The 70,260-nt window shown below is 41.2% G+C and overlaps 6 protein-coding genes across 15 annotated transcripts in view; 4 read left to right on the forward strand and 2 right to left on the reverse strand.

Moving 5' to 3' along the window:
* The first annotated feature begins 7,121 nt into the window (after positions 1 to 7,121).
* Positions 7,122 to 8,691, forward strand: LOC110509377 (GS homeobox 1-like). The gene is made up of 2 exons (XM_021590275.2): positions 7,122 to 7,664; positions 7,803 to 8,691. Exons 1-2 carry the CDS (start codon positions 7,142 to 7,144, stop codon positions 8,153 to 8,155), a joined length of 876 nt encoding a protein of 291 aa, XP_021445950.2. The 5' UTR covers positions 7,122 to 7,141; the 3' UTR covers positions 8,156 to 8,691.
* A 22,871-nt stretch (positions 8,692 to 31,562) lies between these two features.
* abhd10a (abhydrolase domain containing 10, depalmitoylase a) lies at positions 31,563 to 38,806 on the forward strand. Its single transcript, XM_021591407.2, has 5 exons — positions 31,563 to 31,752; positions 35,950 to 36,133; positions 36,254 to 36,365; positions 36,704 to 36,841; positions 37,949 to 38,806. The coding sequence occupies exons 1-5, from the start codon at positions 31,671 to 31,673 to the stop codon at positions 38,288 to 38,290; spliced, it is 858 nt and encodes a 285-aa protein (XP_021447082.2). The 5' UTR covers positions 31,563 to 31,670; the 3' UTR covers positions 38,291 to 38,806.
* A 4,169-nt stretch (positions 38,807 to 42,975) lies between these two features.
* Positions 42,976 to 46,490, forward strand: LOC110510085 (transgelin-3). Of its 2 annotated transcripts, XR_002471526.2 has the most exons (6): positions 42,976 to 43,158; positions 44,033 to 44,231; positions 44,732 to 44,906; positions 45,157 to 45,259; positions 45,528 to 45,857; positions 45,993 to 46,490. XR_002471526.2 is itself a non-coding variant. In XM_021591411.2 (5 exons), the coding sequence occupies exons 2-5, from the start codon at positions 44,052 to 44,054 to the stop codon at positions 45,667 to 45,669; spliced, it is 600 nt and encodes a 199-aa protein (XP_021447086.1). In that variant the 5' UTR covers positions 42,976 to 43,158; positions 44,033 to 44,051; the 3' UTR covers positions 45,670 to 46,490. The 2 variants fall into 2 exon arrangements, 1 of the variants encoding a protein (XP_021447086.1); XM_021591411.2 differs by having other exon boundaries at positions 45,528 to 46,490.
* Positions 46,491 to 46,718: 228 nt separating this feature from the next.
* Positions 46,719 to 56,758, reverse strand: LOC110510084 (matrin-3). 5 transcript variants are annotated; one of them, XM_021591410.2, is made up of 22 exons: positions 56,087 to 56,241; positions 55,636 to 55,702; positions 53,230 to 53,771; positions 53,040 to 53,101; positions 52,857 to 52,898; positions 52,655 to 52,755; positions 52,503 to 52,546; positions 52,224 to 52,340; positions 51,969 to 52,094; positions 51,721 to 51,885; positions 51,357 to 51,481; positions 50,697 to 51,249; positions 49,504 to 49,597; positions 49,344 to 49,363; positions 49,082 to 49,210; positions 48,837 to 48,959; positions 48,572 to 48,700; positions 48,350 to 48,480; positions 47,977 to 48,100; positions 47,576 to 47,723; positions 47,328 to 47,449; positions 46,719 to 47,034 (listed from the first exon to the last, which is right to left on the reverse strand). In XM_021591410.2, exons 3-22 carry the CDS (start codon positions 53,737 to 53,739, stop codon positions 46,996 to 46,998), a joined length of 2,904 nt encoding a protein of 967 aa, XP_021447085.1. In that variant the 5' UTR covers positions 53,740 to 53,771; positions 55,636 to 55,702; positions 56,087 to 56,241; the 3' UTR covers positions 46,719 to 46,995. The 5 variants fall into 5 exon arrangements, with proteins under 5 accessions (XP_021447085.1, XP_036823246.1, XP_036823245.1 ...); XM_036967351.1 differs by lacking the exons at positions 55,636 to 55,702; positions 56,087 to 56,241 and adding an exon at positions 56,734 to 56,758; XM_036967350.1 differs by lacking the exons at positions 55,636 to 55,702; positions 56,087 to 56,241 and adding an exon at positions 56,349 to 56,421.
* Positions 56,759 to 58,584: 1,826 nt separating this feature from the next.
* Positions 58,585 to 65,663, reverse strand: zgc:175280 (cationic amino acid transporter 2 family protein). Of its 5 annotated transcripts, XM_036968156.1 has the most exons (11): positions 65,533 to 65,663; positions 64,520 to 64,890; positions 64,133 to 64,288; positions 61,431 to 61,593; positions 61,171 to 61,307; positions 60,835 to 61,057; positions 60,600 to 60,736; positions 60,355 to 60,457; positions 60,120 to 60,253; positions 59,684 to 60,035; positions 58,585 to 59,494 (listed from the first exon to the last, which is right to left on the reverse strand). In XM_036968156.1, exons 2-11 carry the CDS (start codon positions 64,887 to 64,889, stop codon positions 59,401 to 59,403), a joined length of 1,869 nt encoding a protein of 622 aa, XP_036824051.1. In that variant the 5' UTR covers position 64,890; positions 65,533 to 65,663; the 3' UTR covers positions 58,585 to 59,400. The 5 variants fall into 5 exon arrangements, with proteins under 5 accessions (XP_036824051.1, XP_036824050.1, XP_036824052.1 ...); XM_036968155.1 differs by having other exon boundaries at positions 59,684 to 60,253; XM_036968157.1 differs by having other exon boundaries at positions 59,684 to 60,253; positions 64,520 to 64,669; positions 65,533 to 65,658.
* A 3,032-nt stretch (positions 65,664 to 68,695) lies between these two features.
* Positions 68,696 to 70,260, forward strand: part of eif4e1b (eukaryotic translation initiation factor 4E family member 1B) — a 3,293-nt gene continuing 1,728 nt past the window's right edge. Inside the window, exons 1-5 of the mRNA XM_021591414.2 lie at positions 68,696 to 68,959; positions 69,143 to 69,246; positions 69,598 to 69,693; positions 69,893 to 69,956; positions 70,075 to 70,188. Of these exons, the coding sequence (XP_021447089.2) occupies positions 68,933 to 68,959; positions 69,143 to 69,246; positions 69,598 to 69,693; positions 69,893 to 69,956; positions 70,075 to 70,188 (405 nt within the window). The 5' untranslated portion in view covers positions 68,696 to 68,932. The remainder of the gene's footprint in view (positions 68,960 to 69,142; positions 69,247 to 69,597; positions 69,694 to 69,892; positions 69,957 to 70,074; positions 70,189 to 70,260) is intronic.

Consider the following 70,260-nt stretch of genomic DNA (forward strand, 5'->3'; position numbering starts at 1 on the left):
TCCAAAATACTTGTAAAAGTACTGAATTTAAAACAATGCTAACATTAATATTGCACCTTCTCCATCACAATATCTTCTCTTAAACTAATAAAAACTGATAGTAAGTGTTAAAAGGAGAATGATGAGAGAGAGGGGAAACTTCAGGGGGGGAAATGAACAGGATATAAGAGATGATGGGGCCATCCAAGCAGCAATGCAATCCTGAGAGCTTAATTATACAATCCCATTATTGCAATTAAACCACGTTACTTTGAGTAAGAAATGATATAAACAAGTCAATACAAACACAATAGTAATGTTGACAGTTTGCAGGCGGTGGCAGCTTCCCACCCTCCCCAACCCCTCTTCTATTCTCCTCCTCCCTCCCATGGCTCAGTTGTCAATCCCAGGGGGGATCCAATTAATTAAATTAAGCGAATACACAAGTACTGTGGGACTCTATCAAATAGCCTATGGTTTACTTGTTCAAGTATATCTGAAACTAGTTAGCTAGTTCACTAAGAATACATGTTTCTTCAAAAATATTTAGAATTTCAACCTGTATCCTCAACTTCCAGCTTTCATCATAGGACAATGCTGTGTGATTGGAAATTGATTTCAGATAGCATCGCAATCTTGGAAAAGTGCTTGAAGTTTAACCAAATTTCTCCCTCCTTCCTATACGGTCTATTCTTCTTTTCAAGCACATCTCCCCACCCCTCCCTCCCGCTTTCTCCCGCTTTCTCTCCAAGAGCCAATGTAGCCAGCTCACAGAGAGACATGAGAGGAGCTGAAAGAGGGACGATGAGAGAGCGAGATGGCTACAATGAAGGAGGGGAAGAAAAGAATGAAGGGAGGGAACTAGGGAGGAACAGAAAAGTAAAACGATTAAAAGGAGGGAGGAGTAGAGAGAGACAGGCAGCACTCGTTTGGGTCATAACTCTGTGCACATGACTAGTTTCTGTGGGTTTCTTATGACTTTTTCTAAGGAGAGGGAAGGAAAGTGGTGGAGAAAGTGGTTTGCCATTCTTTCACATATTGTTGTTAGGGAGTGTTTGGGTGTGATAAAAGGACAGAAACAGAGAGCGGAACAAAGGGGGGAGGGGGGGGGGGGGGGGGTACCTTGGCTGAAGGCACTGTCACTGACGTCCCCAACACTTTGAACAACTTGTCAATGGAGATGCTGAAGTGGCCGCATTCTAAGCATTCTGTCACACATTTGTGTACAAACCGTTGAAAGAGCTTGCTGACCTGCCCATCGCCCTTTATTGCAGTTCAAATGGCAAGGCGCATGCATTGTGCCTGGGAGTTCATTAAATTCATTGGTTTGACCTGTTATTTTTAAAGCCGAAAAGTCTACTGAATCAGCCATACAAAATGGCCTGATGACCTCCATAGGGAAACAGACCCCTTTGAACAGCATGTCAAAGCTTTCATATAGGAATGAAAGCCAAAGGGGACATTTTAAAACATATCTATACCATAACAAATGTATTCACATCAAAAGGGTATTATGTATGCAGAGTGTCATTATCAAACGTCCATTAGCTCTATACTTCACTATAGGTTGATGGGCATTTCGTCAAAAGGCCTTATGGCCTAGTGCAGTCAAAAACTTGATTTTCCTATGTTTTATACTGTATGCATTTCCACACTATGAGGTTGGAATAATACTGTGAACTCATGAAAAAGGATGATAATGCCCTTTTAGTGTAAGAATTGTTTGAAAAGACCACCTGAAATTTCAGCCTGTTTTGGTGGGATGGAATTTTGGCCTGCTTGGTGAAATCACCAGGCCATAAATGAGTAAATAGACCAATAAGCAAGAGAGTTACAAACCTCTCTGCCAATAACAGTTAGTTTTCAGTTTTCCCCTTCCCACTCAGACCACTTCCAGACAGACCTAGCTAAATTCTTGCTTGAGAAATGTATTTTTGCTACAAAGCCATTTTTAGTTATTTTTAACCATTTTGATTGAAAACAATCACAGGTACTTAATTGTTGAGATAAGGTACTTAATTGTTGAGATGCATTGGAGCTTTAAGCCAACATGAGTTTCCATATAATCTCACTGACTGTATTTATCAGACCTCAGGATGCAGACAGTTCGAAGTAACAAAAGTTTATTTCAAAAACAGGGGGTAGGCAAATGACAGGTCAAGGGCAGGCAGAGGTCAGTAATCCAGAGAGGAGTCCGAAAGGTACAGAACGGCAGGCAGGCTCAGGGTCAGGGCAGGCAGAGGTCAGTAATTCAGGGCAGTGTCACAAGGTACAGAACGGCAGGCAGGCTCAGGGTCAGGGCAGGCAGAGGTCAGTAATTCAGGGCAGTGTCACAAGGTACAGAACGGCAGGCAGGCTCAGTGTCAGGGCAGACAGAGGTTAGTAATCCAGGGCAGTGTCACAAGGTACAGAACGGCAGGCAGATTCAGGGTCATAGCAGACAGAGGTTAGTAATCCAGGACAGTGTCACAAGGTACAGAACGGCAGGCAGTTTCAGGGCAGGCAGAACGGTCAAAACATGGACTAGAGCGAAAAAAGGAGTACAGGGAAAATGCTGGTACGCTTGACAAGACAAACTGGCAACAGATGTACAGAGAACACAGGTATAAATACACAGGGTATAATGGGGATAATGGGGCAAATGGGCGACACCTGGAGGGTGGTGGAGACAAGCACAAAGACAGGTGAAACAGATCAGGGTGTGACAGTATTAAAAGGGGTCTGACCTCAGCAAGAACAAGATGCTGAATTTGTTCTTCTGTGTACTAATTGGTTCCTACAGTGCACAAATTCGTTCTCTGCTATTTGACCATAGGAAAAACAGCTACTCTGTAGATACTGCAATACGGGTTTGATTGAATTGATATTGTTGAATACTATTATTCTCTTATATTGGTTTATGAATGCATGTATAGCAACTTATTGATGCATTCATTGATTGGGCATTATGAAATGGTATAGTGCTGTTATGATTAGTCATAATGATATCACATGATTTTAAAAGTATTCAGTTCACCTGACTTTAGGGACTTTAGCAAGTTTGGTAGGCTACTAACAACCATCAGCGCCATTCATTTACAGGGCGCAGTTTTGGTGAAGCCTACTACTGTGACTCAACAGCCATATGGAATTTGACTATGGTCATGATTGTGACTGCAGATGTGGCGGTAATACGGTCACCATAACAGCCCTCTTCAGGTGACTTCCACTCTTGCTGTAGATTTACAACCCACCTCACACTGCATCGTAGATATTTGATGATACTTCCCATACATAGCTAACTTGTGGTGGGCACTAAACCCATACTTTACGTTTATATTCTTCACATTCCTTGGATGATTGCACTTTACTGTCAATCGCTCTGAGTAATAGTGTCTGCTAAATGACCCAAATATAAATGTAAATGCAAGAAAATGTGTGTTTATCTATGTTCAAGTTCATCTTGATAACTCATATTGCTACCAAATGGAGCAGGACACACACACACACACACACACACAGACACACACACACACACACACGCACACTTAAGGATTCATTAGTCCCCATGGTGTGCTGTACATATTGCACTACTCAGCTGGTAGTTGGGTTAGCAGTGTTGTCTGTTGGACTGGTGGCTCTGCTGAGCATATGAATGATAATCAGGCCTTTGTGTGCCTACCCATAGTGGTGCAGCAGGACTTGCAGTCTGTGCAGTCGCCTCAGGGGAAGATTAGGAGGGGCAGCCGGCCCTCTGTGTCACATCGACAGTCACAGCGCCCGTCCGGCTCGGCCAAACCCCACTGGGACCCTAAATCCTGTTACACTGTCAGCTAAGACCATCCCTCCTACTAGAGATGTGTGGCTGTAAAATGTGTGTACATATTAAGTAGGGGGGCGGAGTGTCTCAAAAGGATGAATAATTCATACTAGAAGAAAAGGAGATATTGACTACATCCCCATGAACAGAGTGCCCTCTTTATTTTATCAAATGGGAGATCTTTAGACTCACACACAAACCCATGAAAATATCATTTTCTGGTGGCACAGCGGGTGCTGGCCAATATCATCATCAACATCATGCATAAAAGATGTTCAACTGGAATCATGACTAGTGTTTATTGGAATATTTGATTAATGGTTTGGCTATTTTCAGTTGTTGCTTTTTCAGTTGTATGGTTTGTGACATCACACTATTGGATACTTATTAGTGGATTAGCTTAAATGTTTATCAGATTCTTATTCTATTTGTTGTTTGACTTGAGTGAGTCATCTATTTGTTGTTGTACTTGTAGATGTTCACTGCTTTTGTTTCTAGTGAATGTTAGGCTGTAGCCTACTTTATGAAATGAGGACTTCATAACAGTGTCTAGAGTATCTATGAGGATGCTGTTTTGCTCAGACAGGGAACTGCAGAGTAGCTGTTTGATTTGTTTCAGTAACAAAGTCATTATACTAGATGAGATTTCTTGCACTTCTGGCCTGCGCCTCCAGAGGGCCATGTTTTCTGAGGTCAAAGCTATTTGTCGGTCTCCAGTTGGGATTACAAATGAGGATGAGCCTCCCTAAGTAGCGACCCCCAGCACCCCTATATTCCTACCCACGGGATGACAGCTATGACCGTTATTTTGAAAACGATTTCCTTTGATAATATATTTAAGCAATAAACGCCAACCAGCCAAGCAAATGTTACTGTCCTAATAGTGACCAGATAATTAAATGTAACCCTCCACCTGTTGAAACAGCACCAATTCCAGACCAATTTTATTGTGCCTTGTGAGATCATACCCCAACAAACTCTGAGCCTCTAATGTTTAAAATGTTTGTTGTGAAAATAAGGAAATGCATTTAATTAATGAATTGGTACATTAATACAACATTATTAACCCATTTTGTAATTCAAATTTAGAATACAGCATATAATTGAGAGGGGATGTGGTGGGTCAAGGGACTGGAGCGAGATTGGCCTATTAGTTAATGGAAGACGCCTGGCATACGGCGTCCAAGAGAATGAAAGGCCTAATCCCACTCTGTTGCAGATAACAGGCTCTTGTCCGCATGAATCTGTACCTACAGCTTGTTTAAGGGTTTAATTGCTCCTAATTTGTGCGGTAAATACCTGCTATTATGGCGCTGCAAAGTTGCGACCAAATTATACCCTTAATGTAAGTCGAGTGGTATTTTCCACGGAGTAGAGTCCCTGGTCATTTTACAGGAGATAAAACAAATAGGTTTGTATGCTGCATATGGGCGGGCTTGCTTCTAGACTGAAAAGCCATTATGTGAGCGGCTCGGTTCTGAACTGAAAAGCATGAGCGGTGAGCAGACAGGTAATTGTCACGCTTGTCAAGGACCACCAGTGACACCAACATTTTACTCTGCAACGTCGCAGCCATAAAGGTGTCCAGTGTGTTATGTGGTCATGCACGCATGAGAAGTTGTGGATTTTTTTGCACCTTGCAAAATTAACAGACTCTAATAATAAGATGTAATTTATACATAGCCCATTGCAACATATTTCCTTAGCCCAAGAGTTAGTATTGTCATTCGTGGGAAAGATTCCTTGCCCATGGGAATTAGAAAGCTCTAGACATCCTGCCGTAGCGCACTTGTTGCAGAAAGCACACTAGCAACCTGGGTAGAAAGCATGCATGTAAAATATAAGATTTTAGATATAAAAAATGTGGAAACTCCAATCGTAGCCCAAACTGGTGACAAAACCTTATATATTCATGTTATGGTTTTATCCAGTTGCTATCTGATATGTGTTTATAAGCTTTATAACCAATTACCCATCTTATTTTCTCTCTCTTCCTCTGAGAAAGCACTGTTTGAATTTTGAAAGAATATTTACATTTGCGTCATCTAAGTTTTCAGAAAAATAAGAAGTAATGTGAATAAAATAGGGAAGCTTTTTAGGGACAAATCAAAAACAAAAAATAAAAGAAACGCAATACGGCTGGGAGGAATATAAACGACAGTTCACTGTTTACTCAAACATTAATGGTTCCCATCCCTTTGAAGGTGTTGTTTAGAAGACCTAAAGTGAAAGAAAATGTTTTCCTATTACTTAATTCAATCAGAGCGAGGCGGGGGCTTTCACGCGCACGCATTTGGCCTCTCTGTGACAGAGTCGCCTTTGTGTGCGTCTATCCGCCGCTGTCACACACTTTAATTCGAGTCTCTTTCTCTTGCATTGAAAACTCTCCACAATGACATTCAATAAGGGCCGGCGAGTGAAAACCTGGTTATTTTTATATATTCTTTCCCGGACTCGGCGGGGGCCCGGGCACAGGAATTAATCACTGGTTTGAACCGCATTGCCTTCAGGCTGTGACTTGTCCTTTCTGTGTCTAGAAATGATACATTGGCCTCAAAATGGACAAGTACATTCACACGTTTTAAATTAAACACTTATTTGTTTGCAGATAGTCCTGCAGATAGTCCTACCTTTAGCAGCAATCAATAATATATATTATATATATAATATAGCCTATACTTAATACTTATATTTTCACTTGTATAGACAAATAGGTCCTAGTATGTCATGTGTTCACAAATATTACGACATACTTGCAAGTTCAACATAGAAGCCTTAACGATGCCAATTAAGGAAGGTCCTCTCCAGCATAAATTAGAACAACATGCAAACGTTTTATTGTATTATGAGACTAGGAGGCTATTGTGTTTCCTGCATCTTTTGTGTGGCATGCATATGTGCTTGGATTCCAGAACATATTAACTTACAGCTTATTTAACGTAAACATTACAGAGCAAATACCACTCAACTCCCCAACTGTTACTCATGATTGGTCAAGTTAAACACATTCTCTGTCATGTTATGCGGAAAGTGTGGGCCTAGTTAGATAAGTGAGCCTAGTTAGATAGTTAGATAACTGAAAACAGACAGACCAGTAGAAATGGCTACCCCAGTACATTAGCAAAATGTTTGTTTCTCAAATTATAGATATGAAAACGTAATATAATAAGTAAGAGCGAAGCTAACATGTAGAAGGGGTAGTGCCGCCTCTTGCGGCGTGGGTGGGGCTGACAAGAATAGACCACATTATGCAGTTCATTTAGTTAACAAGTGAAATAATGAGGAAGCGTGCAGTGTGAATGCCAAGAGAAAAGGCACAAAACCCTATTGAGAGCTCTTAGACGCTCACGGCGTAACCGTCACATGGCCGGACCGGGACTACAACTATTTAAAGAGCGTCAGTGTCCTTTCAGCACCACTCCGCTGTCCACCCGCCAAGCAAGCAGTTCAGAACGAAACAACGCGCTGACTGAAAAAGTTTACCAAGTACTGAGCAGCAAGTTTGCAAAGATGCCGAGGTCCTTTCTTGTGGATTCCTTGATTTTGAGGGAGGCAAATGATAAAGGGAGGGAAAACAATCCACCGTTATTTCCTTACGCTTTGCACCCGTCTCACCCACTCCATGGGCTGTCCGCAGGCTCTTGCCACTCACGGAAGGCTGGCTTGCTATGCTTCTGTCCGCTATGCGTATCCCAGCTCCACCCATCTCCACCGACCTTGCCACTCCTCAAGGCATCCTTCCCTACCTTCGGCTCCCAGTACTGCCATTCTGCACTATCGAGGCACCACACGTCCTCCACCGGCGTCAACCTCAACCACGGTCCGGGGATATATCAAGCAACCTATTCGGTTCCAGACCCACGACAGTTCCACTGCATCTCCATCGGTGAGTAAAACATATTGAATGCACAATTGATACTTTTACACAGAATGAGCGTCATCAGCTGAATGAACATTTACTCCGGTGTTTTATTTAGCATTTTGGATAACTTAATTAAATGTGGATATTTTTTTGCTTTTACAGAAAACAACAACAGCCAACTTCAGAGCAGCAAGCGCATGCGCACAGCCTTTACCAGCACGCAACTTTTGGAGTTGGAGAGAGAGTTCACTTCCAACATGTACCTCTCCAGACTTCGGCGCATTGAGATCGCCACATATCTAAACCTGTCAGAGAAGCAGGTCAAGATCTGGTTCCAGAACCGCAGAGTGAAACACAAGAAGGAGGGGAAGAGCGGCGCGCACAGATCCGGTTCCCACAGTTGCAAGTGCTCGTCCCTGTCATCTGCACGGTGCTCCGAGGAGGAAGAGGACATGCCCATGTCCCCCTCCTCATCAGGGAAAGAGGATGATGGAGACCTGTCCGTCTCTCCCTGAACTTCCCCTGATCTTCCCCGATCCTCAACAGAGACAATTCCATAGCACCTGTGGAATTCTGAATGCAGCCAAAAAGTCGACTGTTCTTATCGTGTTCAGTCACCTGTACATAGGAAGAGAATAAAATATATAAACAGGGAATTTCTCTGGAATGTTGTATAATTGTATACATGTTGTTCGTTTTATATGTAGTTTTTTTCTGATAACGGTCCATTCGTTGTTGCCAATGGATTCTATTACAGCTAGACAGGTCGATATTGGTTTTATGATATACCCAAATGAATAGCAACATTTGTTAGTATTATTTTTGTAAAACAATAGCTGTATTTTGTATAATGGTGAATACTGGCTAGCTTTAAGCACATTATTTGGATGGAAATGTGACGGAGATATTGTGTGCGGGACGAAAAAGAAATCCTCACAATGTTACATCACTAATAGCCTATCAAACTGTTATTATATCTTCAGTGTATTTGAAAATATTTATTTATTTAAACATGTGAATACTTAAATAAAGAATATTTCTTAGTGATATACTCATGACTCTGTGTAAAATTGTTTACACTTGCGCACCACTGGGAGCGCAAACACAGACACTGGGAGCGCAAACACAGACACTGGGAGCGCAAACACAGACACTGGGACGGAAAAACACAGACAGTGGGAGCACAAACACAGACACTGGGAGCGCAAACACAGACACTGGGAGCGCAAACACAGACACTGGGAGCGCAAACACAGACACTGGGAGCACAAACACAGACACTGGGAGCACAAACACAGACACTGGGAGCACAGACACAGACACTGTGAGCACAAACACAGACACTGGGAGCACAAACACAGACACTAGGAGCGCAAACACAGACACTGGGAGCGCAAACAGACACTGGATTCGCACATACAGAGCCGTTGCGCACTGACTTCATTCGTACTATCAACGGCACAGCACCGTGTGGAAACGTTAACAGGATATTAACTTAAGACATCATTAATAAAATAAAATGAAAAACGACTCACCGTGGATACGTTTAGTTCAAAATATGTTACCAACTACTTTATGCAGAGTTGGATATGGCATGGCATTTGGGTCAGTTTACTGGTGATACTGTGCCACCTTCAGAATGCGTGTTGTGTTTGTGATGTCCATTCCACATTTATTTGTGTGTGCATGTTCACATAGCCTATACATTAAGTCTATACATTATCCTATACATTCATTTATGAATCCAAAGGAGATGCTATATATCAGATAGCTCATGTGCATCATTTACGCACACGGTCTGTTTACTTTCAAGAGTGGACAGAAGAGAAAAAGCGGGCAGCTGAAACGTTTTTCTGTCCAGGGAAAAATCTAGGCACTTTTCCGTAGGTTGTACTGAGTATTACGCACAAAGACACTTGGTAATGCATGCTTTTTGCCACATGAAAATGGTGCAGCTCTACATTTTAGATGTCCGTTTGAATCCAGTTATTTTGCTAAAGTGTTTCAAAAGAAAGGTTCCCCTGTCTCAAGACAAGTGCTATGGGGACGGTAATCTCTGTCAAGAAGTCTTAACAGCCAGACATTCATGCTTTCCCTGGGGAGAGCTCTCAAAGCCCGCGTTAGCATGCAGGGGCCCTCGGAGCTCCACATTGCGGCTCTCGCTCTTGTCATATCAGAAATCCGCTTCATCCCAATGTCCTGATCCGTCTCGTGCCAGGGAGTTAATAACCACTACGGGGTGTATTAACGAGTGAATGAAAGTGAGCAAATGAATACATTCATCACTGTGTCGGCTATTTAAATAAACAGACAAAAACAAAGGCTCATATGCTATCCATATCATTCCTGTTTATCTGTAATTCTGTTGGTAAAGTCGTTGATCTCCAAGGTTGTTTTTATTTCTGATAACTCAATTCTGAAGACAACTACAGGCTATATATATGCCTATGTGTTAGGCTCCATTCTCCATTCTAGAAATACATTAAAATGTACTTCAATGTAATGTATTTTAATTGGAATGATTAGACCATTTTCAAATATAGCTAGTCTATACTCCACGTTGCTGCTCAAATGAAGGGACAAACAACCCAAAGCATAGGTTGTTTTGGAAAAGCTCTTCAATTAGTAGCCTATCTGTCAAAAAGCAATCATGATGGAAAAAAAAAACTTAATATAGAGAGAACGCATATCAAGTGACCGCATATGAAAACATTTCTCATGGGTGCGTGGTTTGGGAGACTATTGGTTGACAACCGGACCAAGACGGTAAAAAAGCCTGCCATGTAGCCTACTCGCGCTACATGCTCTCCTTGTTCATTACTGGCTTCTCAAAACTATATTACATTTATTAAAATAGGATTTAAATGCTATTTACTTATCTGGAAACGTATCATCAGCCCTCGGTGACAACAAAGACTCTTCTAGGACTGCACATTTACTAAATTATTCACGTTATTGTGCCTTTGGGCGAGAAGTTGCACTTGTAAACTTTGATTTAATTGTTCACTTAAACATTTTAACAAAACTCCAATATTTGCATTTGTTAAGATATGGGATTAGACCATTTTGTTAATTGCACCATAGAGACCCTTTTTGCTCACTGCGTCCTCTGTAAAGCGTCCTTTATCCATTCAATAGCCCGGGGGTATGCGCCCTGGGGGAGTTTATAAGCCCGGTGCTCCAAATGCTAAATTTATTTATTCTTAATTTTGTGCTGATCAATTCATTGAAGCAAAAAGGCTACAGTGTCTTTTTAAGAGAAGAAAAGCGAATTGTTGACGTGACATTGACGGGGCTGCTGAGAGCGCTACCCGACGCTCGAGGGCCGCTTGAGTCAACAGGCGCCCATCTAGCAGACTTTCCCTTGTCTTTATTCCAACAAATTTTTCATTTACGGCTTTTCTTAGACATGTCTCTTATCTATCAGATTAAAAGAGCAGCTTGTAACAAATCAGTCTGCCCGATTTACAAGAGCATTATGCGCGGAGTCGCGGACAAAGGGAGCAAGCCGTCAGTACCTGAGTCTGGTAGACGGTGCGGCGCTGCAGCTGATTCGATGGTTTGAAAATGCGCACGAAACAAAATACTTGAATCCTGAAAAAGAGCCTTTGTACGTTTCTTTAGAAATCAAGCAATTCTACATGACAAAGGACAATTAATAAGCCGTCTTTTCACGACCAGCAGCTGGTTTCCACGTCAAGGAAAGTTGGAAAAAATTCAGACTGAATGCGCGCAAAAGCCCTTTGCGCGCAGACAGCTACCCAAGGTGACCCATTTGGCACAGTTAAAATAACCAAGCCGAAGCAAAAGCGAGGGAACTGTCAAAAACATTTAAGCTGGGATATCTTGAAATTGCAAATCCCTTTATGTGGAGGGACGCTGCCGATGTGGGTTAGTCTTACAATGGAGGTGGTTAAGTTGGAGAGGCTTTGGAAACGGGCACGTGGCTTCTCAATGAGCGCTCCTTTGGACTCGCGTGGCTCGCAGCGGCACTACACATTCAGATCAAGTTTAAACATTATATTTAATAAAATAAACATATAAATACTATGTAACATAATTTTACTAACACATTTGAAGATATTATATATATTTTTTATCTTAAACAAAACATGTTATTTACACAGAATTGTAAAGGAAAACCATAGACACATTGTCTTCTTTTTATCCTCCGCCTTGTAGACAATTGTTGTGAATAACTGGATCTATGCTGCATCTTTACCACTTAATTTCTAAAAAAAGGGAGATACATGTTTTCTTGCCTTTTACACCAACAAAATATTTAGTGAATAATTTGTTGTTTTCTCCTCAAGCAATGGAGCCCTTATTTGAACAATGGTGCAGTTGGATATGAGAAAGCATCCATGTGAAAAAAATCTTAGCTACTGCAAAAGTAAAAATGTTGATAGGCTGTTATAACAGTTATATAATTCCATCTTACTTTGTCCTAATATATTTAAAACCAATTACCTTTAGACATATTCAGACGTGTAAGCGAATATATTATTTTTTTTACAAAGCCTGCTTTAGATTAAACAGCAAGTGAGCTTCATGGGAGACAAGATAAATAGTATTTCACTAGGGCTGTAATATGGTATGTTTTTGTTAGTTTTTAAGCGATTTGCACCGGACTGTGGTAATGATGGTTTCTGCGCCAGTAATTTAAGCTGTGGGAAGCCTGGTTCAGATTGCAACTGTGTAATGAGATCTTTTTCCATTTCGCTAATTGTTGTTTAAAATGCCTCGTGGGTATAGGAGGCCGTTGGTTGGGGCCATCTACAAAGCAGGGTGTTCTGATTGTGGCGACGCACCCAGTCAGGTGATCGATCCCGACAGGGCAATAGTCGTCGATCATGACCTTGTAAACTCAATCCCATTTGACTGTCAGCCTTTCCTTGGAAGTTATAGCCACAAGCCCAATAGCCTTTAACTAAGGATAGACACCCTATTTCCACAATCACAGAGAAGTGTGCGTTACCATCTTTCAACAATATCGAAGCATCAGGTCCTGGACCAACAGGCTCTGAGACAGCTTCAACATGCAGCCAGCAGCATACCACCCTGCATCTCACTGCTGGCTTGCTTCTGAAGCTAACCAGGGTTGATCCTGGTCAGTCCCTGGATGGGAGACCAGATGCTGCTGGAAGTGGTGTAGGAGGGCCGGTAGGAAGCACCCTTTCCTCTAGTCTTAAAAAATATATCCTGGGACAGTGTAGGGTGCCATCTTTTGTTAAATGGGTGTCCTGACTCTCTGTGGTCACTAAAGATCCCATGGCACATATCATAAGAGTAGGTGTGTTAACCCTGGTGTCCTGGCTAAATTCCCAATCTGGCCCTTATACCATCACGGTCACCTAATCATCCCCAGTTTACAATTGGCTCATTCATGCCCTCTCCTCTGTAACTATTCCCCAGGTAGTTGCTGAAAATGAGAATGTGTTCTCAATCAACTTACCTGGTAAAACAATTCTGCCATCAGACTGCTGAACAGCTAACCCTAGCTGTCTACTTGCTCAGACCTACACCTAGAAACTCTCCAGTGCTTAAGGCTCCTGGTTGATTTTTTTTAGGAACTCAGTCAGGGTCTCAACTTGCTATTGAGTGTAAGAATAGTAGAATACACCAGGCGCAATTTCGAAATTTGACAGTCACTCAATTAGCCATGTAAACTAACAATTTTTAGATTTGTAGTTAGTCTAGCCAGCAATCTAAACTTGTAATCAAGGCCGAAAACAGCCTGGGCACGCAGGGCACGTTCCCAGGGGCCCTGACCTCAAGGGGGTTCATTCAGATATCATATTAACATGGAATAGGCTGTCATGGCAAAATGTGTAGACTTGTCGGACATTAGCTTTAAAACTGAAACAATTTATCTCCACCACATGGCAAAATGTGTAGACATGTCGGACATTAGCTTTAAAACTGAAAAAAAATATCTCCACCACATGGCAAAATGTGTAGAATTGCAGGTTCTCTCCGCTGTCAAGAGGGAGGACACTAAAAGATTTTGCCAAGAGGTGGGGGGAGCCCCCAACCAAATCTTGCTTAGGGCCCCCTGCTCTCTCTCTCTCTCACACACACACACACACACACACACACACACACACACACACACACACACACACACACACACACACACACACACACACACACACACACACACACACACACACACATACATACACATAGGCTACACACACACACACACACACACACACACACACAGTCAATGCTGGTGTTCTATTATATACTAGTTATTTAACTGTGCGACCATGACACTTTCCATTTTATATTTGTAAATACAGTTATACTTGACATAGCACATTCATAATCTGAACAGTATATATTATTGTTTATATATCAGTTTATTACTTGCATACTACCTTGTAATTCCTTTACTTTTTATTATTGATATTGATTACTGTACTGCAATGTTGGGGAAGATAGCACGTAACTCAGCAATGCAATGTTGGGGGAGATAGCACGTAACTCAGCACTGCAATGTTGGGGGAGATAGCACGTAACTCAGCACACGTACTCTGTAAACTGTGTACGTGACGAATAGCATTTTATTTTATTTAGTTGGCCAAGCATTAAATAGTGAAATCAGTTCATGTATGTATTTAATACGTTTACATCTTCAAAATGTCGTTCTACTGTTGTTCAGTGTACGGAACAAGAATCTGCAGCTATTTGAGTCTGCACCTGCAATGTCAAGGGTCGTGAAATAATGAACTGCGCTGACTTGGAACTGAGCTTTCAAGTGTTAACCTTTGTAAGCGATATAAAGAGACACGAGAACAATACCACCGGGGTGCAAAAAGAATGTTTCGCTCCCGTTTCCGCCCGCATGTACCTCGAGAGAAGGCCACGCCGAAATGTTAATTTCAACATTTATCTTTTTGGTAGAATTTTGCACAGCTAAACAATTCTCACTACCTCTGCTATTGATATCTTTCTGACCTGATAAAGCGCGCTTGGCTGCTGTCAAATGGGCCTGTTTCGCCTGTTCACATTTAAATATGAGAATTAGTCATGAGGCTTGACACAAGCTGCAGAAGTTGTTAAATTGTTGGAATCTTTTCACCGTGGAGAAGGGGGGTTACTGCATTCATTTTGAATTTAGCGTCGAGGTGAGAGACCTCCAATTTGCAGTCTTTTACCGGGATGTCATAACAAGAAAGTGATCTGGAAACGAGATCGCGCGCATGCAGCCAAGGAATGATAGCTACCACAAGAGAATAGGCTATTTTAGCTTCCCATGATCTTGTTGCAGTTACTCACTCATCAACCTTTTGTGGTATACCTAAAACTTTCCAGCCTATAATACCTAACCTGATATATAGCCTAAAACATGATATGGATCGAATTTTGTGACATTTTAGAATTTTGTGAAACGTCGATATGCTAATCTTTTGAAGAAATGCATACGAAATAAGAGAGATAGCCCTGCTGCCGCCGGATGGCGCTATTATTCAATGACAAACTATTTAAGGAATAATAGCGCCATCTGGCGGCGGCAGCAGCAGGGCTAGAGAATGGAAAGATAAGAGAAATGTGGAGAACGGGTCGATTGTGACAAGCAACAAGCCTTTATTTAATCACAATACATGACATTTGATAACATACACATTAACAGTAGACTGGACCCATGACAAATACTAATGGCAAAACACAGACATTGCTGGATTATAACATTTACCTTTTGCCATTCCACAAAAGCACAAGTCTCTGGGTCTCAGCACATCGTCATTGTCGGCCAACATTTTCCAAACTTCTTATTGCTCAAAATAGTAAATAAATCGTCCTGCTCAGAGACTGGATGGAGTAGGAGCGTCATCTAGTGGCAATATGGAGGTAGACTTTCTTTTAAATAAAAATGGTTAAGGCTGAAACAAGGGAGTAAAAGATTGTGTATATACAGTACAAGTCAAAAGTTTAAATAAACCTACTCATTCAAGGGGTTTCCTTTATTTTTACTATTGTCTACATTATGTAATAATAGTGGAGACATCAAAACTATGAAATAACACATATGGAATAATATAGTAACCAAAACAAGTGTTAAACAAATCAAAATATATTTTATATTTGAGATTCTTCAAAGTAGTTACCCTTTGCCTTGATGATAACTTTGCACACTCTTGGCAGAGTGGGTGGCAAGGAATGTTAGCTCTAAATATTTTTTTAACTAGCCCCGTATTTGTAACAAAACACTAACTAAATCTTGTAATAAATAATGTGGAAATTGAGCATGTTGAGATCACTAAACTGATTGGAGTAACACTGGATTGTAAACTGTCATGGTCAAAACATATTGATGCAGTAGTAGCTAAGTAGCTAGGGGGAGAAGTCTGTCTATAATAAAGTGATGCTCTGCATTATTAACAGCACTATCAACAAGGCAGGTCCTACAGGTCCTAGTTTTGTAATGCCTGGACTACTGTTCAGTCGTCTGGTCAGGTGACACAAGGACTTAGGAACATTTCAATGGGCTCAGAACAGCATGGCTGGCCCTTTGTACACAGAGAGCTAATATTAATCATATGCACATCAATCTCTCCTGGCTGAAAGTGGAAGAGAGATTGACTTCATCACTACTTTTATTTATGAGAGGTATTGACAAGTTGAATGCACCGAGCTGTCTGTCTAAACTACTGGCACACAGCTCGGACACCCATGCATACCCCACAAGACATGCCACAAGAGGTCTCTTCACAGTCCCCAAGTCCAGAACAGACTATGGGAGGCACACAGTACTACATAGAGCCATGACTACATGGAACTCTATTCCACATCAAGTAACTGACGCAAGCAGTAAAATTAGATTTCAAAAACAGATTTAAAAAAACACCTTATGGAACAGTGGGGACTGTGAAGCAACACAAACATTTGCACAGACACACGCACACACACACACAAAAGCACACACACACACACACACACACACACACACACACACACACACACACACACACACACACACACACACACACACACGATAACATAAGCACTATACATACACATGGATTTAATACTGTAGATATGTGGTAGTGGTGGAGTAGAGGCCTGAGGGCACACAGTGTGTTGTGAAATCTGTGAATGTATTGTGATGTTTAAAAACAGGATAAACTACAGAAGATAGTCCTATTTGGTAAAAGACCAGGTCCATATTATGGCAAGAACATCTCAAATAAGCAAAGAGAAACGACTCTATCATTACGTTAAGACATGAATATCAGTCAATGCGGAACATTTCTAGAACATTGAATGTTTCTTAAAGTGCAGTCGCAAAAAACATCAAGCACAATGATGAAACTGGGTCTCACGAGGACTGCCACAGGAAAGGAAGACCCAGAGTTACCTCTGCTGCAGAGGATAAGTGCACCTCATATTAACTGCACCTCCGATTGCAGCCCAAATAAATGTTTCACAGAGTTCAATTAACAGACACATCTCAATGTCAATTGTTCAGAGGAGACTGCGTAAATCAGGCCTTCATGATTTAATTGCTACAAAGAAACCACTACTAAAGGACACAAATAAGGACACCAATAATAAGAATAGATTTGCTTGGGCCAACAAACACGAGCAATGGACCGGTGGAAATCTGTCCAGATTTGAGATTTTTGGTTCCAACCGCCATGTCTTTGTGAGACGCAGAGTAGGTGAACGGATGATCTCTGCATGTGTTGTTCCAACCGTGAAGAATGGAGGAGGGTGTGTGATGGTGTGGGTGTGCTTTGCTGGTGACACTGTCAGTGATTCATTTAGAATTCAAGGCACACTTAACCAGCATGGTTGCCACAGCATTCTGCAGCGATATGCCATCCCATCTGGTTTGCACTTAGTGGGACTATTTGTTTTTCAACAGGACAATGACCCAACACACCTCCAGGATGTGTAAGGGCTATTTGACCAAGAAGGAGAGTGATGAAGTGCTGCATCAGATGACCTGGCCTCCACAATCACCTGAGCTCAACCCAATTGAGATGGTTTGGACCGCAGAGCGAAGGAAAAGCAGCCAATAAGTGCTCAGCATATGTGGGAACTCCTTTAAGACTGTTGGAAAAGCATTTCAGGTGAAGCTGGTTGAGAGAATGCCAAGAGTGGGCAAAGCTGTCAAGGGTGATTGTGGGTGGCTACTTTGAAGAATTTCAAATATAAAATATATTTAGGTTTGTTTAACACTTTTTTGGTTACTACATGATTCCATATGTGCTATTTCATAGTTTTGTTGTCTTCACTATTATTCTGCAATGTAGAAAATAGTACAAATAAATAAAAACCTTTGAATGAATAGGTGTGTCCAAACTTTTGACTGGTATTGTATATATAATTTTTTTCTTTTACTTCAAATGCGTAATTTCAGTAGAAATGTAAGTCTATTGTAGTATGTTATGCTTTAAGAAGGGCCTAGGCCTAACACTAATGATATTCAAGAGACATTAGTTGGGCTGGCATGATGACTGTGGTAGTGTGTGAAAAGCTCATGTCAAGACTCATAATTTCACTACAAATTGATAACCTATCATGTTAGCTTCACAACTAACATCCCCATTTTCAGTTGTCTGTTCAAGTAAGGTGCAAGAAAAAACGGTAGGCTATACCAGGGTTTCCCAAACTCAGTCCTGGGGCCCATCCTGAGTGCATGTTTTGGCTTTTGCCCTAGCACTACCCAGCTGACTCAAATAACCAACTCATCATCAAGCTTTGATTATTTGAATCAGCTGTGTAGTGCTAGGGTAAAAACCAAACCTTACCGGTTTATACTACCTATACTGCCTAGGATGTTTGGACTTCAATTGGATTCACATCTGAACACTAATAATATTGACTGTGGTGGTCTACATCTGTGCTCACTGGCCACATGTTCTGGGATTCATTTTACTGTCCTCAGTGTATTTTTCCTGGGTTGTGTCTATAACATTTTTAAAGAGAGTTGCCCAAAACGGCAGACAGCACTAAGTCTCTGTAGGTCTCAATCCATTATCTTTAAGACCTTTCACAACTCTGCCCCTTATCTGTCAGAAAAAAATATATATTAGGGAACTGAATCTGTAGTGATCTACGCCCAAAGGATCTGCTGATGATTGGTATACCTTTTACAAGTAACTTAATTAGATCTATGAGATTAGTCTCAAGTTTTGTATTGTGCTACTCTCAGGGAAACACAGAAAGAGACGATTAACCAGTGGAAAACAAAACAGATAATGCAGCTCAATTCTGCAGCAGAAGCACCATACTTTGGGGGTAGTTTGGGAGCCTGTCTAGAAAACCCAGCGATGGGTAAACAGATTGAACACAGGTGTAGACTCGAGTCACATGACTTGGACACGAGTCAGACTTGAGTCACAAATATGATGACTTGCAACTCGACTTTGATTTTAACATAGTGGCTCGTGGCTTAACTTGGATTTGAGCCTTTTGACGCGACCTGACTTGATACCGTCCCCAAACCCAAATATTAAAAATGATGCTATTAAAAAATGTGTGCAGCGCATCAACTCTTCATTTAACGGATTACAGTTTGAATCGGACAGCAGCCAATCAAATTGTGCCAGAACGGTAAGTTGTGGCTAATATAGAGAACAGCTATATCATTTATAACTTTGCTAGTGTAGCATGTAGGCTAACATAACGTTAAACCAATGAGCCTCCACACAGTCAGTCAGTGCGGGAACGTGATCATTGCACCCAAGATTGAGCTACAACTGGCTAGGCAGTTGGAAGCCTAAATCCTGCCTGATGTTACTGCTGTTCCTAAAACCATTGACATAAGTTAGCCTACTGTAACCACACAGAGAGTGTGTGTATGTTAAGGTTGGGCGATTGTGTACAAACCAACATCACCTGATTGCGCCCCATAGTGATCCTCGGCAGTCGATCACTATTGGGGGGGGGGGGGGGTGTTTCTCGTGGCTACCCATGTATTTCCATGTAACATTTGTTTGAAAAGTAATAAATATATAGATATTTTTAAAAGCATTCATGATTTGCGTAAATGTAATATACTACCTATTACTCTTGTTAAAAATATGAAATGGTATTACATTTGGTGAAGAGCACATTATGACTTGTTTAGGATTCGAAACTCAAAGTTTAGGAATTGAGACTTGACTCGGACTTGCCTGTCTTGACTTGGGACTTGAGTGCTAAGACATGAGACTTACTTGTGACTTATAAAACAATGACTTGGTCCCAGTATACCATTTATCCCTTCCCTACATACTCTAAGGAATGCAACTAATAATAATTTTACTAGACATACCGGTATTTTTTATTTTATCTTTATTTAACCAGGCAAGTCAGTTAAGAACAAATTCTTATTTTCAATGACGGCCTAGGAACAGTGGGTTAACTGCCTGTTCAGGGGCAGAATGACAGATTTGTACCTTGTCAGCTTGAACCTTCCGGTTACTAGTCCAATGCTCTAACCACTAGGTTACCCTGCCGCCCCGGCAGATATATGAATATATGGAACAGACTCAATTGTATACGACTAATATACAGACTGTCCGTGTGTGGACACCCCTTTAAATGAGTAGATTCGGCTATTTCAGCCACACCCGTTGCTGACAGGTGTATAAAATCGAGCACACAGCCATGCAATCTCCATAGACAAACAATGGCAGTAGAATGGCCTTACTGAAGAGCTCAGTGACCTTTAACGTGGCACCATCATAGGATGCCATGGTCAACTGTAAGTGCTGTTATTCTGAAGTGGAAACATCTAGGAGCAACAACGGCTCAGCCGCGAAATGGTAAGCAACACAAGCTCACAGAAGGGATCGCCAAGTGCTGAAGCGCGTAGTGCTTAAACATTTCTGTCTTCAGTTGCAACACTCACTACTGAGTTCCAAACTGCCTCTGGAAGCAACGTCAGCACAATAACTGTTCGTCAGGATCTTCATGAAATGGGTTTCCATGGCCGAGTAGCCGCACACAAGCCTAAGATCACAATGTGCAATGCCAAGAGTCGGCTGGGGTGGTGTAAAGCTCGCTGCTATTGGACTCTGCAGCAGTGGAAACGTGTTCTCTGGAGTGATGAATCACGCTTCATCATCTGGCAGTCCGGTCGACAAATCTGGGTTTGACAGATGCCAGGAGAAAGCTACCTGACCCAATGCATAGTGCAAACTGTACATTTTGGTGTAGGAGGAATAATTATTTTCATGGCTTGGGCTAGACCCCTTAGTTCCAGTGAAGGGAAATATATATATATATATACCTTTTCCATTTCATGGTATCCAATTGGTAGTTACAATCTTGTCCCATCGCTGCAACTCCCATACGGACTTGGGAGAGGCAAAGGTCAAGAGCCCTGCGTCCTCTGAAACACAACCCAGCCACGCAGCACTGCATCTTGACACAATGCCCACTTAACCCGGAAGCCAGCCGCACCAATGTGTTGGAGGAAACACTGTACACCTGGAAACCATGTCAGCATGCATTGTGCCCGGCCCGCCACAGAGTCACTAGTGCGCGATGGGACAAGAACATCCCTGCTGGCCAAACCCTCCCCTAACCCGGACGACACTGGACAAATTGTGCACCGCCCCATGGGTCTCCCAGTCGCGGCCGGGTGCAACAGAACCTGGACTCAAACCAGGATCTCTAGTGGCACAGCTAGCACAGTGATGCAGTGCCTTAGACCACTGCACCACTTGGGAGGCCCTGTAAAGGTAAATCTTAACGCTACAGCATACAATGACATTCTAGACGATTCTGTGATTCCAACTTTGTGGCAACAGGTTTGGGACTGCCCTTTCCTGTTTCAGCATGACAATGCCCCCGTGCAGAAAGCGAGGTCCATACAGACATGGTTTGTCGAGATCGGTGTGGAAGAACTTGACTGGCCTGCACAGAGCCCTGACCTCAACCCCATCAAACACCTTTGGGATGAATTGGAACACATACTACGAGCCAGGCCGAATCGCCCAACATCAGTGCCCGATCTCACAAAATGGAAGCAAGTCCCTGCAGCATTTTTCCAACATCTAGTAGAAAGCCTTCCCAAAAGAGTGGAGGCTGTTATAGCAGAAAAGGGGTGACCAACTCCATATTAATGCCCATGATTTTGGAATGAGATGTTCAGCGAGCTGGTGTCCACATACTTTTTGTCATGTAGTGTATAACAAGTAAACTTGTACCTGACAACAGGGCCGTATTACCAAACACTGTGCCAACCTGGAAGTCGGGGGGCCAACAGATAGCATATGATAGCAAAAAAATGAGAGATACAGGAAATTAGCTTGAAAACTAAAAATATATATTCTGAGCCTCATGGCAGAATGTGTATAATAGCTAGAATGTAGCTTTAAAACGGCAAAATGTTCTCTCAGCCTCATGGCAAAACAAAAGCATGAGATGAGATATGCATCCTCCTGGCAGTAGCCTACTAACAGGTAGAATATTGGTGTGATCTGGAGGGGTGGGTGGTGCATCCTCCTGTCTGATTTTTATTGTAGACAACATTTTTGCTTTCTAAACTGATTTTGTCCTTGATGACCAATGTCAGCCCTGGTTCTGGGCCCTTTGTCATTAGTGCCCAGAAATGTTTTTTCCTGGTCAGCTCACGTGGTCAGGAAAAACTCTTAGTATTTTCTGTTTTTCACTTGGCTAACTAGCTAGCTAGCTAGATCACACAAATCTACATTTTGCCAAGTTTTCATCCAGTGAAAATTGGTTCGGAAGATGGAGGTCAGTGCAGATGCGTTTTTTGGTAGCTGAAAGAATTATTGGATTTCCTTACCCAAATATATACATTTGGTCATTTCTAAGGACATAAAAACCCTGGATGAATATGGTTTAGTTCATTTACCCAAGTAATTGATTACTTACTGCAAGTTATTCACCTCTAAAACTATTAAGTTAGCGACAACACTAGATAGCCAGATCAGCTAGCTAGCTCAAAAACTAGCTTGTCTACATGGAAACTTCCACGACCAGAACCAAAAGAAAAGAAATTGAGAAATCATCAGATGGACAATTAACAGCAAAAGATCGTATGATTTTGGATACTCCTCTTCAGAATGTAACTGTGGAGGGGTGCTATGGGTGATGAAAATATGGTGAGCACGGACAACAATGCTCACAATTTGTGCCCATCCAGCACCCACCTCGGGCCGTTACCTTACGACCCCGGCACTACAGTCAAGCCCCAGGGGGAAAAGATGAGGGAAGAGGGTATGTCATTTCTTGAAATGCAAAATAATATTGTGATGCTTTTGATAGAAAATATAGATGAAATGGCTTGGAGGACATGGTTAGGGAGAATACGATGAAAATTGAGGCCATAAAAAAACTTGGCTTTATCTATGAAGAGGTGAAACCCCTCAAATGTGACGTGAAGAAAGTGGAAGTTATCTGCCAGGAAAATGAAAAGAAGGTGGCTGAACCCGAGCAAAATGTGAATGAGGCGGATAGATACCAGAGGCTCCATGGAATTTCAAAGCAGGCGTGTGAGGACATCAAATGCAGAGTTGTTGACATCTGTGGAGCTGTCATTCCCGAATCAAAAGCCAAACTTCAGGAAAATGTGGACATCGTTCATCGTTTAGGAAGACTCAAAGATCAAGACAAGTGACAGAGGACAACCATCATCCGGTTCACCAATAAATCTAACTTCCTATCGGACCTTGTAGTCATGGCAGATAATATTCACATTTTTGGTGACTTTAATTATGGCTGCAGGGGAAGTATTGAGAAGCTTGGATGAATAAGGTGCCCAGAGTAAACGGCCTGCTCCTCAGTTCCAGTTGCTAATATATGCATATTCTTATTATTGCATTTGGATAGAAAGCACTCTGAAGTTTGTAAACCTGTTTGAATGATGTCTGTGAGTATAACAGAACTCGTATGGCAGGCAAAAACCAGAGAAAAAATCCAAACAGGAGGTGGGAAATCTGAGGTTTGTAGTTTTTTAACTCAGCCCTATCGAATACACAGTGGGATATTTGTTATGTTGCACTTCCTAGGGCGTCCACAAGATGTCAACCGTCTTTAGAAACTTGAATGAGGCTTCTACTGTGATGCGGGGCCGGATGAGAGCTCTTTGAGTCAGTGGTCTGGCAGAGAGCCAGGTCCTGGTCATGCGCATTTCACATGAGAGCGACCAGCGTTCCATGGCTTTTCTATAGACAATTGAATTCTCCAGTTGGAACGTTATTGAAGATTTATGATAAAAAACATTCTAAAGATTTATTCTATACTTAGTTTGAAATGTTTCTACGACCTGTAATATAACTTTTTGAAGTTTTCGTCTGACGTTCGGCTGGACCTGCACGAGCGTTTGGATTTGTGTACTAAACACCCTAACAAAAGTAGCTACTTGGACATAAATAATGGACACTATCGAACAAATCAAACATTTATTGTGGAACTAGGACTCTTGGGAGTGCATTCTGATGAAGATCATCAAAGGTAAGGGAATATTTATAATGTGATTTCTGGTGACTCCAACATGGCAGATAAAAAAAAAAATTCTGAGCGCCGTTCTCAGATTATTGCATGGTTTGCTTTTTCCGAAAGTTTTTTTTGAATTCTGACACAGCGGTTGCATGAAGGAGAAGTATATCAATAACTCCATGTGTAACACTTGTATTTTCATCAACATTTATGATGAGTATTTCTGTAAAATTGATGTGGCTATGAAAAATCACTGGATGTTTTTGGAACTAGTGAACGTAACGCGTCAATGTAAACTCCGATTTTTTTTATGTAAATATGAACTTTATCAAACAAAACATACATGTATTGTATAACATGAAGTCCTATGAGTGTCATCTGATGAATATCATCAAAGGTTAGTGATGAATCTATCTCTATTTGTGCTTTTTGTGACTCTTATCTTTGGCTGGAAAAATGGCTGTGTTTTTCTGTGGCTTGGTGGTGACCTAACATAATTGTTTGTGGTGCTTTCGCTGTAAAGCCTATTCGAAATCGGACACTGTGGTGGGATTAACAACAAGATTACCTTTAAAACTGTATAAAGATACATGTATGTTTGAGGAATTTTTATTATGAGATTTCTGTTGTTTTGAATTTGGCGCCCTGCACTTTCACTGGCTGTTGTTATATCGATCCCGTTAACGGGATTGCAGCCCTAAGAATTAATATTCACTTGGAAAAGTCCACATACCCACTCCAAAATGCTTTCGGAGCCATCATCGACTCAGTGGGTTTTGTCCAACATGTCTCCGGACCTACTCACTGCCACAGTCATACCCTGGACCTAGTTTTGTCCCGTGGAATAAATGTTGTGGATCTAAATGTTTTTCCTCATGATCCTGGACTATCGGACCACCATTTTATTATGTTTGAAATCTCAACAAATAATCTGCTCAGACCCCAACAAAGGATCCTCAAAAGTCGTGCTGTTAATTATTGGACAATCCAAAGATTCCTTGATGCCCTTCCAGACTTCCTCCGCCTACCCAAGGTACGTCATTGTATAAAAATGAGTTAACCACCTAACTGAGGAACTCAATTTAACCTTGCGCAAAACCCTAGATGCAGTCGCACCCCCAAAAACAAAAGACATTTGTCATAAGAAACTAGCTCCCTGGTATACAGAAAATACCCGAGCTCTGAAGCAAGCTTCCAGAAAATTGGAACGGAAATGGTGCCACACCAAACTGGAAGTCTTCCGACTAGCTTGGAAAGACAGTGCCGTGCAGTATCGAAGAGCCCTCACTGCTGCTCGATCATCCTATTTTTCCAACTTAATTGAGGAAAATAAGAACAATCCAAAATGTATTTTTGATACTGTCGCAAAGCTAACTAAAAAGCAGCATTCCCCAAGAGAGGATGGCTTTCTCTTCAGCAGTGATAAATTCATGAACTTCTTTGAGGAAAAGATCATGATCATTAGAAAGCAAATTACGGATTCCTCTTTAAATCTGCGTATTCCTCCAACTCTGCCAGGACCTAGAACCAAGGAAGACACTCAAGTGTTTTAGTACTATATCTCTTGACACAATGATGAAACCTTCAAGCTGCATACTGGACCCTATTCCAACTAAACTACTGAAAGAGCTGCTTCCTGTGCTTGGCCCTCTGTTGAACATAATAAACGGCTCCCTATCCACCGGATGTGTACCAAACTCACTAAACGTGGCAGTAATAAAGCCTCTCTTGAAAAAGCCAAACCTTGACCAAGAAAATATAAAAAACTATCAGCCTATATCGAATCTCTCATTCCTCTCAAAAATGTTAGAAAAGGCTGTTGCGCAGCAACTCACTGCCTTCCTGAATACAAACAATGTATACGAAACGCTTCAGTCTGGCTTTAGACCCCATCATAGCACTGAGACTGCACTTGTGAAGGTGGTAAATTACCTTTTAATGGCGTCAGACCGAGGCTCTGCATCTGTCCTCGTGCTCTTAGACCTTAGTGCTGCTTTTCGATCTCCACATTCTTTTGGAGAGATTGGAAACCCAAATTGGTCTACACAGACAAGTTCTGGCCGGGTTTAGATCTTACCTGTCGGAAAGATATCAGTTTGTCTCTGTGGATGGTTTGTCCTCTGACAAATCAACTGTAAATTTCGGCGTTCCTCAAGGTTTCAGACATAAGGACGTGGATGGCTGCAAATGTTCTACTTTTAAACTCGAACAAAACAGAGATGCTTGTTCTAGGTCCCAAGAAACAAAGAGATCTTCTGTTGAATCTGACAATTAATCTTGATGGTTGTAGGACAGCTTTTTTCCATCTATGTAACATTGCAAAAATCAGAAACTTTCTGTCCAAAAACTATGCAGAAAAATGAATCCATGCTTTTGTCACTTCAAGGTTGGACTACTGCAATGCTCTACTTTCCGGCCTAAACACTGCCTAATTGCCAGGCGAAAAGCAGCTTTTTATTGGAATGAATTTACACAAACACTTGAATGAGAAAAGGCTGACCTGAACTGGTAGACTAAACACTAACTATGGGTGAATAACTGCTTATTGTAAGGTCTACACAATGTCTCCCCCTTTTGTGGGAGTAAGAATAATATGGTAACTTTATGACCAGTATCTCTTCGTTTTTTGTTGGATGGGTTAAAAATGGGATGGAAATCCTTTTGAGTTATATATCCTTAGGAAAAGCTTATATTGGCATAACAAGGTTGTTTGTTGAAGTGTGTCTTTTTCTCTTTGTTCAATTAATATCAGGGGTTTTCATAATCTATTAAAATGTAAGGCTATTTTCTGGTATTGCAAACGGTTTAATGCAGACTTACTTTCTACAAGAGACTCATGGGTGGCAGGTAGCCAAGTGGTTAGAGCGTTGGGGCAGTTATCGAAAGGTTGCTAGATCTAATCCAGAGCCGACAAGGTAAAAATGTGTTGTTCTGCCCCTGAACAAGGCACTTAACCCACTGTTCCTAGACCACTTAACCCACTGTTCCTAGACCAGTTAACCCACTGTTCCTAGGCTGTCAGTGTAAATAAGAATTTCTTCTTAACTGACTTGTTAAGTTAAATGTAAAAAATAAAGACTCATGCTTGTTCTTCCGATCTAGTTTTTTGGAAAAATCAATAGGGTGACAATATCTGGTTATCGAATGGCAACAACCACTCTGCAGGTGTAGCAGTTTTAAGAGGTGCATTTAAAGGGAAGGTCATCAGTAGTAAGACTCACCACTCTGGATGTTGGTTCATTTAATTGACATAATTTGAGTCAAATGGAGGTGTACCTGTGGATGTATTTCAAGGCCTACCTTCAAACTCAGTGCCTCTTTGCTTGACATCATGGGAAAATCAAAATAAAGACCTCAGAAAATAAATTGTAGACCTCCACAAGTCTGGTTCATCCCTGGAAGCATTTTCCAAAAGCCATAAGGTACCATGTTCATCTGTACAAACAATAGTACGCAAGTATAAACACCATGGGACCACGCAGCCGTCATACCGCTCAGGAAGGAGACACATTCTGTCTCCCAGAGATGAACGTACATTGTTGCGAAAAGTGTAAATCAATCCCAGAACAACAGCAAATGACCTTGTGAAGATGCTGGAGAAAACAGGTACAAAAGTATCTCTATCCACAGTAAAATAAGTCCTATATCGACATAACCTGAAAGGCCACACAGCAAAGAAGAAGCCACTGCTCCAAAACCGCCATAAAAAAGCCAGACTACGGTTTCCAACTGCACATGGGGACAAAGATTGTACTTTTTGGAAAAATGTCCTCTGGTCTGATGAAACAAAAATAGAACTGTTTGGCCATAATGACCATCGTTATGTTTGGAGGAAAAAGGGTGAGGCTTGCAAGCCAAAGAACACCATCCCAACCATGAAGCATGGGGGTGGCAGCATCATGTTGTGGGGATGCTTTGCTGCAGGAGGGACTGGTGCAATTCACAAAATAGATGGTATCATGAGGAGGAAAATTGTGGATATATTGAAGCAACATCTCAAGACATCAGTCAGGAAGTTAAAGCTTGGACGCAAATGAGTCTTCCAAATGGATAATGACCCCAAGTATCCTTCCAAAGTTGTGTTAAAATGTATTAAGGACAACAAAGTCAAGGTATTGGAGTGGCCATCACAAAGCCCTGACCTCAATCCTATAGAAAATGTTTGGTCGGAATTGAAAAAGTGTGTGCGAGCAAGGAGGCCTACAAACCTGACTCAGTTACACGCTCTGTAAGGGGGAATGGGCCAAAATTCACCCAACTTATTGTGGGAAGCTTGAGGAAGGCTACCCGAAACGTTTGACCCAAGTAAAACAATTTAAAGGCAATGCTACCAAATACTATTTGAGTGTATGTAAACTTCTGACCCATTGGGAATGTGATGAAAGAACTAAAAGCTGAAATAAATAACTTTCTCTACTATTATTCTGACATTTCACATTCTTAAAATAAAGTGGTGATCCTAACCTAAAACAGGGAATTTTTACTAGGATTAAATGTCAGGAATTGTGAAAATCTGAGTTTAAATGTATTTAGCGAATGTGTATGTAAACTTCCGACTTCAACTGTATTTATGCATCCAACAACAAACAAAACAACAAGAATTTGAAGAAGAGATTAACAGAGTTTAGGTGTATTTCAGGATATCAGAATCATCTTAGGTGATTTTAATTCTGTATCTAATGTGATGATTGACAGATATCCCCATCCTAACAGATCCAGCATGGTTTAATAATCTATTTCTTGGTCTTGGAGATCTAAATATCCTGGTAAAAATGACTTCACTTGGAGTAACAAGGACATGTTTTTGTCACCAAAGCCCCGTATAGTACCCACCACTGCAACCTGTATGCTCTCGTTGGCTGGCCCTCGCTTCATACTCGTCGCCAAACCCACTGGCTCCAGGTTATCTACAAGTCTCTGCTAGGTAAAGTCCTGCCTTATCTCAGCTCACTGGTCACCATAGCAGCACCCACCGTAGCACGTACTCCAGCAGGGATATATATCTCAATGATCACCCCCAAAGCCAATTCTTCCTTTGGCCACTTCTTCTTCCAGTTATCTGCTGCCAATGACTGGAACTAACTGCAAAAATCTCTGAAGCTGGAGACTCTTACCTCCCTCACTAGCTTTAAGCACCAGCTGTCAGAGCAGCTCACAGATCACTGCACCTGTACATAGCTCATCTGTAAATAGCCCATCCAATCTACCTCATCCCCATACTGTATTTATTTATTTATCTTGCTCCTTTGCACCCCAGTATCTCTACTTGCACATTCATCTTCTGCACATCCTACCATTTCAGTGTTTAATTGCTATATTGTAATTACTTCATCATCATGGCCTATTTATTGCCTTACCTCTCTTATCCTACCTCATTTGCACATGCTGTATATAGATTTGTCTACTGTAGTAGTAGTTTTTTTACAACTAGAAATGGACCGCATGTATGAAGAGAGAGCAAAAGGGGCATTTGTAAGATCAAGAAGGAAATGGTTGGAGGAAGGTGAAAAAACACAAACTTTTACAATTTAGAGAGAAAAAATTCTGAATTTACCTCTGTTCATAAGCTTAATATAAACTCAGCAAAAAAAGAAACATTCTCTCACTCTCAACTGTGTTTATTTTCAGCAAACATAACATGTGTAAATGCTTGTATGAACATAACAAGATTCAACAACTGAGACATAAACTGAACAAGTTCCACAGACATGTGACTAACATAAATTGAATAATGTGTCCCTGAACAAAGGGGGGGGGGGGGGGGATCAAAATTAAAATCAACAGTCAATATCTGGTGTGGCCTCCAGCTGCATTAAGTACTGCAGTGCATCTCCTCCTCATGGACTGCACCAGATTTGCCAGTTCTTGCTGTGAGATGTTACCCCACTCTTCCACCAAGGCACCTGCAAGGTCCCGGACATTTATGGGGGGAATGGCCCTAGCCCTCACCCTCCGATCCAACAGGTCCCAGATGTGCTCAATGGGATTGAGATCTGGGCTCTTCGCTGGCCATGGCAGAAATCTGACATTCCTGTTTTGCAGGAAATCACGCACAGAACGAGCAGTATAGCTAGTGGCATTGTCATGCTGGAGGGTCATGTGAGGACGAGCCTGCAGGAAGGGTACCACAAGAGGGAGGAGGATGTCTTCCCTGTAATGTACAGCGTTGAGATTGCCTGCAATGACAACAAGCTCAGTCCGATGATGCTGTGACACACCGCCCCAGACCATGATGGACTCTCCCCCTCCAAATCGATCCCGCTCCAGAGTACAGGCCTCGGACGTTTGAAAAATTCATGTAAAAACGTGTGAGAGGAAATTAGACAAACTACAGGGTGTGCAATACATAAGGATAGGCAGTGGACATTCTGAACCTTGTTTGAAGTCAGTAGGTCACATGACCAAGGAGCTATTGAAATTTGAAAGTTTGAAAAATGTATGTAAAAATGTGTGAGATGAAAATGGGCCAACTAAAGGGTGTGCAATGTGTAGGCCCACTGAGGGTACATTCTGAAACTTGTTTTAAGTCAGTAGGTCACATGACCAAGGAGCTATTGACATTGAAAATGTAGAATAATTCATGTAAAATCATGTGAGACGAAAATTGACAAATTAAAGGGTGTGTAATATAGAAGGGTAGTCAGTGAACATTCTGAACCTTGTTTGAAGTCAGTAGGTCATATGACCAAAGAGCTATTGAAATTCAAAATTGTAAATAAATAATTTAAAATAGTGCTAGATGTAAATCGACAAAAATAAAAGTGTGGGCAATGTGTGTCTATGCCATCGGGTTAGCTACAACCAGTTTTGAACGTTTTAGGAGTAATGGTTAAAGAGCTATTGAAAATTGAAACATTTGAATTGTCACTATGTTAATGGTCCCTAACTGCTGTTGGTGAACGTAAGGAAAACTACAGGCGAATATCCGTCGAATATCCAACTTGAAACTGTCTTTACCTATGTCAAATACCGTAAATCTAAGGTGAAGTATCATATGAAGTCATTCATAGAATCTACCCTGTAAAGATCTTTATTATACACAGATTCAAAATAGCTGTTGATAACAAATGTGTATTTTGTGGTTGTGACCCAGAAACTCTTGACGATTTATTTTGAGACTGTTCTTATGTCAGAAGAGTTTGGAGTGAGTTAGAAGACTTTATTTGAAAAGAAACGACTATTATTAGTAACTACTAATTATTAGTTATTAGTAGTTATTATTTAACGACTATTATTAACGACCTGACTTAACTTTCATTGTTCATTTGTTTATTTTTAATGGAAGATTATTTAGCCATAAAATGAAGTGGGCAGAGAACAAACCCCTTTTCACATGATTTAAGATAGAATTTAAATATTATTTTGAAATTATCAGTAAATGTAAAAAACTAAAAGCAATACGGACCATACAACTTTTTGACAAATTAAAAATGTATTTTGATATGTAATACCCCTGTTAGGTTTATGTACTCTTGTTTGTGTATTTCTGTATCTGTATTTGTTTTGTTCATCCAGCGCAGGGGTTGGCAGGACCCGGAACTGGAACGCTGGCTGACTAGCTAATCAGTCGGTGTCATTCAAATACACCAGCTAGTTCAATAAGGTCGGACTGTTGTCAGAATGGCGATGGCGTATATTCTAGTAAGGCGTTTCAGCAGGGTTTTCCAATTAAATGTCCAAAGACAAGATATTATGTTTTCAGGTGAGTACTAGCTAAAAGTGTTTAATTCATGTCCCAACTATTACACTTTGAGTAATGCAGACTTCCATAAAAGCAATAACATCAGGGGGTGTGTCGCTACACCACTGTAGGAAATTAACGATACAATGAGTTAACTAGCTAGCTAATTAACCAATAGCTAAATCCTTTACGAAAAACGTCTACTGGCTAGCTAACTAGACAGATTTTCAAACGAATGTTATTTCTACGAAATCATTGCTTCAAAAACAAAGTCTGTTGGCGTTAGCTACGTTAACGTTAGTTAACTAGTTATTTAACAAACTAACACTAGCCCAGCCAAGCAAGGCCAGCTAGCGAACTACAGTAGTTGGCTAATTTGATATAATGCATGGCTTGGCTACATCGTCTTTTGCTGCACAACCCTAAATAGATAGCTAACTAGGTAGTTACGGGAAAGTACCCTGTTAATGGGAACCTGGAGCTAACTCGCCAACAGTTATTTGTCAGTATTGGCTAACTAATGAGGGTTAACTAGCTAAGTAATATCTACATCTGTCAGAACAGAGCATGAGGTGTCGAACAAGAATCAAATTAATATTGGAGTCACAAACAAAACTGTTGTAAATCACCCTTGCACCACATGGCTATCATTGTAATCTCATGAAATCATGTATTGCATGATTGACCTAGCTAATGGGTTCAAATCAAATCAAATTTTATTTGTCACATACACATGGTTAGCAGATGTTAATGCGAGTGTAGCGAAATGCTTGTGCTTCTAGTTCCGACAATGCAGTAATAACCAACAAGTAATCTAACTAACAATTCCAAAACTACTGTCTTGTACACAGTGTAAGGGGATAAAGAATATGTACATAAGGATATATGAATGAGTGATGGTACAGAGCAGCATAGGCAAGATACAGTAGATGGTATCGAGTACAGTATGTACAAATGAGATGAGTATGTAAACAAAGTGGCATAGTTTAAAGTGGCTAGTGATACATGTATTACATAAGGATACAGTCGATGATATAGAGTACAGTATATACGTATGCATATGAGATGAATAATGTAGGGTAAGTAACATTATATAAGGTAGCATTGTTTAAAGTGGCTAGTGATATATTTACATCATTTCCCATCAATTCCCATTATTAAAGTGGCTGGAGTTGAGTCAGTGTCAGTGTGTTGGCAGCAGCCACTCAATGTTAGTGGTGGCTGTTTAACAGTCTGATGGCCTTGAGATAGAAGCTGTTTTTCAGTCTCTCGGTCCCAGCTTTGATGCACCTGTACTGACCTCGCCTTCTGGATGATAGCGGGGTGAACAGGCAGTGGCTCGGGTGGTTGATGTCCTTGATGATCTTTATGGCCTTCCTGTGACATCGGGTGGTGTAGGTGTCCTGGAGGGCAGGTAGTTTGCCCCCGGTGATGCGTTGTGCAGACCTCACCACCCTCTGGAGAGCCTTACGGTTGAGGGCGGAGCAGTTGCCGTACCAGGCGGTGATACAGCCCGCCAGGATGCTCTCGATTGTGCATCTGTAGAAGTTTGTGAGTGCTTTTGGTGACAAGCCAAATTTCTTCAGCCTCCTGAGGTTGAAGAGGCGCTGCTGCGCCTTCTTCACAATGCTGTCTGTGTGAGTGGACCAATTCAGTTTGTCTGTGATGTGTATGCCGAGGAACTTAAAACTTGCTACCCTCTCCACTACTGTTCCATCGATGTGGATAGGGGGGTGTTCCCTCTGCTGTTTCCTGAAGTCCACAATCATCTCCTTAGTTTTGTTGACGTTGAGTGTGAGGTTATTTTCCTGACACCACACTCCGAGGGCCCTCACCTCCTCCCTGTAGGCCGTCTCGTCGTTGTTGGTAATCAAGCCTACCACTGTTGTGTCGTCCGCAAACTTGATGATTGAGTTGGAGGCGTGCGTGGCCACGCAGTCGTGGGTGAACAGGGAGTACAGGAGAGGGCTCAGAACGCACCCTTGTGGGGCCCCAGTGTTGAGGATCAGCGGGGAGGAGATGTTGTTGCCTACCCTCACCACCTGGGGGCGGCCCGTCAGGAAGTCCAGTACCCAGTTGCACAGGGCGGGGTCGAGACCCAGGGTCTCGAGCTTGATGACGAGCTTGGAGGGTACTATGGTGTTGAATGCCGAGCTGTAGTCAATGAACAGCATTCTCACATAGGTATTCCTCTTGTCCAGATGGGTTAGGGCGGTGTGCAGTGTGGTTGAGATTGCATCGTCTGTGGACCTATTTGGGCGGTAAGCAAATTGGAGTGGGTCTAGGGTGTCAGGTAGGGTGGAGGTGATATGGTCCTTGACTAGTCTCTCAAAGCACTTCATGATGACGGAAGTGAGTGCTACGGGGCGGTAGTCGTTTAGCTCAGTTACCTTAGCTTTCTTGGGAACAGGAACAATGGTGGCCCTCTTGAAGCATGTGGGAACAGCAGACTGGTATAGGGATTGATTGAATATGTCCGTAAACACACCGGCCAGCTGGTCTGCGCATGCTCTGAGGGCGCGGCTGGGGATGCCGCCTGGGCCTGCAGTCTTGCGAGGGTTAACACGTTTAAATGTCTTACTCACCTCGGCTGCAGTGAAGGAGAGACCGCATGTTTTCGTTGCCGGCCGTGTCAGTGGCACTGTATTGTCCTCAAAGCGGGCAAAAAAGTTGTTTAGTCTGCCTGGGAGCAGGACATCCTGGTCCGTGACTGGGCTGGATTTCTTCCTGTAGTCCGTGATTGACTGTAGACCCTGCCACATGCCTCTTGTGTCTGAGCCGTTGAATTGAGATTCTACTTTGTCTCTGTACTGACGCTTAGCTTGTTTGATAGCCTTGCGGAGGGAATAGCTGCACTGTTTGTATTCGGTCATGTTACCAGACACCTTCCCCTGATTAAAAGCAGTGGTTCGCGCTTTCAGTTTCACGCGAATGCTGCCATCAATCCACGGTTTCTGGTTAGGGAATGTTTTAATCGTTGCTATGGGAACGACATCTTCAACGCACGTTCTAATGAACTCACACACCGAATCAGCGTATTCGTCAATGTTGTTGTCTGACGCAATACGAAACATGTCCCAGTCCACGTGGTGGAAGCAGTCTTGGAGTGTGGAGTCAGCTTGGTCGGACCAGCGTTGGACAGACCTCAGCGTGGGAGCCTCTTGTTTTAGTTTCTGTCTGTAGGCAGGGATCAACAAAATGGAGTCGTGGTCAGCTTTTCCGAAAGGGGGGCGGGGCAGGGCCTTATATGCGTCGCGGAAGTTAGAGTAACAATGATCCAAGGTCTTTCCACCCCTGGTTGCGCAATCGATATGCTGATAAAATTTAGGGAGTCTTGTTTTCAGATTAGCCTTGTTAAAATCCCCAGCTACAATGAATGCAGCCTCCGGATGAATGGTTTCCAGTTTGCAAAGAGTTAAATAAAGTTCGTTCAGAGCCATCGATGTGTCTGCTTGGGGGGGGATGTATACGGCTGTGATTATAATCGAAGAGAATTCTCTTGGTAGATAATGCGGTCTACATTTGATTGTGAGGAATTCTAAATCAGGTGAACAGAAGGATTTGAGTTCCTGTATGTTTCTTTCATCACACCATGTCACGTTAGTCATAAGGCATACGCCGCCGCCCCTCTTCTTACCAGAAAGTTGTTTGTTTCTGTCTGCGCGATGTGTGGAGAAACCCGTTGGCTGCACCGCTTCGGATAGAGTCACTCCAGTGAGCCACGTTTCCGTGAAGCAAAGAACGTTACAGTCTCTGATGTCCCTCTGGAATGCTACCCTTGCTCGGATTTCATCAACCTTGTTGTCAAGAGACTGGACATTGGCAAGAAGAATGCTAGGGAGTGGTGCACGATGTGCCCGTCTCCGGAGTCTGACCAGAAGACCGCCTCGTTTCCCTCTTTTTCGGAGTTGTTTTTTTTTTGGGTCGCTGCATGGAATCCACTCAGTTGTCCTGTTTGTAAGGCAGAACACAGGATCCGCGTCGCGAAAAACATATTCTTGGTAGTACTGATGGTGAGTTGATGCTGATCTTATATTCAGTAGTTCTTCTCGACTGTATGTAATGAAACCTAAGATGAGCTGGGGTACTAATGTAAGAAATAACACGTAAAAAAACAAAAAACTGCATAGTTTCCTAGGAACGCGAAGCGAGGCGGCCATCTCTGTCGGCGCCGGAAGTTCTTGGGGTGGGGAAGCATGTAATGTTTCTGTTTTACAGGAGTGAGACACAAGTCTACAGTGCGTTATGCTACACGCCCAGACTGTCCGAAACTGGCTTATAGAAAAGTGAAGGGGAAGAGCCCAGGGGTAGTGTTCTTGCCGGGGTTTGCCTCAAACATGGGTGGGAAGAAAGCAGAAGCCCTTGAGGAGTTCTGCCAGTCACTAGGCCACTCTTACCTAAGGTAAGTTGGCTATAGTATTTTCAATTATTTAAAAAAATAGTATCATTCATGCATACCAGTATGTCAGTCCTTCAATTAGTCAGGAAAACCAATTGTTGCAGATGTATGTGGTCTTTCCAGGTTTGACTATACAGGCTGTGGGTCTTCTGAAGGTGAAATAGTAGATGGCACTGTTGGCACTTGGAAGAGGGATGTTCTATATGTATTGGACGAGCTTGTGGAGGGGCCACAAGTAAGTAGTTCCCCTCTGTTTCTATGATGAGACAAATTCTAATCAGCCAGTGTAATCCAAAGTATTGTTAGCTGAAATAGACCTGCACAGACTATTGTATAATAGTGTATAACCATTTGGGATGGTAGTTGATGTAAAACTGTTACATATTTCGTTGTGAATTGTCCACTGAGTTAACAATAAACCTCTGGAGGATTTTAGGGTTAATATACCTCGACTTGGCCTTCAGTTGTATAATAAGACTTTGGGTCCTCCGGCATGCGTAATTGACACTAGAGAGATCAGTGCTGTCATTTAGACGATCATTTCTGATCTAGCTTATTGTTCTGATGTTGCAGATTCTGGTTGGCTCCAGTATGGGCGGCTGGCTGATGTGCCTGGCAGCTATAGCTCGTCCAGAAAGAACTGCGGCCATGGTTGGCATCTCTACAGCAGCTGACCACTTTGTAACTGTCTACAATACACTTCCTATTGAGGTGAGTCAGCATTCAGAATAATCCATCTTGAGTTTTCAATAACCTTAACAGGCGCTGTATACAGACCCATGCACATTTCCCCTAATGACAGATGCTTGATTAAATGAGTCATATCAATACACTGAAGGTGGTTCAAAGGAAAGGGACATGTGCATTGTACAGGTAATTTCCTGTATTACTGAACATTGAGAGAGCAAACCACACACAAGTCAGAGTATATTATAAAGTACATATTTAATTATATGAGCTTCACCATAGCCCTGTGACTCTCAGATCAATTCAGTGTCTATAAATGAATTCTCTGAGTGCTTACAAAACAGTTCTTAGTATCATTTATAGCCAAGACACACCCATCTCAACTCGCATGACGAATAACAGATCTTAGGAACATTACACAAATAACCTTTTACTTGAAAGAGGAGTATCCCATAGCTAGATAGCATTAGCTATACATTATTGTTCAGTTTGGTCTCCTAAACTAAGTTCCTATCTCGTTCTTGGTACCACTTAGGACCAAAACATTACCTCATCCAATGGCATATATCAATTGTCAATTCTAGATACTCCCATCTCACATACACCCCCTCCTGGACAATATCAGAAAAGACAGTGAGCTTCCTAGGTCATATACTAAATCAAGATAAGGGCAACCTCAAAGGGTACATGCAATAGTTACAGACACATCCACATAAGAAGACAAGCCTCCATTCTGTCCTCCTCCCCTTCTGATATTCTTCATAGTATCACATGGTTTAAACGATACATTGACATATGAAGACAAGCCTGATCTCCCCTCTCTGGGCCCCTAGTGACTAAGCCCTAGCAGAGAAGGGATAACTGCAAACTGCCAACAGTATTATCCAAAAGAAGACATCCTAATGACATATCTCACATAAGCATTTTTATGTAAATAAAACATCTTATTTATCAATGTTACCTAACTAATTCTGATTCAGCCACGACAGTTTAATCTTGAAATTGCAAGAACAACATTTGGATGGAATTACAATTGAAACATCTTTACTAAGCACATTTTTTAAATGGCTGCCATCTTAGATAATGTCTTTACCCCCAAAATAAAATGGTATCGTTTTGTTGTCATTGTAGGTGAGGAAGGAGATTGAAGAGAAGGGGCAGTGGGTGGTTCCTACCAAACACAATGAGGAGGGCTCCATCACGTTCACCACAGAGTTCCTGAAGGAGGCAGAGCAGCACTGCGTTCTGCAGAGCCCCATTCCAGTGACTTGCCCGGTGAGGCTCATCCATGGGATGAAGGACCAGGATGTGCCTTGGCACGTCTCCATGCAGCTAGCTGAGCGTGTGCTTAGCAACGACGTTGATGTCATCTTGCGCAAGCATGGCCAGCACCGCATGGCAGAAAAGGAGGACATCAAGCTCATAGTCTACACCATCGATGACCTCATAGACAAGCTGACCACGTTGGTTTGAGTGACCAAATCAGGACAATGCTGTGGGTGACTCCTACCACCCCGACCCCAACTTTTCCGCACTCAGGCCGTTTGGTTCCCAATGCGTTACATAATCGAAGGTGCTATTGTACCAAACACACACTGTGAAGAAAATGAACTCTTGTGTTTTCTCCCGGCTCTCTCCATGCCTTTTTATTAGGATTTGTATTTACCATTGCCATGACACTTTGTTCCCACGACTACCAAACTTCTTGGGCCTGCTGTGAACAGTTTAGATTTAATCCCACAATGTGGTCTGATAGTTATTCCGTTAAACCTTCAATGAGTAGGGATCACTCCTATTAGAGTAGCCCATCAGGTACAGATGCATTATGTCCATTTGTGAGACATTTATTTTATCCACTGTCAATTTTATTCAAACAAGTGTGATGTGCCTTTTGTTATACTTATGCATGTACTCTTAAAGCCCAATAGGAGGCAGCAAATATCAGCACAGTATTTTAGGCACTTCACCATGGATTTGTATTATTATGAATCCCCAGTAGCTGCTGCAGCTACTCTTCCTTGTGTTAAGGCAGTTATACTATGTCAGTTATGGTGTGGCAGTTCCACTATGTAACATGTCTCCAGCAGAGGAAGGAGGGGGGGAACGATCAGTTGAAAAATAACTTTACTCAACTAATGTTTGATTCTAATGCTGACATCCATGCATTGCCCATATCTTATGCTGTCTGTATTTTCTGTTTGGTTCCATTGCTGACAGAACATATCTCTGTTTGTATTGATTTGTCCATGCCATTTCATTTTGCACATAAGGTCAGAACAGAATATTGACTGTATGACAACTCATGTAGAACTGAGAATTGTGTTATAAGAAAATGTATTTTAACATTTTGGTGTAAAATATATATTATGTTGAGTGATTTTAGTGCAGTCCAGAATTATAACTTTTTATGTCATTTCAACAGTCACTCTGGGTAACTTTTCAATGTTGGCCCAGTTCATGTTGGTTTTGTTGCAAGTATTAGCCATTCCAAAATGACAAAGATTTCAAATAATGATTGAACAGTAGCATGAGATGGCCTGGTATGTTTGACTGGTCTAAGACGCACAAGTAATTAGGTGAAAAGCATTGCTGTGTAGGAAGCTCATGTTTTAGTATAGTCAACATTCTGATTTAACTGGACAAAATGCCATGTGTGGCTACTACGTCAAACAGTGATGGTAAGCTGTCGTGTAATGTGACCCCAGATACACTGCCTAGCACATTGTCAGCTAAAAGTGGTTAGGACTTGATGTCATTGGTTTCCAACATACACTGCATTACCGAAAGTATGTGGACACCTGCTTGTCGAACATCTCATTCCAAAATCATGGACATGAATATGGAGTTGGTCCCCCCCCCCCCCCTCCCTTTGCTGCTACAACAGCCTCCACTCTTTTGGGAAGGCTTTCCACTAGATGTTGAAACATTGCTGCGGGGACTTGCTTCCATTCAGCCACAAGCATTAGTGCGGTCGGGAACTGATAAGCAATTAGGCCTGGCTCGCAGTTGACGGTCCAATTTATCCCAAAGTGTTCGATGGGGTTGAGGTCAGGGCTCTGTGCAGGCCAGTCAAGTTAATACACACCAATCTCGCCAAACCATTTCTGCATGGACCGCACTTTGTGCACTGTCATTGTCATGCTGAAACAGGAAGGGCCTTCCCCAAACTGCCACTTGTGAAGTGTGATTCATCACTCCAGAGAACGCATTTCCACTGCTCCAGAGTCCAATGGCGGTGAGCTTTACACCACTCCAGCCGACGCTTGGCATTGCACATGGTGATCTTTGGCTTGTGTACGGCTGCTCGGCCATGGAAACCCATTTCACGAAGCTCCCGTCTAACAGTTCTGCTGATGTTGCTTCCAGAGGAATGTTCGGAACTCAATGAGTGTTGCAACCGAGGACACATGATTTTTACGTGCTTCAGCACTCGGTGGTCCCATTCTGTAAGCTCGTGTGGCCTACCAATTCGCAGCTGAGGCATTGTTGCTCCTAGACATTTCCACTTCACAATAACATCACTTGCAGTGGACCTGGGCAGCTCTAACAGGGAAGAAATTTGACGAACTGACTTGTAAAGGTGGCTGCCTATGACGGTGCCACGTTGAAAGTCACTGAGCTATTCAGTAAGGCCATTCTACTGCCAATGTTTGTTTATGGGGATTGCATGTCTGTGTGCACAATCTTTATGCACTTGTCTGCAACGGTTGTGGCTGAAATAGCTGAATCCACAAATTTGAAGTGGTATCCTCATACACTATAAATACAAAAGTATCACAACCTCTATCCGTAATGTTTCATCTTGTGAAATAAGTTTGTTTTCAACATGTTCTATATCACAGTTACATGTTTCTAGGTGATAGTGTACTATGTTGCAGAATAGAAGGGCTAGCTCACTGTATAGTGATGCTAACAATGCATCTGAAGCTGACGCCGATGAGAAAAGTACCAGAACTTATGGATGAACATTTTAGGATGGGCCTAACACATTCGTTTCCACATACATCAGATAGGCCTCTTTTTTTATTTTTTTAAATGAGCCATTTCCAAACATGTATAGTGTCTTGTTTCTGATGTATATTATACATACACACACACTGCTTTCCTTAATAAAAGCTCAATGTTGACCATTTTAAGAATGAGATATGCTTGTCCTTTACACTAAATAAACCTAAATATTTGTCAAGTTGGAGTGGAAACCAAGTTTCTGTACAGGGTCTCTACTATGTGATCCTCAGTGCTAGACTTGTCTTTAAGAGCTTGAAAGCACCAGCCCAGCCAGACGACTTTGTGTGAAAGGCCTATTTCTATATCAGAGCTCTGGCACAGAAACAGGTTGCTAACTTGCAAGTTTGCTGGTATTCATTCCTTAGTGTTTTCAGCATTCCCTGTGAAAGAGTTCTGTTCCCTTCACATCCGTTTGTGAGATTCCAGCCCAGAGACTCTCACATGCCACAGAGCAACAGCTCACGTCTCCAGCTTCAGGTAAATCAAACTTATTTCTGCTACCTTTTCCAGAACTCCCTTAAATACCTTTAACAGGTAGGTGGTTGAAAGCTATGAGATGTTGCAGCTGTGGTATATTTTTCCAGATGCATAATCAAGCTGTCTGATTTATTAAGGTTTGTGGGGAAACGTAGGCATATTATGTTAGTGTCATATATTGACAAAAACATGTTGTTTTGGTCATTTACACAACTGGATTAAGATTTTATTTTTTCAGGTCAGAAGAAATCCCAAAATAAGATGTTTTATCAATTACTAAAAAGAAATGTGCAATACCACTATTTTTTAACACTGGTTTTTGCTGCTTCATTCCTTAAGGTAGAGGAAGCTACTTGATTCATCAGACTGATGAGATCATCAGGATACTGGGATCCCAACCAGGACCAGTGGGCTTACACTGTTCAAGAACAGGTGCCTCCACATCTACCATTGTATTGTGTGTATGGATTTTCATTGTATTATGTGAATGGATTTTGTATTGCCTTTGACCAGTCCAAGCTTTCCACCTGTGTAAATATGTATGGGTGTTTGTTTGCATTGCCATGATATATTGCTCTCTCTACCCAAGGCCAATGAGCACTGGACACAACTAAGAAAAGATGCCAAGTATTACATGGATATGGGACACCTGATGTTCGACCACTCTATGGCTACTTAAGTCGCCCATAGATAACCGTAACGTGACCCCAAACATGTCCTATTCAGAACACGCCTTACGAATTCATATAATGTGTAACTCTGCTGTTGGCATGCGTTTTTAAATAGTCAGATTGCATGTATGTCTTCCAGGGAAAACAACAGGCTCTTCTTTATGGAGATGCTGGGTAATGCTTGTATTTACCTTGACAGGTGGACAGTGACCGATGGTCAGTAGATGTGTTGTGGAGATGCTGAGCAGGCACAGTGTTATGGACAGTAGCATCACCTCGGTGAGGGTGGATGAACACAATCACTGCGCTAAATGTGCTTTCTCTACAGCGCTGTCCTTGACGTAAGAGTGTATAGCTTGCAGAATGCATTTACTGTATGTAGCCTATTATCCTGTTTATTCTGTCAAAATAAACAGTTAAAGGAAATTTATATTTTTTCGTATGTATGTTTAGTTTCTGCATATACGTTTTTTTTTCATATAGCATATTTCTGTGACATGCATTTAAGTAAGTATATGAATATAAACTATTTTATAGGAATTATAAACAATTATAAACATGTGGTTTCGTCGGGATGAAGGCAAATATGCCTTGATTCGACTGACTTTTGAATCAAACAGTTTCTTAAATAATCCCTCCTCTCTATGCCTGTGATACGTTGTCCCACCTAGCTATTTTAAGATGAATGCACTAACTGTAAGTCACCCTGGATAAGAGCGTCTGCTAAATGACTCAAATGTCAACGTACAACAGATCAATGTTTTGATCAACATAGAGAAAGCACATACACATAAACCATGGTAGTACAATTAACTGGTAAAGATTATACACAAATCATGCTAATTGAATCATTGATGGCCTACAATATATTAATGAAATAATTGTAATTAACTCCCAGTAAATTATTAGTCCTAAAACCATTCCTGGACATTTCCACTGGATGTTGTGACGTTTCTCTCGTTTGGCCATGAATTCATTCCTTAAATGCCCTGCCAGGGGCGCTGAGGCATCACTGAACTTGCGTGGCTCTGAAAGCTGTGGCGAGTCCGAGAACAGTTGCTGAGTAGGGATGCTGAGCTTGGTACTGCACCCCTCAAAGATGTACAATTTGAACAGCATGTGACTGCAGAGCCGGACTAACGACCAGGAACGGAGAGAAGCGGACCATACATTCATTTAAAATTAGTAAGTAAACGACTGAAATTGAAAAAATAATGTCCTGAGACGAATGACATTCCGAAGGGGCCTAGATGTATTGCGCACGCTATAATAAATTAATCCATTTTGCTTGCACTTGCAGTATTTTCCCTTGGCGGGAGTGTATCCAGACCGTTTTGCCTAAGTTATTTCCATAGCTCGAATGTCCGAGAGGAACTTTATTTTTGGGGGATCCATTTGCCTTTTACCTATCTATGCAAGTGCATTATGGCGTTTCATAAATCCTGCCTTGGATATGCTCTCCAGTGGCGAGTGACACCGCATGCATCACGGGACCACTACGTATAATACATTTCTTTCATATTTACCTTGATTTTTTTTTTAGAGAGAAGTATCACTCACACGGTTAAATTATACATTTCTAGATATGAAACTAGAGGTGTCCGAATATGAAGGAAATTGATGAACTTTACAACTACGTTATCTGCATCTCCTTGAAGTCAGAGGCTTACGCATGCCCGCATCTAGCTATATATAGCCTACATATGACATCAGAAATGAAAGCGCAGGGCGGGATTCTGAGTGAGCTGCATAGAGTACATTATTTATGAATACAAAGAATACACAGAGAGCAGTGGAATTTACACAGGCAGCCCAATTCTGATATTTTACCCAATTGTTGGCAAATGAGCTGATCTGGTTGGTCAAAAGACCAATTAGTGGAAAAACATATCAGAATTGGGCTGTCTGTGTGTGTTAACACAGCCATAGTGTATGGTTCCAGCAGCATAGGCCTACACATCTGACATATCCTCAAACTAGATGGCAGTTCAATTGTTATGTATTGGCCCACAATAATTGATTAAATTGAACCCTTTCCTTGCCGTCCCTCTTTTGGAAGGTCTCTAACTCTGGCAGCCATGGCTAACAGAGGACCCAGCTACGGACTGAGTAGGGAGGTTCAGGAGAAGATAGACCAGAAGTATATTCTGGACCTGGAGGCCAGACTGGTGGACTGGATCATCTTGCAGGTTGGGGGGAACATAGAGCGACCAGAGCCTGGGAGACTGAACTTCCAGAGCTGGCTCAAAGATGGAACAGTGAGTCTCTGAGCCAAACTCTGGTTGACGTAGGGCAGCAGGTAGCCTAGAGAGGAAGGCACATAGCGCTAAGTCACCACGGATAGAAGTGTCTACTAAAGGACTACAATTTAAACATAACCTCATGCCTTTACCCTATTCTAAACCTAACTCTTAAAGATGCAGTCCGGGATCTTTTGTACAACAAATTTGTTACATATTGTATGTGTGTATAACATGTCATATGGAAAGGATGAGTAGTGCAGAAAAAACAGAGACCCATTTTGACTTGTGAGCACCACTTTCAGAACTACTGGCTGAAATTATACACAAATTATGGAGCAGCACTTTAAAACACACATATACAGATAATCTCAGACTCTAATCTACCATGGTCATAATGTGCCATATTTGATAGCCTTGGGTATTATGGGGTTTCTCCTCCAACCAACCCCTGATGAGGCTGGCTGGGTGTAGGCCAGTTGTATCCTGTCATTACAACATTTCATATCGCGTTACAGATTCTTTGTAGGCTCATTAACAGCCTATATCCCCCTGGTCAAGAGCCCATAAAGAAGATCCCAGAGACAAAAATGGTCTTCAAGCAGATGGAAAAGATCTCCCAGTTCCTGCATGCAGCTGAAGCTTATGGGCTGATCACCGGGGACCTTTTCCAGACTGTGGACCTGTGGGAAGGTACAGCTCTCCTAATACAGTGGTGATTCCACTCCAGCATAAACTCACATGCAGCAAACTGTTAGTTGTTATGTTAGATAACTTCAGGTATGTAAATATATTGGTTCAATATAATAACTTTCTGGAATGGATTACTTTGTCAAATCATACATTTTCTTCTACAAAAACAAATTTGCATTACAGTCAATGAGGACCAACTAAAGCCAAATATGATATTGAAATATCTGTCTGGTATGTTGCGTGACTACAGGGAAGGATATGGCTGCCGTGCAAAGGACCTTGTCGGCTCTAGGCAGTATGGCACTCACAAAGGATGATGGTCAATATCGTGGTGAACCTGATTGGTTTCATAAGTAAGAAACTAATCAACTAATTATGTTTGTAATGAGTCCTACAAAACAGCAAAAATTGTTCATTTCTTTATTAGATACCACTCTAAAATTAACTATTTACAATGAGTCTCATTACCCAACACCCACTACCTCTCTCATCTGTTTGTTTATGCATCCATGCTATTACTGTAGGTGTAGGCCTTCCTATCTGACATAAATTTGAATCTCTCTTGTACAAACATCTATCACTGCAGGTAACTAACCAGTTGTGTCTCTCCTGTGCTTTCAGGAAAGCTCAGGGAAACCGGCGGGAGTTTTCTGAAGAGCAGCTGCGTCAAGGCCGTAGTCTGATTGGCATGCAGATGGGCGGCAACTCAGGGGCGTCTCAGTCTGGCATGACAGGGTACGGCATGCCACGCCAGATAATGTAAAAATGTCACTTGGCTCCCCTATACGGATCCAAAGTTGATCTCTCATTAGCTCAGGGGCAGCGTGAAGTTTCCCTGATGATCTCTCTATAGGGGCCCTAGATGTCACTTCATACTGAAAATCTGAGCGCTCTAATGGAGCTTTACAGACATCCTTCAAAAAAAACTTTTATGCGCACAGTGGCTCTACAGCTGCATTTACACAGGCAGCCCAACTCTGATATTTTTTCCACTAATTGGTATTTTGACATTCACATATCTTTTTCCAGAGGTGATCCAATTGGTCAAAAGACCAATTACTGGGGGGAAAAAAAGATCAGAATTGGGCTGCCTGTGTAAACAGCCTTCCCTCAGTTACATGGTCAGGTGTCATTTCGATCAGTGCGGATATATGTTGTCTGTGAATCAGACTGTTGTTCCAAGGTTTCTGTCAACACAGTTGTGACATGACAGCATGGAACTGTGCCATTGTCCAAGAAGACATTTTTGGTTATTTAGGAAAGTCATTGTAATGATAGTCACAATAGTATTACATTACAGTATTCTTTATTCAGGTAATTTACAGCACGACTAGTCTTATTTTTTACTACAGTGTGGAATGTGAACGCTATACAGCAATTTTCTTTCACATAACTTGGTTGCATGCTAATGTTCAGTATTGAATGTATTTTCTGGTTTAATTTATATTACTTAATGTACACAGATGTATGAGTACTGTGTGAAATGTATCATGTTATATATTTACAGAATTTTCCCCCAATTGGTTTCAAAATCCTCTAAACCTCTATGGATTAAATCCTTCATGATGGTTTGGACTGAAAAAATCTCCCCCATTTGTCCTTTCCTCAAGCGAATTGCTGCTCCTTGCGACAGGGTAGGTGAATCTTAGCCAGCTCGCTGTCACAGTCAAGCACCAGATGGTTCTTTGCTCTCTGGGTTACGGCAAATTCTGTAGTTCCAGCCAATCCTGTGCACATGTCCTAGTCATTGATGACAGTTAACCATTGAAAAACATTAACCATAGACCTGTCAAATAAGGTTCAGAGTAAATGTTAGCCATTTCAGAAGCAACCAATTTAATTCCAGAAGTCAAAGAATACATCAAGCAAACATTTGTTTATTCAATAAGAGGAAACTATATCCAGGTACTATTATTAACCACATAATGGGACTACATTTTGTAATAGGCTGCATTAATTCATTTCAAATGGATAACATAATGCTGTCAACAGTAACAGGAAATACTGGAATGTTAAAACTGGACAGAAACATTTATACTAAAAATGGCCAATCTTCCTCTGGGAAGACTACAGGTGGACAGCAACCCTCTCAATCAGCTACGGGCTGTTTATCTTCATCCATCTTTCTCTGAAAAGAAAATCAGTGGGATATTCAAATGGGGGTATTAACTCAATACCAAGAACACCAGCTAAAACAGATGCCCTAAAAAGTCTCATATCTTTCCATTTGGTCAATGGAAACAATGTTTCCCTATGAAGGTGATGATTATTCAAGATATTTATTGTTAAGAATTAACATTTGACAGTGAAACCTGAAGAATGTTGAAAATGTATTGTGGGCTCCAAGGTCAACTACATTTTCTTACCAATACACCACAAAGTAAGGATTCATAAGAATTACTTGTTACAGTTGAAAATTACCTTCAGGTTTAGGTAATGTGCCTCACTGCTACAGTGGACTGATTTGGCTGTTTTCTCATTGGTGTAGAAGATGTTGCACAGCTTGCAGAAAAATCCGGTCCTTGGCACCAGATAGTCTAACCCTGCAAATAAAAGGACAGAAAAAAAACGTAACTTGTTTTTGTCCTCCCTGATATCCCCATCACCCATGATCATAAAAAACAGACAGCCAAACTGAAACAGAAGTCAGTATCTCTCTAGTCTCTTACCAACTGGGTTGTTGGGTTGATAAGGACCCAGAGGCTCCTGCTGCTTCTTCTTCTCCTCTCCCTCTGGGACAGCTTCCACACCACTGGTCTCCTCACCCTCAAGGTCCACACAGACCCCCTTACTATCAGACACAGGTCGCTGGACATCCTGGCCATACAAACACAATCATGTCTATCACATATTCATTCTATTCAGCCTGAGATTGCGAGGCCAACACCAATAAATAATTTCACTATTCTCTGTGAAGCGTATTAACTGACTACATCTTGACTAACTGGGCAACTATAAAAGTATTATTCACAGAAATGCCTAAATACATAAATATTTCAGCAAGCACTTCACTAAACAAGGTAATCTCTCACCTCATTTAAATTGGGGAAACAAAATTATAGCAAATAACCTTCTCTTTCACCACTGGAGAGTGGCTTTTGGCTGACTGGCCATTAGTCTCATCTCCATGGCGATCTCTTGTTCTTCTGTTGTTCTGACTGGCCAACCACAGCTCATACTTGACTGGAGGCTTCCTGTATCCAGAGTACAGAATACAAGGTCAACCCAGTACTTGAACTCATACAGTCCAGTTTAACCATATAAACACAATATTATTGTATCTGAGATTGATATCAATTGGAAGAATGAAGTATTCAACTAGCAGTGGACGTTGGCTGGGTAGGATATCAGCATTCTTCAAATTCAACTTGAACTCATTTCCATCATCTACTCTGCTGCACACTTCCACTGTATATTCTTAGGGGCTATTGAAAATTACTTACCAGGATATCAGTGAGTCTCCCTTTTTGCACAAACTGACCCTTATCAGGGTGCCGTAAAATCTGGGAGGACGTTGGAAGCACTTCTTCACCATTTTCTGAGCGGCTTCCACACTCTCAAACTGGATATAACACTGGAGGGGGGAAAGAAGAAAAAAGTGATTCCTTTACCAATAGAAAAACACATTACGTCCTCCCTAAAGAAATGGGCTGGTGAAACCTTACCTTTCTATGAACCCAGTTCAAATGATAGCCAGTGATTTTCCCAAAAGGTTGGGCAAGCCGTAGCAGAGAGACGTCCGAGTACTTCTGCCGTGGAAGCAAACAAATGTAGATGGATCTCCCACTGGGACTCTACAATGACAGAAACAAAGTCACATTACACATAATACTAATCTTTGTGTTACAAATATTGACTATATGCTAGGTGTGTAGCTTAGCTTATTACAAATGCATAACGTGTAAAGCATAGGTACTACACCAAACCAACCTCCAACTTTTTCTGTGAATAGCACATTCTAATATCGACAGGTTTCCCCAACAACTGTCCTTTGCCTTTGTAGAATTTCACCATCTTATGCGCTTCATCGGTAGTATCAAGCTCTAACCATCCCTGCAAATATAGAAAAAGCACAACGGCATTCAAACTATGAAAACATTATTTCCATCCCATAAACAAACTAGATAACTGATCCCCAAATAACATATGGGCAAGTAACATAATTATGAACCTACCTCCTGTCTGAAGAAGGATATGGTACGGTTTACAACTTTCACGTTTGCTCGCTCTGCCAGTTTCAAGATGGCCACCTCTACGTCTCTATAGCCCTTTCTGATTGGGCTAATATGGACAACTTTTCCATCCTGTAGAAAACAGTCTTACTGAGCAACCTACTAGCAATAATGTTGGATAAAACTACTTCTACATTTTTGATACATTCCAACTACACGTTTCTAAATGAACCACGTAGTCTAGTGAACCGTGTAAAATACCAACCCATGAAGAATCCTTTGACTCTGCAAATAAAAAGAAAGGTAATTTGTATAAATATTGATATGCAGATTGTCTTTATTTGTTTTCCACACGGGCAGAACAACAGTAATAGTTATGTCCTTTGCTGCCAAGTAAGAATGTTTTTCCATCATTCATTGCTTACCCATTGACGCGTCCTCTCCAGTATCATTGTCGAGTTCATCCAATGTAACAAAATCATCCATGTTATCAGGGAAATCCATGTCATCCATATCGTCCTGTTGGAATAAGTACAGAACATCAATAAGTTAAAGAATTAAGAATGTTTCCAGTTCCAAAGTGCTGCAACAGAACCACATCGAATCTCATGATAAATATTTATGAGGTTGTTATGGGAAACTGTCAAAAGCTGCTCAAACACTGAAGATGTAAGTATGCAAAACTGTATTCAATGGTCTTGAACTATGATGAAGATCCATATCTCTTAAAGCTAGGACATAAATCCTGTGGCTGCACTATAACAAATCGATAGACAGCTTCAAATCGTTTTAAAACCTGTTGGTCAGATCAACATGTTGATCAAACCAGTTAAGGCTGAACAGCTACTCATCCATACATCAAAAATGTCTGGCTGACTGGCTGTGATTCAACGCTGATCCACTTGAACTCAGTCCTACTATGGGAGCCTTAAGCACCTGTTCTGGATTACTACTGACAGGCTATATTTTCAGGAACTTGTACAGAGATGATTTGATCACCTTTGATATTCAACCATGGAAAGTAAAGAGAAACCCTTCAGAGCTGATCTCCATCATTTAACTGATGGAATGAATAAACCATGAGCATGTCATTAAGCCTACATAGAGATAAGCCATGTCATTAAGCCTACATAGAGATAAGCCATGTTATTAAGCCTACATAGAGATAAGCCATGTCATTAAGCCTACATAGAGATAAGCCATGTTATTAAGCCTAGATACATTGCATGTTATGCTACCAAGCAAACTCAGTATTCCAACAATCCATGACTGAAACCGGGCATTGCCGACATGAGTCACAGAAAACATCTCGACTGTTTGTCTGCGTTGACGAGGTTCAATCTGAGCTTCAATCACAAGTGTCAGATCGATTTGATTTGCCACTGAAACCATTTCAGTGGTTCTACGCATAAGATGCCCACATCTGTTTCAACTGATCAATGGAGGATCTCAACCAAACTACATTCACTGGAATGCACTCAGAACTTCAACCAAGCTGCTTTAAGAACCCATTGCTGGGAACCAACATCTTGTTTACTCGACAAAAACGTATTTTCAATTCTGCGAACAATGCCTTTGTTGGTTCAGGTCACACATATGAATGACAATAATTCCTTACACCATGTTCATGAAAGCTCTCCTGTTCCATCATGTCCTCCATTGAGACGTCAGCATCACACAGAGCTGGATCATCGGCAGCCTTTAGGTCAGAATCCACCAAGGTATTGTCTGCCAACAATTCTGTGCTTTCAGGTTCCCCCTTATCTTTAGAGTCAGCCACCAGAGAGGCACTTTTGGAAGGAGCAGAGTCGTTAGTATCTGCTCCAAACTTATCTAACAAGCTTTGGTCATCTTCAACCTGGACGCTCTCTTTGTCTGGTTCTTTGTTTTCCAAATCAATGTCCTCCCCCCTTCTCTCATTCTTGACCACCTCAATCGTTTCCTTGGTCTCCTCGTCCTTGATGTCCTGCTTTACCTCTTCCTTAACCTCCTCTGAGGAGCTTTGTTGACCTTTTCCTTGTTCCACCACTTTCTCAGCAGGTTGTTTGCCTGTACTGGATCCCTCTTTGTTTGTGGAGTTTGAGTTCTTGCTGGTCTCCTCACTCTTCTGTCTGCTGCTTTGGCTTTTACTGGAATCTGTTCTTCTGGATGTGGTGGAGTCAGGACTTTCTCTACAAGGCAAAAACCATTGAGGTAAACTTCCCTGACACAAACTTCCCGACGAGGCCCACAGGAAAATTGGTCTGGCCGCCATTGCCCCAGGTGGACTCTTACTTACCTCAGACGCTTCAGTGACGATGACAAGCTGACTTTGACACTCTTTCCATTGATCTTGAGGGGGTTGGAGTGGTAGTACTTCACCATAATGTCAGCATCCTTCCAATCTACCATCTCAATCAGGGCCTGCAGATGGATAAGGAAGAATGTGTAAGAGAAAGCTAGAGGTGGTGGTTAATAATGGAGGTGTGTGTTGATTGATCTACTCCAGTCATACAATTCCATGCTATTCTGAACTTAAAATAGATACACTGCATTGTTCCATTGTTCTAATAATGTTTTTCTATTTGAAAGAGACATTTTGAAGATTTGATTGATCACAAGCAATATGGAATTGATTCAATTCCATATTGCTCAAACCTTACCTGATCACTTAAAAATGACGAATGTCGCACATCCCCAAACATCTTGGCAAGATCGAGAATCTCAGATTCTCTTTCTTTCCCAGGAGATACACGGGAAAAACAAACTACTGTACTGCTAACTTGTTTGTTGGGGCGTTTTCCTGGTGGTTCATCCGACCTTGGTGTCTAAAGGAAAAAACAAGCTCATGCTGGGAATTCTGTGATTAAGAATAGAGAATCTCTAACTTTTAAGAGGCAGGTGCACTTACATAAATACTGCACACTACAGGTGACAGGTACAGAGTCAAACCATTTCCCTTCACAATAGCTTTGCTTTCACTGTAGTGATCCACCATATTGACTGCCTCTTTGTGCGAACTCAACTCCACAAAGCCCTGGAATAAAAAACAACAGTGAATCTGCCAATAGACAAACTACACAACATAAAATGTTTAAAAAAAAAAGACAGAACGTTAAGAGTTGAGTGTTTAAACTTGAGGTTCTTAGCCATTTGTGTAACTTACCTTGCAGGGGAACACCAGATGTTTTACAACTGTGCCGAATGGCTTAGCCAAAGTCACCAAGTCTTCAACAGCAACAGACCCACGGGGATATTTAGCGACCACTACCTTTGTGCCAGCCTGATGCAAAAGATAAGATCACACATTCAAGCATGCATTTTATTTTTATTGAACCTTTATTTATTTAGCATGTAGACTTAAGCAAATAAACTACATTATAAGAAGTGAATGGAAAAAATGCTTTATTTATTAGACAACACAAGGACACAGAAGGGGCATTACCTTGGGCTTCAAATGGTGTCTTTCTGGTGCAGACCAGACTTCACCTAAAGATGAAAACATGTCAAAAAAGATTACATTTTCAAGTGGTTTGCCATTGGGCCTTATTTGGTCTAGCTCAAACTTGACATTAGGACAGGACATTAGGTTATCACCTCCTACACGGTCTGAGCTATGTTGTCTCTTGTAAGGCATAGCAGGGCGTGGCGCTCTTCTGGGCGGTGAATTAGCATCTCTACTTGGGATGGAAATTGGTCTGGAAGATAACAAACAGTGCTAAGTAAGAACAGGATGGCTAATTGTTTTACATTATGACATGCTTGTTTTCACCATGAAGCTTTATTTCATGACCCTCACATGTTCTTCCCTTGGACATCTTGTTTTTCCCAATCTGGAAATCTGTAAAAAAAAATGTTTTTAAAGAAGACAAAAACAAATCAAATTTGAATAAAACCAGGTAATAGGAAATACCTCTGCTGATTGATTTTGTGATCTGCATCAGTTTATTTTCTAAGTTTGACTTTGCATTTAAACACTTACAGACGCAAGAGTTCCCGACAGCCCTCTGCATGGCGTAATCCATTGAGATGATCCTTCCATTGCTGTGAAAAAAGCAAACTCATATTAAGCAAAAATGAATGTCATTACGAAAGGTTGAGTGTTCTGATTAAAAGCATATACTTGTTGACACACTCCAACAGCAAGAGTATTGAAATATAACAAAGCTTACCTTAGTAGAATTCAACATACAGAAGCATAGCGAGCATGTGTGTGGGTAAATGTTGGGTACAACTCCTTGAAAATCTTCCAATTGATAGGAAGAAGGTTGGCTGTCTGATGTCTTTTCCGTTGAGGGCCTAGTGTGGTGGGAATCTTTTCTTGCCTCGGCCTGCTCTGGTCGCACCTCTACTTTCTTATAGTCAGTGTCACTATGGCTGCTTGACCGGAGACGGAATGCAGGGGGACTGTCCAGTTTGCCGCCGTCTTTAACATCTGTATCCTCTTCCTGTCCGTCTCTCTTTGGGGAGGGCTCTCCCTGCTCCTCTTGCTTGGCTCGATTGGCCTTCAGTTGCATTATCAGATAAGGCAGTGTCTCCACACTGATCTCGTTCTCTGGAATCTTGGCCAGAGCATCCACGTCTTCTGGAGAGAGCCCCAGAGTGGCATATAAATTCATAGCGCTCAATGCTCCATCACCAGATCCTTTGCGTGCAGAACTTTGACCCTCACTGCCCGCCATCCTCAAATTTCCAGGGCACAGAGAAGTGTATTCTGAAATGGGAGAATAGTTTGGATTCAGTCATTTCAACAGATGGCTAAAGTAATGAGTGTAACTGTGATGACTGTGGGCGGAGTGCACTTCCGACTACATCAAGTCACTGTCAGCCGATACAAAGAAACAGGTTGTATTTGACTAATGTTTTATTAAAAAGTATGGATTTCAGTAGCAGACTAAACTACACCATTTAAGATGAAGTTGAGCCATGAAGTTAAATCCGCTTTGTGTTTTGTTTCCTTTCCACGATATATCAATATTTTTATCATCCCAGCCCTAACAACCGCGATTTTCAGCACCGAATGAATAGCCCACATTTATAATTTATATATAGCAGGTTTTTTAAGGTCCAAATAATTTGGTCTGCCTGCTTTATGTTATCATTTTTGCCATGGAAAAAAATATTGCGATACTGGTATCATCCCGGCCGTAGTAGTTTTTTATAAAACGTCATAGCTCCAGTCCATCCACACTAGTTGCCGCTTAACTCCATCATCCTAAATCATGGAGTTGAGTCACCTGGGATTTCAGTAGTGATGGGACACTGAGGCTTTCTGAAGGCTTTAGCGCTTTCACCAAATTGGTAACAGAGAAACGGAGCTTTGTGCAGAAAAACAGAGCTTCATTATTTGTTCACAATACACATTAGTGACATCTGCTGGTCAGCAATAGCAGCGTGTACCAGAGGTATTTTTTCTCCATTGTTTTCATTCTAACACTGTGGCTCAGCAGTAAGTGTTTGGCTTTAGTAGCCTGTAATCAGTTGGAATACCAGGTTTGCATCTTACATCATGCTTCCCTTTTTGCCTTCAAGTTGACTATTTCTGAAAAACTAAATCTACGGCAGTATTTATGACGCTTAAGACAAACACGTATACTATAATAAATAAAACAAATTATTTGAACAGGGCAGAATGAACATTTTTCAAAATAGTGTGCCAACAAGATTCAAACTCATACGCTCACGTCCCTGAATGTTCCATAGCCATTCCTCTACCTGCTAAACTACCTGTCAGGTAAACGTTTGTTTACAATCCTAACTATATTTGTAAGTACGTGTGCAATTTTCAAAATGGTGTGCCATCAACAAGATTCGTCCTCATACCCTCACGTCCCTGAATTAATCAATAAGGCCCCAGGGGATGTGGTACATGGCCAAAATACCATGGCCATGGGCTGTTCTTAACCACGACGCAATGCGGAGTGCTAGGAAACAGCTCTTAGTCATGGTATATTGGCCATTTATCAAACACCCCCCAATGTGCCTTATTGATATTATAAACTGGTTGCCAACTTAGAGCAGTAAAAAAAAAATGTTTTTGTCATACCCATGTTACGGTATAAAGGGCTCGAACCACCCAGTTTCTGATGTTCCATAGCCCCTTCCTCTACCTGCTAAACTACCTGTCAAGTAAAAGTTTAAGCGAGGAAGAGGCCGATGTTTGAAAACAGCTTGGAATCGAAAAAAGCACAGGAACCAGGTAGAATTCAATTGGATCGCTTAACTCAAGGTTTGAAAAAGCACGTGATCAAACGAAGCTTCGGACGCCATTGATGACGTACTTCTGATAACGTGATACACCCATAAGCACACTACTTCGCGATTTCGACGCATGCCTAGCCGCCGGAGCACCGATATCAAACGTAACTAGGCACACTGCAAAGGTTTAAGTGTTACAGTTTAACAATTATCGGCTGAGCGACTCGATGTAGTCGGAAGTTCAGTCCGCAAAGTAGTCTCCGTTCATCTCCATTGATTTCACGTACATCGTGGAGTTAAGAAAAAGCTCAGCTAGTTGCTGGTTGGGTAAAAAAGTATAGGCCCAAATTGAGACTCCTTAGCATTGACTGAATGCCTACCATCTTCAATTCATTCCATGGTTAGCTTGATCGTCTTCATTTGCAATGAGCAATTTGATGTCCCTTGCTGAAAAAAATACGTTTCCCAGAATATTGTTGCACGCTAAATAAATACATTCTCCATGGTGGAGAGGCCTTCAATTACAAGAGCTTTGTTGTTAACGTTAGCTACGCATATTTAACTCTGCAAAACGAAGCTCAATATCGTCTTACCCCCCTGATAAAAAAAATATTAGATATCAACCAAGCGCTATGTCAATGTATTGTTAGTTACTAGCTGGTGTTACCAAGCTGCACGCAGCACTTGGGAATGCGGCCCGCTAGCATGCAAGAAGTAGTTTACCAAAGCTTTCTAGAAAATTAAGCAATATCAGATTTTTTGGGCCTGAATGTTTGAGCATGAAGATCAACTACTACGTTGAATTCAAATTGTGATTGCTGTAAAACATACCTTTAAAGAAGTCCCCTTTCAGGTATTTCGTAAAATGTTCTAGCTAGTGGCTACAGCACAGTTTAAGTCCTATAACGTTACAATCTGGCTAATCGTTTTTTCCTGCACCACAAAGTGTGCAGGACGGTAAGCAAACGTTTTCATTGGTCAGTTTAGGATGTATGTCAACGGAGAACTTCCGCTCTGTCGTTTTGAAGGCAGAGTGGAATATTTGGTCACAAGTCACTCACTATTCAGAAACACAGACAAATATTATTATTACCTTCATTCAGGATGCCCACACACTTGCGCAATCTGAACTCAAGGGGTAGACGTAACATAGTAAACTGAAGTATGGAATACTTCAATAAGCATGATATGTTACGTTTCGTATGCTACAATATGCATTCAATTGTGGATGTCCATTATTCATTTCTTATGATAGTGTAAAGACCCTGGGTTTATAAACGCGGATATCGACTCTGTCGCATGAGCACGCTTTTACAGCACAGTCGACAGCACACTGGACTTCGGGCTTGAAGTTCGAGGGTTCGAGACCTGCTTCCCTGACTGTTTCATTACAATATGTTACGATTTACAATCCGTATGATGTGCTATGAATTGCCATATATGTTATATGTTACAAATTTGTAAAACATATACACTACCTTGAAACATTTTGGGGTCACTTAGAAATGTCCTTGTTTTTGAAAGTAAAGCAATTTTTTTGTCCATTAAAATAACATCAAATTGATCAGAAATACAGTGTAGACATTGTTAATGTTGTAAATGACTATTGTAGCTGGAAACGGCTGATTTCTTTTATGGAATATTTACATAAGCGTACAGAGACCCATTATCCTGTGTTCCAATGGCACAGAGTGTTAGCTAATCCAAGTTTATCATTTTAGAAGGCTAATTGATCATTAGAAGGCCCTTTTGCAATTATGTTAGCACAGCTGAAAACTGTTGTTCTTATTAAAAAAGCAATACAACTGGCCTTATTTAGACTAGTTGACTATCTGGAGCATCAGCATTTGTGAGTTCGATTACAGGTTCAAAATGGCCAGAAACAAATAACTTTCTTCTGAAACTCATCAGTCTATTCTTGTTCTGAGAAATGCAGGCTATTCCATACGAGAAATTTCCAATAAACTGAAGATCTCAAACAACGCTGTGTACTACTCCCTTCACAGAACAGATCAAACTGCCTCTAACCAGAATAGAAAGAGGAGTGGGATGCCCTGGTGCACAACTGAGCAAGTGGACAAGTACATTAGAGTGTCTAGTTTGAGAAACAGATGCCACACAAATCCTCAACTGTCAGGTTCATTAAATAGTACCCGCAAAACACCAGTCTCAACGTCAACAGTGAAGAGGCGACGGGATGCTGGCCTTCTAGGCAGAGTTGCAAAGAAAAAGCCATATCTCAAACTGGCCAATAAAAATAAAAGATTAAGATGGGCAAAATAGGTGTTCGGATCACAAAGAAGAACTTTCATGAGATGCAGAAAAAATGAAAAGATGCTGGAGGAGTGCTTGATGCCATCTGGTGGTGGTAAGGTGGGAGATTTGTACAGTGTAAAAGGGATCTTGAAGAAGGAAGGCTATCACTCCATTTTGCAACGCCATGTCATACCCTGTGGATGTGAGACCTGTTGGTTGTACTGCCAAATTCTCTAAAACAACGTTGGAGGCGGCTTATGGTAGAGAAATTAACATTCAATTATCTGGCAACAACTTTGGTGGACATTCCTGCAGTCAGCATGCCAATTGCGCGCTCCCTCAAAACTTGAGACATCTGTGGCATTGTGACAAAACTGCACATTTTAGAGGGGCCTTTTATTGATACCAGCACAAGGTGCACCTGTTTAATGATCATGCTGTTTAATCAGCTTCTTGATATGCCTCACATGTCAGGTGGATGGATTATCTTGGCAAAGGAGAAATGCTCACTAACAGGGATGTAAAAAAATGTGTGCTCAAAATTTGAGAAAAATAAGCTTTTTGTGCGTATGGAACATTTTTGGGATCTTTTATTTCAGCTCATGAAACATGGAACCCTCACTTTACATGTTGCATTTACATTTCTGTCCAAGTAGTAAGTAGTTGCAAAGTTGCTAATTAGCTAAAATTGTCCATGATGAGATTCAAACACACAACCGTTGGGTTGCTAGACGTTCACGTCCACCCTACTTTCGTTTTTTGCCTTAATTAACGTTCTGTCTTATGTCTTACGTCAAGTCAATGAGACCAGGCTGACTTGTGAGACAGACCACACATTTAAGCCACTTCATGTTTTTCTGCAGCAAACACAATTCATGTGCCATCCATCCCACTTCTGACACCAATGTGATGAAGTCCAGGTGTTTCTGACTAGGTGTGAAGTGACAATCTAGTATACACAAGGTGGACATCTAATCACTGTCAATAGAGAAACAGCTCTCTTTGTGATTATACTGTAGTATTTATGAATTACTATCATTGTTTAAAGGGTAGCAATAAATGAGACAACTGACCTTTCAATACAGTATTAAGACCAACAGAAAGTAAACATTTAATTTGTATTACATGTAATAATGTATAAAACACAACAGATACATCATGCAGCAAAATCTACGGCACTTTCCCCCTGTAAATTCGTAATGTATTTTGATGGACAGATAGTTGGAGTGACAGGAATGGTAGAGAGCAGTGTCAGGAAAATGGTGAGATAGATTCGAACCCTTGCCAACAGTGGTTTAAGTATGATGAAGGCAGCAGCACTAACTCCAATACCACCCACTCACCACATCATATAAAGCACTTTTATTGTGATATGGACGACATAATAAAAACCACTGGTATTTTCGGTGTACTGTAGGCTACAATGAAGTATATTAGTAAACATTTGTTAATGTTGGTTACATTACTGGCCTCTTGTGTCATGATTTAAGTAAAAGTTTATTTAAAATTCATCATTACAAGTAGTTTTACATATCGCACAATCAACATGATTTTCTATTTAAACAAAGTGTCAGGGCAACACCTTCAAAGATTAAATTGTTCGCATGATAACCTGAGTTGCTTTATGCAAACTATTCACCTTGTTGTTCAAATTCAAGGGGTATATATTTCAAGAGTTAAAGTGAGTGACTGGCAGTAGGGTATTTTATGAAATGCCCCTTTCAAATCAAAACAGCTTTATATGGCAATATTAATAACAATTATTATAATTATATCAAATACAATGTATTGATGTTTCTCTTCTTTTGAAATCTTGTATTTCAATTCCGGGTCAGATATCAGGGCCACAGGAATCCTCATCCATCACAAAGTTTTACTCCATATTTGTGTTAAGACTTTGTATGTTGACCTGATTGTGTGCAGTTTCCAGCCTTTGCTTTTGCACACTGTGATGAACTCCATAACAACAGTAGATCAATAACCCTGTGAAAAAAATATGTCACTAATATTTTTGCTACAATAGCATGACATAATTTATTTTTAAATGTATGCGTTGTTGAAGAAGTCAATTCAACGTCTATTCCACGTTGATTCAACTTCATTTAATTGAAATGATGTGGAAACAACGTTGATTCAACCAGTGTGTGCCCAATAGATGCCTAGGTTCCTTACCCACTGCCATCCAAACAGCATAGCGAATCCATGTATCTCCTCCCAACTGAACCATCAGATAGACATTGACAAATGTACTCACAATAGGAAGTGCTGGTATAAAAGGAACCTGCAGAGATACCAAACAAAATGGGTGTAAATTGTGGAGAAAACCAAATCTGAGTTAAGCTTTGACAAAATGTTACCATAAAAGCAGCTTTGGTTGTATTCTGAGGCTGTCTCCAGATGATGAAAACAGTGAGGACCAGCATCAAAAGGATCACAGAGATGATTAAAATGCTCCACCACTCCTGGTTCATCAGGGAATCCACAGCCTTGGTCAGGAAAACGCTCAGAATAATTTCTAAAAGGACTGGGGGACAAAACAAATGTGTCAGACCTCTAAGAGAGTGACACTGGATATAAAAGGAAACAGGATATAAAGAAAATTGCTCACTGATAAAGACTGTGAACATGGATACATTTTTAGAGGTTTGAGCATTGGGCTGAGAAGGAGGGTTTAGGGCCTCTATCATCGAAAATGATTCAGATGTATTATCACTGGACTCCTCACCAAGATCTGGTTGGTACCTAAATAAAAATGCATACACAGTAACCAGATAAAATGCATACATGCTTTGGTGTTAAATCCTATTGTGTAAAATGTCTCTGTTCAGATCAATCAAGCATACCTCAATATGAGAATACATATTGCTACAAGAGTGTAGGCAAAGAGTGTTCCAATTGACATCATGTCCACAAGTGCTTTCAGGTCAAATAATAGAGCCATGATTGCTGCAAAAATAAAAATGTGATACATAGTGCATTGTGAATACCAACCCAAACAAGGAACAGCATCTGCATTTTACTTTTTAAAATGTCAATACATAGTTAGATGACCTAGGCTTGATGATTTTGTGCTGTTCAGCAACGTTACCTGCCACAACACCTGAAGATAGAGTGGCTACCACAGGACTTTGTTGAGAACTCATGTTACTGAGTGGCTTGAAGAGCAGCCCGTCCCTGGCCATCGCAAAGAGGACCCGGGGCATGGGAAACATGGATCCTAGAAGACTGCGAAACCAACACACCATTTACAATCCACCACTTAAACTTTACAAATGACACTACAGGGGACAACTTATGTAATTATACATAATTCCATACCATACCTTGTTGAAAGTGCACAGAGGGAGCCTACAGCCACAGCATACTTTGCAGGGCCCCAGCCGATGTATGTAAAAGCTACAGGTAATGGGCTATTGACACTGAGCATGCAGTAGGGCATCATGAGGGTCAGTGCTGCCGACACACCAAAGTAAGCCAGGAAACAGATCAGCAGGGATGCTACAATGCCCAGAGGGATGGACTTCTGAGGGTTCTGCACCTCCTCCCCTGGGAGATTACACATACAGATGTTATACATACAGATGAGACTAAGGAACATAGATTATACTTCAGATCATTCTAAAATGCCCAAGGTTTTCAGCACATTATACAACAGTTACCTGTTGTGGCTATGCAGTCAAATCCAACAAAGGCGTAAAAACAGGTTGCAGCTCCTGCCAATGTTCCCTCAACACCAAAGGGGAAGAAGCCACCAACACCGTAATTTGTGGTTTCATTTAGTGCCGATGTGAAGTTTCTGAAGGGGAATGACACACTTCATGTTCTTTGAATTTCAATTTACTGTACTTCATTAGAACACTTATGTCGTATTTCATAATAGTGCTGGAATTAAAAGTTAAAAAAATTATAAAGTTCATACTCATTTGTTGTTATGTTCATGATAGTGTCCTCACTAATGTACCAGTTGTCAATGTCACCTTTGATGAAGCCAGCGATGATAACAAACACCAAGACCACTGTATTAACTGCTGTAAAAACCTTATTCACAATAGCAGACTCTTTAACGCCAAATGCAAGGATCCCTATGGAAGTGATAAATTATTAGAACCAAGAGTAAGCACCTTATACAGTAGACTATATATATATATACACTGATTGTATAAAACATTAAGGACACCTGCTCTTTCCATGACATAGTAGACTGACCAGGTGAATCCAGGCAAAAGCTTAGATCCCTTATTTTTTTATTTTACTAGGCAAGTCAGTTAAGAACAAATTCTTATTTACAATGACGGCCTACACCGGCCAAACCCGGAACGGCCGGTTGTAATACAGCCTAGCTACGAACCAGGGTGTCTGTAGTGACGCCTCTAGCACTGAGATTCAGAGCCTTAGACCGCTGCGCCACTCGGGAGCCCAACTTGATGTCACTAAATCCACATCAATCAGTGTAGATGAAGGGGAGGAGACAGATTAAAATCAGGATTTTTAAGCCTTGAGACAATTAAAATATGGATTGTGTACACGTGCCATTCAGAGGGTGAATGGGAAAGATCAAATATGTATGTGCTTTTGAACGGGGCATGGTAGTAGGTGCTAGGCGCACCAGTTTGTGTCAAGAACTGCAAAGCTGCTGTTTTTCCCCCACATTTAACAGTTTTCTGTGGGTATCAAGAAGGGTCCACCACCCAAAGGACATCCAGACAACTTGACACAACTGTGGGAAGCATTGGAGTCAACATGGCCAGCATCCCTGTGGAACGCTTTCAATACCTTGTAGAGTCCATGCCTGACGAATTGAGGCTGTTCTGAGGGCAAAAGGTAGGGTGGGGGGTGCAACTCAATATTAGCAAAGTGTATTTAATGTTTTGTACACTCAATGTATATATACAGTTGAAGTAGAAAGTTACATACACTTAGGTTGGAGTCATTAAAACTAGTTTTTCAACCACTCCACACATTTCTTGTTAACAAACTATAGTTTTGACAAGTCAGTTAGGACATCTACTTTGTGCATGACACAAGTAATTTTTACAACAATTGTTTACAGACAAATTATTTCACTTATAATTCCCTGTATCACAATTCCAGTGGGTCAGAAGTTTACATACACTAAGTTGACTGTGCCTTTAAACAGCTTGGAAAATTCCAGAAAATTGAGAAGCTTCTGATAGGCTAATTGACATAATTAGTTTTTATTTTATTTTACCCCTTTTTCTCCCCAATTTCGTGGTATCCAATTGTTTTAGTAGCTACTATCTTGTCTCATTGCTACATCGCTACAACTCCCGTACGGGCTCGGGAGAGATGAAGGTTGAAAGTCATGCGTCCTCCGACCAAGCCACACTGCTTCTTAACACAGAGCGCATCGAACCCGGAAGCCAGCCGCACCACTGTGTCGGAGGAAACACTGTGCATCTGGCAACCTTGGTTAGCACCCACTGCGCCCGGCAGGAGTCGCTGGTGCGCGATGAGACCGGCCAAGCCCTCCCTAACCTGGGAAGGACCTCCCGGTAGGGGCCGGTTACGACAGAGCCTGGGATATGGATACCTTAACCAATGCGCCACCCGTGAGGCCTACTTGACATCATTTGAGTCAATTGGACGTGTACCTGTGGATGTATTTCAAGTCATACCTTCAAACTCAGTGTCTCTTTGCTTGACATCATGGAAAAATCTAAAGAAATCAGCCAAGACCTCAGAAAAAAAAATTGTAGACCTCCGCAAGTCTGGTTCATACTTGGGAGCGATTTCCAAACGCCTGAAGGTACTACGTTCATCTGTACAAACAATAGTACGCAAGTATAAACACCATGAGACCACGCAGCCGTCATAACGCTCAGGAAGGAGACGCGTTCTGTCTCCTAGTGATGAACGTACTTTGGTGCGAAAGTGCAAATCAATCTCAGATCAACAGCAAAGGAGCTTGTGAAGATGTTGGAAGAAACAGGTAGGAGGAGCAAAATTAGGTGGATATAGTGCAGCAACATCTCAAGACATCAGTCAGAAAGTTAAAGCTTGGTTGCAAATGGGTCTTCCAAATGGACAATGACCCCAAGCATACTTCCAAAGTTGTGGCAAAATGGCTTAAGGACAACAAAGTCAAGGTATTGGAGTGGCCATCACAAAGCCCTGACCTCAATCCTATAGAAAATTTGTTGGCAGAACTGAAAAAGCGTGTGCGAGCAAGGAGGCCTACAAACCTGACTCAGTTACACCAGCTCTGTCAGGAGGAATGGGCCAAAATTCACCCAACTTATTGTTGGAAGCTTGTGGTTGGCTACCTGAAACGTTTGATCCAAGTTAAACTATTTTAAGTCAATGCTACCAAATACTAATTGAGTGTACGTAAACTTCTGACCCACTGTGAATGTGATGAAAGAAATAAAAGCTGAAATAAATCCTTCTCTCTACTATTATTCTGACATTTCACATTCTTAAAATAAAGTGGTGATCCTAACTGACCTTAGATGTGATTTTTACTATGATTAAATGTCAGGAATTGTGAAAAACTGACTAAGGTGTATGTAAACTTCCGACTTCAACTGTATGTATAGTTATTTACTGTCACCATTGACCAGTTATTTTGCACCATGAAACCTTTTTGTTAATAGCACTTGCCTGCCAACAGCATGATGAGAGCAGCAGCAAAGAAGTCTGGGTAGGTAGCGAGGCCTGGCATATCCATTGCTGCATGTTGACCTAAAGAGCTGGCAATGGCATTTCCAATGAGGTCATCAAAAGTCCCACTCCATGCCCTGGCTACACTTGATGTTCCTGATCAGAGAAGAAATCAAGAAACCAAAGGAGGTGATGTTGTCTATGTGTGAAGGACCATTACAATATGCCAATGAGACATTGTCAATGCAACAGTGAGCTCTAATTGTTATTGTTGATTGATCATTGTCATCCTTTATACCATCCTTATGGGCTTGAGCTCTGACAGTAGCTTCCAATAAAACATATTTTGCATCAAATATTCTATATTCCATATCAGATGTCACTTGCCTATGACATATGACAGCAGCAAGTTCCAGCCAGTGATGAAGGCCCAAATCTCCCCCACTGTCACATAGCTGTACAGGTAGGCAGAGCCAGTCTTGGGCACACGCGATCCAAATTCAGCATAGCACAGCCCTGCGAAAATGGAAGCTATTGCTGCCACAAGGAAAGATATAATTATACTGGGCCCAGCTACGGCCCTGGCCACCTCTCCTGACAGCACATACACGCCAGCCCCCAGTGTGCTGCCAACCCCCAGAGCCACCAGGTCAAGGGTAGTCAGGCATCGTTTAAAGTTGGACACCTCCCCCTCTGGCTCCAGGGGTTTCCTACGAGACAGGCTCTGTATGAACAGTAACAGCCTGGCACCAGACATCCTGCAAGAGCAGAAGATCTGTCCATCAAAATGCCATTCATCACATAATTTGTACAACCAACTGTTTTAGAACACTGAGTAATGGTAGGTGTATATTACATCAAAACAGAGTTCAAATGTATATACTGACTCGATCTATCAACCAATGACAAGCAGTGTTGATTTTAACTATAGATCTACTGTAAACTGTTGTACATACTGCTTGTAAGACACTACAGACAAAACTACTACTATTGTAAACCTTTGCAAGCAGTACATTCAGTATCTAGTATTTCATAAATAGGATTAGATCATCTTCCACATACATTACACATTTGATAACAAGATCAGAGTGACAAATACAATTTGTCAAAATCAAACAAAGCTGTGACCAGCTGTATGTTTAACCCATATGAACTTCATCAAGCAAACAATTAGCTCTTGTCTTTTGAAAATTAGATTTGTGATAGACTATAGCAGTGGATATTCTTCTCCCTGTTTCATGAATACGTTTTGATATTAGATATTTTCAGTTCATGCATGGAAGACATACTGCCCGTAGAGCAGCAGATGAGACCATACAGATCCACTCCTTTTGACCAAGGCTGCAGTACAGAAGGCTACAGTGCATGTCACTATTAGTATTAAGTTAAGGTAATCTTACCTTCTTGGCCGTGTGCTAAGGTGCGGACCCTCTGGGTTGTCATGGATTCTGTCCTCGGTATTCGTGGGCACAAACCCATCCTATAGCTTCTCTCCTGTTAACTTTCACATCTCTGAAGTACAAGCATTTTAGACAGATTATGTTACATTTCAGATGTCTGTGCCATTTCTGAAAAAGAAGACCAGACTGATTTGTTGTAGAACTTGGACTTGGTCCGCAACCTGTCCATAATTGGTCATGTCAACGGCTCAAGGGGTTGTTTTAGAGAATATGTCCAATAGACTGGGGTTTTAATAAATTATTTGTTTATTGTTTGTATTTAATTGTTGTTTTTTGGTTACAGTATGGTGGTGAATTCATTATTTTAGGGATGCATGGTAGTGACTTGAGCTTGATGCTCACCTTCATGGCAAAACCTATATGAACATTCCAGAACAGGGCACATTTAGGTGACTTATGATGTAAAAGGTAACAAGGTACATACAGTATTTCATAATTTACTCATGTATTTCATAACCAGTTGACGATCACAGTCCTCTAGAAGATGAATCAAATCCCCACTTCAATAGATCTTATTCTCTAATAGGACATGTTTTGGGTTCATTGCTTATTGACTGTGTTTGGAAATTTTACAACCATAGACAAACATATAGTATGATTTATGACAATAAATCATAATTAAATAAAACACTGCATACTTATTTTCGTTATTGCTTCTACTAAATTTCATGAGTTCTAAAATGTCAATGATTATGCTTTGTTATATTAACGTGCTGTAAGTGTGCAAAATGAATATGCTTCAGAATTCACTGTGAAAATGGAATTCAGGCCCACTCCCTTCAGTCCAGAAGCTCTGTACTGCACATGTGGAATCCTCTGATTTCTGTGGAGAAATCTGTTGTGAACACTTATGAGTATGGTGGGCTGAATTTTCAGGCACTTACTACCTTAAATAATACTTTTAAGCTCAATTGGATAAAACAATTCCTAAGAAGACCCACTTCTATGTGGAACTTTATTCCTCATCATGTCTTCTCTACTTTTGGTGGCCTTAACTTCATGTTGGATTGCAATTATAATATTGACAAAGTTCCAGTGAAACTTTCTGCTTTTCATCAGCATGTTTTCTTTTCCTGATCCTTAATTTATAAGCATCATTTTTCTCCACACATATATTATACAGTTTAAGTCAGAAGTTTACATACACCTTAGCCAAATACATTTAAACTCAGTTTCACAATTCCTGACATTTAATCATAGTAAAAATTCCTTGTCTTAGGTCAGTTAGGATCACCACTTTATTTTAAGAATGTTTATTTCAGCTTTTATTTCTTTCATCACATTCCCAGTGGGTCAGAAGTTTACGTACACTCAATTAGTATTTGGTAGCATTGCCTTTAAATTGTTTAACTTGGGTTAAACATTTTGGGTAGCCTTCCACAAGCTTCCCACAATAAGTTGGGTGAATTTTGGCCAATTCCTCCTGACAGAGCTGGTGTAACTGAGTCAGGTTTGTAGGCCTCCTTGCTCGCACACGCTTTTTCAGTTCTGCCAACAAATTTTATATGGGTTTGAGGTCAAGGCTTTGTGATGGCCACTCCAATACCTTGACTTTGTTGTCCTTAAGCCATTTTGCCACAAATTTGGAAGTATGCTTGGGGTCATTGTCCATTTGGAAGACCCATTTGCAACCAAGCTTTAACTTCCTGACTGATGTCTTGAGATGTTGCTTCAATATATCCACCTAATTTTCCTCCTCGTGACGCCATCGATTTTGTGAAGTGTACCAGTCCCTCCTGCAGCAAAGCACCCCCACATCATGATGCTGCCACCCTTGTGCTTCATAGTTGGGATGGTGTTCTTCGGCTTGCAAGCCTTCCTCCAAACATAACGATGGTCATTATGGCCAAACAGCTCTATTTTTGTTTCATCAGACCAGAGGACATTTCTCCAAAAAGTACAATCTTTGTCCCCATGTGCAGTTGCAAACCGTAGTCTGGCTTTTTTATGGCGGTTTTGGAGCAGTGGCTTCTTCCTTACTGAGCAGCCTATCAGGTTATGTATAAATAGGACTCGTTTTACTGTGGATATGGATACTTTTGTACCCGTTTCCTCCAGCATCTTCACAAGGTCCTTTGCTGTTGTTCTGGGATTGATTTGCACTTTTCTCAACAAAGTACGTTCATCTCTAGGAGACAGAACAAGTCTCCTTCCTGAGCAGTATGACGGCTGCTTGGTCCCATGGTGTTTATACTTGCGTACTATTGTTTGTACAGATGAGCATGGTACCTTCAGGCGGTTGGACATTTCTCTCAAGGATGAACCAGACTTGCAGAGGTCTACAATTTTGTTCTGAGGTCTTGGCTGATTTATTTTGATTTTCCCATGATGTCAAGCAAAGAGGCACTGAGTTTGAAGGTAGGCCGTGAAATACATCCACAGGTACACCTCCTATTGACTCAAATTATGTCAATTAGCCTATCAGAAGCTTCTAAAGCCATGACATAATTTTCTGGAATTTTCCAAGCTGTTTAAAGGCACAGTCAACTTGTATTGAAACTTGTATTCATGTCAGGAATCTGTATTCCTGTCAGGAATCAGTAGATTTATAATTTAACACATTTATAAAAATGTTACACTATTATGGAGAGATGTGCTGCTTGGATTCTTTACCTACAATAGAAATAAGTTGAAACAGTTTTATGCTATTCATTTTAGGTTTTTGGGGCCAAATTTCATATTCACAAATGTAAATTTACTAACAAAACACTACATTTTCTTACTTGACAAAAATACATGTAACTATGTTTTAAGACAATTAAATACTCTACCAACAAAAAGGCAGTTAGAATTCTAAATGTGTGTAGGCCTCTTAAGACCCTTGTGTAACTTGATATTGTACCCCCTAGCCCAAATGTCCTTTGTATATTCTTTAAACATACTTGTGTTCCCCCCATGTACTTTTTGTATTGATTTAATTATATTTAAAAAATCATCTGATTTCCCCCCAACAAATGTCCATAACGTGCCTAAAGAATAATGAAAACTACCGTATGTTGCCTACGGCACCATCTTGTGGTAAATGCTTAAAGTACATGGGTGAAAGGCCAACATGTCATAACTGAAGTTTAATAAGAGATACTGTATATAATGACGAGATGGTCTTATCTCCACCCGAACAATTGGAGTCCTTCCTAAGGCGGGAAGGCAGCTGTCTTCAAAGCGGTCTGCTTATCGCTGTATTCCCACGTGGAAAGATTATGACGGGAGATGACTCTCTCGCTTTGCCTCTTCCTCTCTGGTTTAATCCAAATTTCGTTAAAAATCCACCGGAAGAACCCGTTTCAATTATCTGCGACACCTCAAGTGCCACACCTGCTTCTTCAAACTAATTACGTTCATGATGTCGTGCGTTGCAGTTCGCTTGGTAAGATTTCATTAGGCTATATTTTGCTGGAATTCTAGTTTTAAATTGACAAACTTTTCTTTAGAACAGCTTTGTTAAAATAATTATTGCTTTTTTGATACCGGTGCCTTTTAATTCAATCGAAGTCGTCTCCCTACGCGCTTCCTATATGGCTATTTAATAGATGTCTTCTCCCATTTTTAGGACAAAGGAGCCCTAAAAAAGATTGATGGAGCCAAAAAAAAGATTGATAACAAAGTGGCGCGTGTTGTTGTGGGACCACATGTGAAGCATCCCCTACAAAACAGGTGCGTTTTCCGGTTGAGAGATTTATTGGTACATTTCAACATTTATAGTTGGGTGTATTCATTACGCTGATTGTTGCAAAACGTTTCGTCTGCTAAATTTTTTCGCAACCAACCGTTTACTCAACGGAACACGATTAGCAACAAATTTTGTTGGACAAATTTGGGTAGGTTCCTCAATTTAATTTACTCTGTTTGGTTCTTTAACGGTAAATGGTTTCTGTTGCAAGATGTAATTTAATGTGCAGGAAGTGAAATCACTTGCAAATCAGATTTAAATTGTTATCTGAATTGTAATATTTGAAGGTCCACCAACCCCTCCTTTTATTCAATCACTTGTGCATTGTGTTTCAGATGGGCTCTCTGGTTCTACAAGAACGATAAGAGCAAAATGTGGCAGGACAATCTGAGGCTCATCACAAAGTTTGACACAGTGGAAGACTTCTGGGCGTGAGTTTTGCAGTTTCCTTGATTTACAGTAGACTAAATGGCTGATATCCTTGACAGTTTCATACCTACTGTGGCGATTGAAACTTCTAGGCAAGTTTCAGTAAATTAAACCTACAAAAGTATATTGAGAACCTATGATGTAGGTCACCACCACTTTTTTGTTTGTTTTCTTGACTGAAAATGTATTTTTTATATATAGGTTGTACAACAACATTCAGCTGGTGAGCAAGCTTTCATCTGGTTGTGACTACTCAGTTTTCAAGGTGACGTAGACTTTTGGAGAAAAGTATCCTTCAATTTGAGATTTACATTTTCCATAATACTTCTCGTACATGTACTCCTATATTAATTGGACTAAAGTGATCCTGTCACTTCCCCCAGGATGGCATTGAGCCAATGTGGGAAGACAGGCGTAACAAGTGTGGAGGACGCTGGCTGATTACACTGTCGAAGCAGCAGAGGCACACTGAACTCGACCGCTTCTGGAAGGAGACTGTCAGTAGTCGGTCCATTCTGCCCAACACTTTCAGTTTTGTAGCACGATGAAAACCAGAAATACTGTTTGCT

This window comes from Oncorhynchus mykiss, chromosome Y (assembly GCF_013265735.2).
Source record: "Oncorhynchus mykiss isolate Arlee chromosome Y, USDA_OmykA_1.1, whole genome shotgun sequence".
Taxonomy (NCBI): Eukaryota; Metazoa; Chordata; class Actinopteri; order Salmoniformes; family Salmonidae; genus Oncorhynchus; species Oncorhynchus mykiss.

Bases quoted from the DNA above. Each gene is read 5' to 3' on its own strand.
- LOC110510084 (XM_036967350.1), bottom strand. From the start codon at position 56,406: ATGTTACGTCTACCCCTTGAGTTCAGATTGCGCAAGTGTGTGGGCATC. The intron at 49,364-49,503 runs GTAAGCAATGAA...TTTTATTTGCAG, and splicing joins TGGAGAGGACGCGTCAATGG to AGTCAAAGGATTCTTCATGG. The intron at 47,724-47,976 runs GTTATTTGCTAT...TTGTATGGCCAG, and splicing joins CTCCAGTGGTGAAAGAGAAG to GATGTCCAGCGACCTGTGTC.
- LOC110509377 (XM_021590275.2), top strand. From the start codon at position 7,142: ATGGCCGGACCGGGACTACAACTATTTAAAGAGCGTCAGTGTCCTTTC. The intron at 7,665-7,802 runs GTGAGTAAAACA...TTGCTTTTACAG, and splicing joins GTTCCACTGCATCTCCATCG to AAAACAACAACAGCCAACTT.
- zgc:175280 (XM_036968155.1), bottom strand. From the start codon at position 64,889: ATGTCTGGTGCCAGGCTGTTACTGTTCATACAGAGCCTGTCTCGTAGG. The intron at 61,594-64,132 runs GCAAGTGCTATT...TCACTTCCATAG, and splicing joins TCTCATCATGCTGTTGGCAG to GGATCCTTGCATTTGGCGTT. The intron at 60,737-60,834 runs GTATGGTATGGA...TTGGTTTCGCAG, and splicing joins CTCTGTGCACTTTCAACAAG to TCTTCTAGGATCCATGTTTC.
- LOC110510085 (XM_021591411.2), top strand. From the start codon at position 44,052: ATGGCTAACAGAGGACCCAGCTACGGACTGAGTAGGGAGGTTCAGGAG. The intron at 44,232-44,731 runs GTGAGTCTCTGA...ATCGCGTTACAG, and splicing joins GCTGGCTCAAAGATGGAACA to ATTCTTTGTAGGCTCATTAA. The intron at 44,907-45,156 runs GTACAGCTCTCC...GCGTGACTACAG, and splicing joins GACTGTGGACCTGTGGGAAG to GGAAGGATATGGCTGCCGTG.
- abhd10a (XM_021591407.2), top strand. From the start codon at position 31,671: ATGGCGATGGCGTATATTCTAGTAAGGCGTTTCAGCAGGGTTTTCCAA. The intron at 36,134-36,253 runs GTAAGTTGGCTA...TGGTCTTTCCAG, and splicing joins CTAGGCCACTCTTACCTAAG to GTTTGACTATACAGGCTGTG. The intron at 36,366-36,703 runs GTAAGTAGTTCC...CTGATGTTGCAG, and splicing joins AGCTTGTGGAGGGGCCACAA to ATTCTGGTTGGCTCCAGTAT.